The sequence below is a fragment of the Haemaphysalis longicornis genome, unplaced genomic scaffold (genome assembly GCF_048455015.1).
Source record: "Haemaphysalis longicornis isolate Haplotype H1 unplaced genomic scaffold, Haemaphysalis longicornis Haplotype H1 scaffold_3, whole genome shotgun sequence".
Classification (NCBI taxonomy): Eukaryota; Metazoa; Arthropoda; class Arachnida; order Ixodida; family Ixodidae; genus Haemaphysalis; species Haemaphysalis longicornis.
Window position 1 is genome coordinate 145,681,940 of NW_027526335.1, and position 72,089 is coordinate 145,754,028.

The window sequence follows — 72,089 nt, forward strand, 5'->3', positions numbered from 1 at the left end:
TCACTTGCACCCAGCTCATTTAAACTACTCCTCTACAAAGCACTAGTTCAGTCAAAATTACCCGCCGCGGTGGATCAGTGGCTAAGGCGTTGCGCTGCTGAGCATGAGGTCGCGGGTTCGATTCCCGGCTGCGGCGGCCGCTTTTCTGATGGAGGCGAAAAGCAAAAATGCCCGTGTGTTCGAGATTTCGGCACACGTTGAAGATCCCCAGGACGACAAAATTAATCCGGAGCCCTCCACTACGGCGCGCCTCATCGCCTGCGTTGCGTCGGCGCGTTAAACCCTACAATCAAATCAAAAAATAGTTCAGTCCAAATTAGAGTACGCCTCATCTGTGTGCGGTCCGCAAACTGCCTTATTTATCCAAAACCTCGAAGCTGTACACAACCGCGCTGCACGGTTCATTCTATCCAATTACTCCCGAACAGCTAGCACATCACCGATGAAAAAAATATTAAATCCTCTGCTTTAGCTACTCGACGCCGCATTTTACGATTGGGCCTCTTCCACAAAATTTGTTGCAACAAACAAATTCTAAAACAACCTCGTTTCAGCCTTCGTGCATGCATTTCTTCCCGCAATGACCACCATTTAGAGGTAGGTGCGCCAAGCAGCAACACCAACCATTATTTTGGCTCATTCCTCCCGAAAACCAGTGTGGATCGGAACAGCCTTTCGGCAGCCATCGTTTTTACAAAAGAACTGGAAACATTCGAGTCTTCACTTGCCAATCATTTTTATTCACCCCTCCATTCTTTGTTGTGTACTTTTATTTATTTTAATGCGTAGCATTTTTTGCCGAGTACCCCCAATGCCGGGACCGTGTAACGCCCTGCATTCCCAGAAAAATGTAGATATCACCGAAGTTCTGCCTGTATTCATTATAATAGCGTAAATGGAGATAACTGGACTGGTCGAACAAAATTTTGAAAAACTATTAAATAAGAAAAATATAAAAAATGCGAAAAATGGCAATCCGTATAAGGCCCTGCATTTCTACATTATATTAGCGTAAAAAAATACCTGTTCGAAAAAAAATTTAAAATACTAAAAAATATCAAACATGTAAAAAAACACTGAAGGTGGCGAACTGTGTAACGCCCCGCATTTATACAATAAAGCAGATTTCTCGAAAGTTCAACCTGGAATCGTTATAATAGCGTAAAGGGAGATTACTGGTCCGACAGGATTTAGAAAACCCCCAAAAAATGTGGCTGTAAAAAACTCACACTAAGACAAGCGGCATGAGAATGCTACGCATTAGTAGACAATTCTGTGAATTTCTGCAGAATTTTTTACCTCACTCCTCTCTGTGACTCGTGAACAGCCATGACAGTAAAATAAATGTAATGAAATGAAAGACGAAAGTTTTTTAAGGCGGCCAAAACACGATATAGTACCAGCGTTGTTTTGTTAACGAGTACACTTTGAAAGGCTTTTTAGGACATCAAAGACGGAAGACCACAACCGAGCATTTTGTGTGTAATTGAAAAAAACTCCAATGCGCTAATTTTTTTTTGGCGCTCTTTGCCCCAGTTGGCCTTGCGCCATTAAAATACAACCATCATCATCACCAATGCGCTAATTATGGGAGCTGCGAAGGGGGACGATAAGAGTATGAGAGGAAGGAGGCGGATAGAGGAGCGGTAGTTACACGGCCGCAGCGGCTGAAGACTCGTGTTTCGACATTTGCAGCGAGGCAAGACGATACTTAGCTGATTCTTTTCACTCTCTAAAAGCCAGAATACATAGTGCGAATATACGACGAAAAGGCCACGAGTAACGCCCGGGGGTGCCTGTCCGAAAAGCGGCGGCGGAGAAAACGTCATCCGCCGTTGATCATGCCATAACAAACGTCGCCAGGCGGCGACGATACCAGAAGCGGCCAACCGGCAAGCGGCCTTTGGGCTGCACTTAAATAATTGGAGCCTAATTGAGCTCATACGCCATAATAACAATATCCCGAAATTTAAAGTTTGTAGGTTCAGCAAATCGGAATGGGCATTGATATCGTATCTTAGACATTTGCACTGTATGATAGCTGTATTTTTGAAATCGCGCTCACCCTTCTGCATTTTTGTTGAAACAAAATCCTCAACCTGTTTTTTGGGAATTCTAAGAGTAATCTAAGCCAAAACAAAATATCAATGGTGAGGATATGTATGCACGAATGTGTAAGATAAGGTTATTTACCGCAAATCCCTATTATCCTCCTTAGAAGATGGCCGGGAAAAAGCCGTGCAAATAGTTTTGCAGGCGTTGGTATGGGTGGCCTACATCCTCTAAAATCAGTTGGATATCTGAAACAGTTCATGATTTAATGAGGAGTTATTCAGAGCATTTTTGGGCTTTTCATTCTCTCAGGGGTGTAACTTCGAAAAACTCCAACTATACTGAGCTCATACAGTACGATATGAATTTGTCGTTCTGTATGAGCTCAGCGTTTTGGCTGGGCATTTTGCAGTACCTATTAGGCCTTTTTTACTGTGTTTCGTGTGTAAATTAACCCCTTAAGTGCTTTATTTTTTTTTAGAATTTCCAGACCAAAAGTGCCTATTTTTTTATTACTGATTTCGAATCTGATTGTACTAAAAAGTAGCTAGTCGATGTTGAAAAAATATTTGTACCCCACAGTTAGTCAAATCAACACAATAAAGTTTATTTCTGAAGAATAAATAGGAAACCAGCTACCTGCTGCTAACAAAATTAAAAATTTATAAATAGAACAGTTGCAGATGCCACATCTTTCTTCACTTGTGTAGGCTAAGCACCTTTGCAATAGCAGGAGTGCAAGGAATACCCACATCTCTTCCTTTGTCACTGGTACCCATTTTTTGAGGCGGGAGTGATCACTGGGAGAAAAGCATTTCAACTTTTCAGCCGCTTTGCGATTGGTTTCGTCTACCACAAATGATATAAGTTCATCGTCCAGAAACTGCTGAATATATTCCATAATGTCACCCGGCGATGACAATATGAAAGTCTTGCCTGGAATGGCCAAGAATGGAAAGCGATGAGGCTTCACAGGAGGATTGTCCACATAAAGCAGGATCCACTCGCGAGCACTCGCGATGTTCGCTTCCCCGCTGTCTCCGTCATCACCGGAGGAGCTGCTCAATTCACCGTCATCGATGTCTTCACTTCCAGAGACAAGATAAACATCTGTATCCGAATCAGCATCACTTGAAGAAGATGACGAAAATGAAAAGCTTCTTTTTCTAGTTGACGGGCCAGCTATGCATGGGTCGGCGCCACCGCACGCCACCTTTTCATAAAAAAAGCGCGCCTTGCCGCAGGAGAAAACTAATTCGTCGAGTAAATGCTGCCATCTAGTGGATGGCTCGCAATCTAAGCCGCAGACGAGCGCTTCTCGTCCTGAACAGTATAGGGCAGTACCTATTCCGCTAAGACGAGCTCTGCTCGTCCAAAGCAGTTTGGTGACAGTTTGGGCAGGACGAGCTCTGCTCGTCCAAAGCACTTAAGGGGTTAAGAAAAATTCGTCTCACCCTGTGCTGGTGTCTTAGACAAAAATTCTTAGACTCGTTTTTGCGTAGTTGTTCGGGTTACATTTGTCAGTAAAATTCTTTCTATATTTCTACGGGCAGAACACAAATTTAGCAATTTGTAAAAACAGCCAACTTACACATAAGCTATGATTCCCCCCATCGTGATTGGTGGGGATGAAACACTTTATACATTTCTGATGATTGCATGTGTGACTAAAAACTGCTCGACATCCCAACAAGCAAGCGAGATAATCATGAGTTTTTGAAAACAGAATCATTAAAACGTCTAGCCACAAGAATGATGTTGAGGTCTTTAAAAATGATGCAGAATCAGCAACCAATAACATGACCACTCAATATACGATAGGGACTAAATACTAATGCTAAGGTACTAGAGAAGGAACCGGGAGAATATGCAGTGCGAAACTTCCGAATACCTAGTAGGGATGGCGGAGGAGATCCGCTGGTTGTGTTTGCCCACAAAAATAACCCGAATCTAGCGAATAATTTCATCCACGAACGAAATAATATAAAAACCCGACGTAAACAAAGAATTATACCTATTTCGTATTAAGGACTTCTTTAACAGGACACGGAGTTTTAGGCAAGATTAATACAAGTGTTCACAGGATGGGAAAGTTACGACAGAACAGGAGCAAGAACAGACAAAACTTGCAAAAAGAAGGAAAACAATCTTGCAGACAAATAGGACGCAGAGCTTTCAGCACTACTTCCTTTGTTGCCTACGCAGACGTGAATGCTGCAACGTTTACAACTTCAGTGTGAACTCAAAATAAAGCGTAAACAAAGGTTGTGATCCCAAGACCTAAGGTTTAATATACGATTGCAATACAGGATTAAAGCTAACTAAAAAAAAATTAGTGCCCTTCCACTCTATGAAAACGGATGACCTGCGAAGCTGCACGCCCTCCACGGAGCACACGAGACAAAACACGTTTGTTTGTAATTTACGACTGAGTATACTTCCTAACAAATTGCCTGAATGAAATTCGGAAAGGCCCGAACTTTATTCTAGCGGACAAACGTATAGCTGCCTCTTTCCCTCTCGCGTAGTACGCATCTTACTGTTTGTGTAATACTCCAACCCAATCCCCTCTACCACTGAGGAAACCGGACCGGTGGCCACTGTATCGGTGGCATTGGGCTGTTTGAAGGCCACATTTAACCCTCACGGCAACACAACGTAAGGGCGTCATCAGTAAGGGCATGAAACCCATAATTGCGCGTGCCCGCCCCCTTACTCCCTCCGTTCTCAACCCGTGCAGGCATAAACCGGAAACTGGTCACGAGTGAGTGCTTAGAAGTGAAAGATACGGTCGAACATGTCGCTCTGAAAGCCCTTTCAGCTGAACAAGTGATATTGGCCAGTGTTGTACACGTTCCTCATAAACAAGAACGAAAGCCCGTACCTCGTTCCTTCCCAATTTTGCTAAAAAAATTAATAGGCGCTAAAACAGGCACGATGAAGAAACACGTAACACACAACACGGCACCGTGTTGTGTGTTAGGTCTTTCTTCGTCGTCCCTGTTTTAGCTCCGATTCATTTTTTTAGCAGTATGTACCAACTCGCCCAAATCAAGCTTTTGTTACTTCCAATTTTGAAACGAGTTCCCGTTACAAGTTCCTTTATTGCGAAAGGAACGCGTTCCAATTCCATTTCGAACATTGGAACGTGTCGTTACATTAACGTGACATTTCATTTTGACTTAAAATATAGTGTTAGATTCCTTAGGCAAAATAAAGGGCGAAATGTAAAATTCACATAGAACTACGTATATTATAGGAATATGAAGACCGCCGGAAGCAGTTTATCTGGAGGTAAAAAGGATCCAAAGAGACATTTTTTTTCAGGGAGCACTGGACAAACTCCCGACATGTCTAACTGCAATTTTGGGGCTCATCTATTATGGGTGCAACACATATGACACTTTCCACTTCAGGCTTATAAATGCGCAGTAAGTTTACTGCGGTTCAGATGTGCGAATAGAAAGTTACTCACATGCAGGAACGTAATTAAATGTCTTAATTTCGTTAGAAATGGCGTCGAAAGGAACAACACATAGGTTTTTATTGAATGCTGATATAATGTTACAGTTCATTTAACATACCTTACAGGTCCGTTTGTTGGTAATTCAGTGAGAGGGTTACAAAAGTGAAGCTTTGCGTATCATAGAGCACAAATGTGAGACTAACGAAACACAGCAGAACAAGTAACCACTATGAGGTTAGCAATCCAAGTTTAGGTCCGAAGACGAAAACAAGGAAAAAAAGCAAACAGCGCAGTCACGCACGAAATCTACGCACAAGAATTGCAAAGTAGGCGGAACACAATCAGGGTAGTAGATAAAGGAAAGACCCAAGGTAGCGAAGTATGTGGACGCGACGCACGAATCAGTTGCGATGGTTAGAAATGCACATTAGGGAAAATCACAGGAAATAACACCGGGCCTAATCACGTGCGTAAAAAACATTAACACTATAAAAAACATAGTCGGACACAAGTTGCGACACAGTAAAGTAAAAGAGCAGGCACAAATAAATGAAAAGTTATGAGAAAACAAGAAAACACGTGTCGTGGAACGGAAACGACAGATTCTTTGGCTATCCACACAGAAAAAAGTTAAGTACATAACAAAGTTACAGGATATGGCAGAAGAAAAAAAAATTTAGAATGAATAAGAAAAATATGAAAACAATGAGTGAAAAAAAAGCCCGAATGCATAGTTGCAACTAAGTACAGTCCCTTGTTTGAACTCAGCAAGAGTTGCATCTCGATGTTGGAGTCAGGCAGACAAACCCGTTTATTCGTCAACACTTCGTTCGCAATGTTGAAGAGCCGTTCCACGGAAGCGCTTGAGGGTACTGAAGTGTTGTACTTTGCGAAAAGTTGGTTCAGTCCCTCGAAGTTCTTCATTTGCGACAGCGGGTAGTCAACTGGTACCAGTAGGTACCACGACAGCTCATCCTGGGCCTGGGCTGGAAGGGTTTGCTGCCCAAAGGAAAAGAAATCCTCGGGCGCGGACGAGGTGGCAAAATCTGCGCTGGAAGACTCGGTCACCGCAGCCAGACTGTCTTTATTTCGTTGGTCGCCTTGTCTCGCATACAACAGTCTGGGATTCATGGTAGCTTAAACATTGTGATTAAGCAACTGGTGGCAACGAGCTCGCGCTTCCCTTTGAGCGGTCCAAACCTGCAATTCCGAACGATTTCCGGTGACCCCGTGACCCTTCGAATGACCTCACAGCGAGAACAACTCCCTCGACAACAACGCACCCGCGGCTCGGCCGCCCTAATGCGGTAATTACCCCTGACAATAAACGGTGGTTTCACAAGGTACCTGTAGGGGACAATTATATCGGCAAGACGTGCATCACGGCCTGCCCAGACAAACGAAGAAAGGTGAAAAGTGTTCTCTCGGCTGCGCTATTCACCAGTCGAACACCGCGTAAGCTCAAACGGCATGAAAGCAAGCACAAGCTGCGGCCCGCTGCGTGGTTATTCTTCTGCCGTTGACATTCAAGGAGTACGTTCCGCTCAAGGGCGGTCCAATTGGCCAGCTTATAGGAAGAAAAAACGCAGTAGCGCCTTGTGGAGTTTTGTACTCCAACCTTGGCATCAAAAACGGCTCATTCCTAGCGATGTAACGTTTCCAGGAGGAATGCCGTTCCTGCCGTTCCTTCAGAAACCTAACGAGTTATGTAGTTCCACCGACCCGTAATGGAACGGTGGCGTTCCTTCGTTCCTCCCAAAAGGAACTAGTTCCAGGAACGCCATTTCTTGGAACGCCGTTCCGTACAACACTGATATTGGCCCACGTGAACGTTCGAAGCTGGCCAGTTGCTGTTCATCTGAGAGAGATTCGCAGCTACTCGACCAGCTGGAACTTGAGGGGGCAACAGCGGTGGTAACGGCTTCCCCTTGTTTTTGTGCACATTCACGCTTCTGTTAGGGCTGACGCTTCTTCAGTTTCCGCTCTTCTTCCTCCAAGTGAACAAGCGTCCGTTTCATAGCGAGGTACCTCCTCGAAGTCCTTGACCTTCATTCTAGCGGACACACACGTGGGTGTCATTTTTGCTGCCCAGCCGTAGGCATCGCATTGTCTGTGCAACACACCAACCCAGACCCAAACCGATCGATTGCGGAGAACATCTGACAGGGCGCATTGCGCAATGAGATTCCTACGTTTAAATCTCCCACCACCACAACGGGTATGTAATCGGCAGCGGCATTACGCCCTGCTGTGCGTGCATGCCTCCTCCCTCCACCCCCAACCCATGCAAACCTAAACCGGCAACCGGGGATGGGTGCATATTTAGGCGTGAAATACACAGTCGAAGGGAAAAAGAAAGACTTTATATGCAGCCAGATTAAGATCTATTATTATTCTTCCGCAAGAAGAACTATGACCAGCTGGTCAACGAGGGCCGCCGATGCGACACTGTCGCTAGGATTGGCTTTCAAGCTAAAGAAGAACTATGTGCTCACGGGGGCATTCCAACGGGGCAGGTTGCTTTCAAACGGCAGGAACCCGCAGCTAGTTGGCGAGGTGTAATTTAAGGCGGCAACGGGGCTACATTCTCGGTGGTGGCCGTAGAGGCGGCTTTTGGGCGTTTTTACGCCGATTCGCGCGCTGCTGTTGAATCTCCGCGGTCATCTGATAACGGTGCTACGACCGCTGTCAGCCGACTGCGCAACTTGTGAAAGAGGCATCGTGGTGGCAAGTGGAGTAACCGTTGTGATAGCCATTGTGAAAGAGAGGTCGGCGGTGGCGGGGAGGAGCGGCGGAGCGGCGCCGAGTAAATCGGCTTCACCAGAATGAAAACAAGGAGGGGTGCGACATATACTGCTCCGCAGTAAAAAAATACTGAAACGTGCAGTAGCGCCGGGAGGAAAAGAATCTTGAAGTACAGTGGTAAACTCTTCTATAAAACGAGGGATTAACGCATCGAAAAGCGCTGGAATACAAACGTGCTCTGAGGGAACATGCGATAAGAATTGGCGGAGTTGGCCATACTGATAACCAGAATCAAGACTAGTGACACTCGCGCTTACAACTTGGCAAAGTTAGAAGAAACAGGAAAAAAAGGAGTTGAGAAGCAACGGTGCAGAAGCTTGCTAGCGGCAGAGACTGCAGCTAGTGCTGACACTGCGAATATGACCGCACTCGGCGTACCGAAAAAGATGCCTCCACAACAAGGCCCAGTATGGCACCAACAAGGAACCATACCAAGCGCTAAACAGTCGGAAAATCAACGTCCCCTTCAACTGGGCCAATCAGGGGCGGAGTAGATAAAATTCTTGGCAGCGCACTTTTTGGCGCTTCCGTGCAGAGTGCCACTTCGCAGTTCGCGCTTTTGTGCAAGGTATGGGGTAATCGCTACAATAAAAACGCAAAAATACCCCTGTTATCCCATAATGTGCCAACTCTAACATTGAAAATTTTTGGGTGGGACCTTTGCAGTTACAAGCGCCGAGCCTTTACCGTTATATTGGATTGTAGCCTTTTTATATTAGTGCGTAGCATTCTTTGCCTAGTGGCCCACAGCCGGACCGTGGGGAGCAGGGGTCTCAAACTCACATCAGTGAGTGGGCCGCAGTCACGAATTTTAGTCCCGCAAGGGCCGAGAGAGCAAAGAAGGTTGAAGCGAAGCGGGGGAGGGGGGGGGGGAAGCCGATTCTGAAATATCAAATATTTGTTCCACGATTATGCTTCAACATAGGGTGACCACATTGGGTGCCTCATAAAAAAGGCTTTAGGGCAGCTGCGTCTGTGTATCTTACTATAATAAGCGTTATTGGTTGTAATGGACGAGAAAATATTGCCAGTATCATTTTTGAAAGTCATGAAACTTTATTCCTTGAGAAGCTCAATGAAGCTGCTACTATTCTAAACAAGCTGGCCTGATGCCTGGCAGCGCTTGGATGCAGATAGAAGAAATGTCCGCATTAACGTCTTGCGCGGAAGCGATCCTCACGGTCGATCGCAGGTGCTCATCAATCATCCTCGACCTGTGGGCTGATTTGTTCACCTTCAGCAAGGAAAACAGGTGTTCGCACAATTAGGTGCTTCCGAACATGGCAATGATCCTTGCAGCCTGTTGACGAAGCGCCGGGAAACTTGCATCGTCAAGAAACTTGTAGAAGTCTGGTACAGCCACGTTATGAAATGTCTGCTTCAACGGAGTGTTATCCTGCAGCTCAAGAAGTTCTATCTGTAACTCGGGCGCTGCGTCATCCACCGGCACCGAAAAATTCCGGAATTCATCGGCGAGGCTGGTGATGTCATGGAAGCGTCCTTCGAATTCTCGTTGGAGATCATGGAGGAGGTCAGCGAAGTTATCACAGGATTGTTTATCCGCGTTCTCCAGCGACTTCAGGGTTAGAAAATGGTCAGACTTCTGAATTCTCATCTGTCTCTCCAAAGCCGCAATTTGGATCAAAAGGCCTGAATGTCGTCATGCATTTTCGTGATAAGTTTGTTTTAGATGCGACGCATCTGTTGCTCGGGGGTATGTCCCTCCGGCGTCGGTGTTCGCACACCACCTGCGCATGCGCAACTCTCTTCCGTTCTTCTCTCCGACAACTGTGCGCAACACTCTCACTCCGTCTCATTAACATAATAACTACAGCTGCGCGCGCGCTTCGCTCCGCTCGCGTCTGCTCCGGCGCGCAAGTGCGCGCATGCGCGAGTCTTTTCCGCTGTCTCCTCTCCTTCAGGCGCTGTGAATATAAAGGGGGTATCGCGTTGCGGCGGTTCAGTCAGCGCTCGTGATCCACTGACCGTGTACTTCAGCGACCACAAAGCCGTCGTGCTCAAAGTAAAGTGCGACCGCTGAAAACGGCAACCAGTCTCTCTCTCTCAGTAAAAGAATGAAAATTACGCCCATCTTTCCCGCGTATGAGAACACCCGCATGTGATGGAATGCATCCTACGCGTTCACAACACGTTTCACGCGATTTAGAGAATCAACCCAATGGAAACACCAATTGAACCCCCCCGATGCGTCGCATCACATCAGGGTTCCCCTCGCGGGAAGATGGGCGTAATTTTTTCCGTTAATGTTAACGTTGAAGCAGCTAAAATGATCAGTGATATCACTGAGGATAGCAAGGTATTGAAGCCAATTTTCGTCTGAAAGCTCAACTATTGCCCTGTTCTTGCTCTTCGTGAAGGCGTCAATTTCCTCTCGGAGATAAATAAAATTCCCCCGCATTTCCCCGAGGGGGAGAATGTGAAAGTGCGAATGCACGGTTGTCGGCCCGCTTGCGGCGCTTGCGCTCGGCCCCCGCAGCCCACCCCCTCGCCGCCTTCTCTTCCATCTCTTCCATCGGGTTTGTAGTATCACGTGTACACCACGCAGTTATCAAGCCGCTATAACGCCGCTGAGTCGCCAACGCACGCCGCTGACGACGTAGTTTGAATGCGTTAAAGATATAAGGCGCGTCACTAACACTGATATCAGCGTCGCGTCTGTGGCTTGGTCGGTAGCGCGTCGCGCTGCGGCCCGCAAAGTCCTCGGATCGAAACCTGGCGCCGGAAGCTGTTTTTTCTTTAAACAGCACTGCGGACGCCAACGCCGCCGACGCCGCCGCCGCCGGCGGTGGATGGTTTGGGGTCGCTTATAAAGAGCATTCGCTCTTAAAAAAAATCGTTTCAGCGCTCTTCCCCGACTCAGCCCTCGCACCTCTGTATGGTACAAAATTTCACCACATTCGCTGCTAACCGCTTCTAAAAGAGATGCAAATTGGCGGTAGTTAAGAGCTCTTGATCGGATGAAGTTCACTGCGCTGAGCACGATTTTCATGACGCTCTTCATTTGCAGAGACTTGCCGCACAATGCTTCTTGGTGCAAAATGCAAATTGATTGGTGATTCCGAGTGCAGGAAGTTTCGTCCGCAATCGACCAACAAGCCCGCTCTCGATTCTCGCACTTGTTGGCGCACCGTCTGTAGCCAAACAAACCAACTTATCCTACGGTAGTCCAGCGTGTTCGACCACTCTTTCGAGAACAGAAAGAATATCCGCCCCTGTGGTCGTGCTTTCCATTGGGATTAAGTGCAGGAGTTCCTCAGTGACGTTTGGGTTTTTGTCTACACTCCTTACAAAAATAGCCCATTTTGCGTTGTCTGTACTGTCAGCGCTTTCGTCAACTGCAATAGAGAGTGCTTCAAACATCTTTTTTTAATGCATCCACTGATCTCGTTATTTCCTGGGTGACTGTATTTGGAGAAAGGCTTATTTTGTCGAATGTATTTTTCATGCTGGGACAAGTAGCATCAGCGACTCCGAGGAGGCACTGCTTAACCAACAGGCCTTCAGTGAAGGGCTTGGAAGATTTGGCAAAAAGCTCAGAAATTACGAAGCTTGCCCTTACGGCTTCGTCGCTTGCGTTGACCATCTTTTTGAACAGGTTTTGCTGCTTTCCCAACGTCGCCTTCAGTTGAGTCACGGTGTGCTCGCGAATTCGTTGCCAGTAAGAGCACCATACTTTTCGTGATGACAAGACAGGAAGTGGCGTCGAACATCGTATTCCTTCGGCACAGCCACAGTCTGGTGGCAGACTAAGCACAACACCTTGTCTCTTGATACCGAGAAGAAATAAGTTCCCATCGCTACTGAAAGCACCTCTTCTCGTCTTCCACTTTGCGTTTTGCAGACGGCTTGGACAACGACATTGTGGCTCGCTAAGCGTCCACAGCAGAAAGCTTCGCTGTTTGCCGATCGTGCAAAAAAAGGTAAAAAAGACACCTGTCACATTTACGGAGGCGACAGGCACGGAGGAGCACAATTATGGAGGGCGCTCTATCATGATTAAGGTCCCTGAAATTACTAAGGTAGCGCCATCTTTAGATCTCGCCGCCTTTCGCCCTCGCCCGCGTTCCTTTCCTCCTTCGTTTTTTGCCATTTTCTTTTTCGCCAGCGAACGCCGCGCGCCATTGGCCAACGGCCAGTGACGTAATACCTCGTCCCCGCGTTGTTTGTTTTTTCTTCTCTTCGCCTCCACTGTCCATTTAAATTCGCCATTTTAGGCTCAGCTGCCTCGGAGCAGGCGAAGCCGCCAGCGTATAACAACCGATAACAACCGAAGAGTCAGCTGCTCGTTTCAAACAATTGTTGCGTCCGCGTCTCTTTATGTAGCTTCGCGATGCCGAGTTGTTGTGCCTTCGGCTGCTCGAATAAGGTCAGCGCAGTCACGGCCAGCTCGGCTGTAGCAAGCTGTAATTTATCAAAGCCCACACATGAATCAATGTTAGCTGTACAGCATGAAAAGGATTCACAATTGCGCTTGTTAGCGTGCTTCTGGCCTTGGAATACGGTAGTTATTATAGAATTGGGCGCTACAGCTAATTGTAATGCTGAGCGCATTCTTTAACTGCGCGTTCTTTGTGCGAGCCTGTTCCAGATATGCCCGACAGGACCGTACTCGAAGTAATTGTGAACGCCAATCGCACGAACATTGCTATGCCACGGACGCACTGCCAAAAGTACAGCCGACTTGGGCGAGGCCAACGAGGAGACGCGAGAACTTTGACCTTGACAGCGGCCTATAACGACGTGAAGGTGACATATATTTTGCAACAGCGTCAAAGCACCGTAAAGTGCACGAAATAAAGGTGGCATGAATGTCAGTAGCTAATGCGGGGCGCATACTGAGCGCTGCCTAATGATCTACAACTAACGCAAAAAACGCGAACGCAAAAAAGCCAGCGCAGCGCTCGAACTGCTACGAACCAAGGTCACCGCGAACCATGCGCAAGCCCTCTGTGCAGCGCTTGCACGACCACAATTTAATCACGCAAATGCAAGAACGGAATTACTGTAACAGAGCAATTTGAAACGACCACGTTCGATCCTTTCGCGTTCACGAACTATCCTGAGCATGCCGCACACGTAAACAAACACCGCGCTGTCCGTATGCGCCAGCGGCATCCATCCCGCAAATACCCCCTTCTACACAAAAATATACAACAAAACAGCCTCACTTAGGGCGTGTTGCTAATATGGGGCTCTAGAAATACTATGTAACAGAGCAGTTTGAAACGTCCACGTTCGATCCTCTCGCGTTCACGAATTATCCTGAGTATGCCGCACACGTAAACAAACACCGCGCTGTCCGTATGCGCCCGCTGCATCCACCGCGCAAATATCCCCTTCTAGACAAAAATATACAACAAAACAGTCTCACTTAATGCGTGTTGGTAAAACGGGGCTCTAGAAATACTATTAATGCTACCAAAGAGCGATTGCGGCGCGAAAACAAGAGCAAACTGCACGAAAAACTGCAGCGAGCGGCCCGAAGCGTTGCGAGGGCGTCTGCTCTGAGGAAGCCAATAAACATGGTGGCCCCGCCGCGGAGTTCAAGGGACCGCGGCGCCGCGGGTGAGGGGAGAGAAAAAAGAGGAGGGCAGCGGAGAAGGGGGGAGCAGTTGGCGCTACCTTAGTTATTTTAGGGATCTTAATCATGATTGACTTAGGGCGCCGCTACCTTCCACTGCTGTCAACAGCTTGCGAGTCGGAGGATAGGCGCTTAGTTTGGCGTCTCAATTTAGCGCACGCGCACAGACATGGGGTGTTTTTTGGAAGTGCACAGTTTCGAAGTGCAATGTGCAGTCTTTTCCTCAGCAGCGCGATGTCGCTCTCTACCAGGCCATAAATAGCGCTGCCTAAACGCACGGGGGTGCATTTTGGAGCCCGAATTTAGAGTGTGACGTGTGGCTGCGCCCTTTTCACCACAGCTGCAGCGCAGTAAAAGTGTTTGATACAGAGACGAACAAGAAAGCAAATATCCACAAACACCACACAACGCTCGCAAACCTTAGCGCTTTCGCGGAAGCCTGGAAAACTTTGGTCAAGGCGCCGTCTTCTCATTAGTGACGTGGAGCCCCGTTCGCCGGGTCATAAAACGCCGAGGGGAGTTTCTCCGCGCACCTCTCGCTCAGCCCTGTGCGCACTGTTGAGTGCTCGATTCACAAGTCGCAGTTGCTCGTGACCAATGTGCACCCGACTTGACGGCGCCCGAATTGAGGCGCCTCCAGAAAAGATGGGTGTCCAGTCTAGTAACGCGAAGCCGTGAAAGACGATATCCACGCGTTTTCCAGCAGTCTCTGGTCATCTGCGTCCTTGGCTACACAAGGAGGGTGCGCACTCACGCATTCGCTTAAAAAGCAAAAATAAATGAACCAAGACACTCATGAGAGGGCCGAGGGCCGCAATAGAAGGGTCCGCGGGCCGCATGCGGCCCGCGGGCCCCGTGTTTGAGACCCCTGGTGTAGAGCCATGCATTTTCACAAAAATGAATATTTGGCGGAAGAAACACTAATTTTTATAATAACGCAAATAGACATAATTGTCGCAGAGAATTTTGATCAAACAAAATCATAAAAAAACCTGAAAAACAAAAATTTTACAAAAATGAACTGACGCAATAAATTCAGAATAGGCCTCTTACACGTCTCCCCCAAAAAGGCACAGTCATCTGAAAATTCCCGGGAGAAAGGCTGAAATTACGAACGAAACAATAAGAAAAACGCGCAAAGCTTGTACTATGCCTTGCAGGTCCGGACAGACATGAAATTAGCGAAGTAAAGGTATTCGATTGCTATAATGGTGCAGATTTGCCTCATTGGAGAGAGGCGAGAACAAAAGTAAAAAAAAAAATAAAATAATTAACGTATTTCGCTTCACGTATCCCCATCTGTCTATAAAGAACTCACAATGTTTGCGGGCGGTGTAAGAATGCTACACATTAGTAAACAATTCTCCGAATTTCTCCAGGTTTTAAAATCAAGGAGTTGAGGTAAACAACAGCGCGACAACTGAAGGCTTTGTGCGCGGCAGTTTTTACTGTTTATGGTTTAGCAGTAAAACTGTGGCGACACTGAGGCCCTCTTCAGTATGACGAGTTTCTTGAATTTATGGAGGAGCTAGGGATCACCCATGTGACGTCAAGCCTTAGCTCGGGGCAGTGGCATAGCAGAAACTGCAGTTCAAGAAGCGAAAATGGCGCCAAAAAAACTCCTTTAGAACCACAGACTTTTACCTAGTTTTGCGTTTGTCACCCTCTAAAAGCCATCGTGTCGAAAACTTGCACTCTTTTTGTGGTTGTAGTCCTGCCCCGTCAGTCTGGCCTAGCTACTGCATCGTGATGTGTGGCAGGGATTTTACGGCAGTGCCTTCCTGTCGATTTGACAAGTCGTCCAGCAACTATTCTGCTCTGAATGCCTGACAAGCGCCGCTTGCACAATACGCCGTGCAGTATTCAGCTGGAGGCGCTTTACTTCTGAACCATATTATCATGGGCAGCTAAATTCCACTTGAAGGTGATTTCACTTATGTGTGGCATTTGCGCTCCCCCTAATGGCATTCCATGTGGCTCGATTTTCTGACTATTCTCCAACGTCTTTGTTTCTCTATCGGCTTCCGTAGAGTACCAGCGTCCGACATAGATTATGTCACATGTTACGTTACACGGTTATTGAAGTGTTATTAGTTTTGGGAATAACTGAAAGTGGTACTAGGGGAAAACGGAGACGGAGAGGAAAGTCCAAAAACGGGGAACAGTTCCTGTATTAGCCCTATAAAAGTGGTTTATTTAGTAAAAGTCTTCTTAATCGGTCCGGCAGGCCTTTGGTGCCAGCGGGCGACGTTTTCGGGGCTTAAAGAACGAGTAAGGGCGTCTAGTGCTCGCAACAGCTATAAATAAAGCAGCAGTTGATTCAGGTAGCGTTGAATGATTTCACGAAGGAACACAGTTTGTCAAAATTTTCTAGGCCAATCCTAAGCCTTCTGGACCACAATGAATTCAAAGAATAAACTTCACCTTTGAATGTGACAAAAATATAATACGACAGTAAGAAAGAAAGGTGTTTTCTCTAGCTTTCTGGCATAAAAAAATTCAGCCTCGCTGTGGACGCAAGATTGTACATTGCATTTTTTTTGCGGTCTGTGCCTTCCCGGCTTGGCTTAGAAAATGTTGACAGATACTGACTGTACTTTCATGGTTGTGGCAGGAAGAAATGGCCGTGGCGTGATTTGGGGCGGCGTGTTTACACAGGTCGTCAATGTCAGTTCGAATCGCTACGCTATAGCATATATCAGAACACAGCTGTAGCTTCGCTGCGGAAACCCTTAAAACTTAGAATCTCAAATAAAAAACCTTTACTAGGGGCGCGGTGGCTATTGCCGCATTGCACAGCCAAAGGTGAACAGCCAGAGTGACTTAGAAGGGGTCGCGTCTCATAACCTTATGACACCCTAACAGCTGTATCCCGTCTTCAAGTGTCTCTGTTACTGAAAAGGGGCGCCTGTGAGAAGGCAGTCGTAATTCCCGGTTTATCACCGCCACCGATGTCATGCGGAGTGGAGAAAGTATTGACTTTTTATCCAGTAGCTCCGGATGCACGGCGCATGTATATTGACCCGTTTGCAGGGATTGGGCTTCTCGTACCTGTGGTGGTGGTAAAAACATTTATTCGACAGATTTGCGCTTGACAGCGGGAGAAGCCCTCAGTCCAGGGCCCCTGCGGCGGCTGCGGTCCTGCGTGCCCGGTCCACCAACTGTCGCTGGTCCTCAGGGTCAGAACTGCACAGCGCGGCCTCCCACTGCTCGAGGGTGGGGGTGCGAATAATGGGGGCTGCTGGTGTGTTCTGGCAAGCCCACGTGGTGTGGTACAGTGTTGCATGTTCGCTGCAGTGTGGGCATGTCGGTGTATATATTGTGGGGTGTATGATGTGCAGGAAGCTAAGGTGGGGGTATGTGTTGGTCTGTAGTTGCCGCCAGGCTACAGCCTCTTCTCGGGTAAGCTTCTGGTGCGGTGGTGGGTAGGCACATCTGGCAAGGCGGTGGTGTTGCAGAAGTGCACGGAACTGCTGCTGGACAGGCTCTGGGTCACGGAGCGACTGGTGCGGTGCCTGGTGGGTGCATGCTCGGGCTGTAGCGTGTGCTCGCTCGTTTCCGTCGAGCCCTGCGTGACGTGGTGTCCATATTAGTATGGTAGCGTTCAGGGTATCCTTGTGATTTTTTAGTAATTGGAGGGCGGATGTTGAGATGCGACCGTTGCCGTAGTTCCTTCATGCCTGTTGGAAGTCTGTAATTACGTGAAGCAGTTTATTCGAAGTTGCAGACGTCATTGCCAGTGCGATGGCCGTTTCTTCGGCTTCAACGATGTTTTTGGTTTGTACGGTCGCAGTGCAAACGACATCGCCTGAGCCGTCGATGACGCTTACTGCTGTGGCTGGATGGGTTGCATAGTGGGCCGCGTCCGTGAATCGCACATGGGGGTGGGCAGAGTACTTCCTTAGTAGGAATTGTACTCGCGCTTGTCTGCGCTGTACGTGATTCTCAGGGTGCATGTTTCGCGGGAGCGGAGCAACCCTGATCAGCGTACGGATGTCCTGTGGCACAGTTTCCGGTCGAGGGTGGCTGGCGTCCGCTATCTGGTAGCCTAGTTGCCTCAGCACCGTGCGACCAATCGACGTTTGCCTTAGCCGCTCTAGTTGGCTGACAAGGTGGGCATCAATTATCTCCCGCATCTTCTTGTGCACCCCTAGCGCTTCCAGCTTACTAGTGGTGGGGTGAGGAGGGAGGCCTAGCGCTTGCTTGTACGCCTTCCGCAGTAGTATGTCAAGTTGGTCCATTTCCCTTGGTTTCAGCGGGAGGTAAGGCGTAGAGTATACCACGCGGCTGACAACCAGTGCTTGCACCAACTTGATGACATCATCCTCCTTCATACCCTGGTGCCGGTTTGTTACTCGACTCACCATACGCATGATTTGCGAAGTAGTGTGGTTGAGGCGCTGGATGGTTAGCGTTCCTCCTCCGTCTTGCTGGATGTAAAGTCCCAGTATGCGGATGGTTGGGACTACGGGGATGTCGCTACCTTGGAGCTTTATTTGTATTGTGGTTTGTTCCAGTGGCTTGCCACGTGGCTTGCGCCTCAGAATGATGAGCTCGGACTTCTCCGGGGAGCACTGAAGGCCGCGCACACTAGCGTACTGTTGGACTGCGTCAGCAGCTTTCTGGAGCGCATCCTACATGTCGCCTTCTGACCCACCAGTAGTCTAAATCGTGATGTCATCTGCATACAGTGCATGTTTAATCCCGGGGATGGTGTTAAGTTGTTGTGGCAGCTTCATCATAGCTATGTTAAATAATGTTGGAGAAAGCACCGCTGCTTGTGGCGTTCCTTTGTTGCGCATGGTTTGAAGGTCCGTTCGTAGTGGTCCGATGCCCACAGTCGCCGTGCGATCGGTGAGGAATGCCTGGATATACTGGAGCATTCGCTTTCCACAGTTCGTGTCACTTAGGTTTTCGAGGATGGCGTCGTGGCTCAAATTGTCGAATGCTCCTTTCAAATCAAGAGCGAGGATAGCCCTGCTGGAGTGAGGAGAAATGTGCGCCAAGACGTCTTCCTTTAGTTGAAGGAGGATGTCATGGGTTGATAGGTGAGGCCGGAATCCGAACATTGTGTGCGGATAAATGTCTTGGGCTTCTATGTATGGTTGAAGGCGGGCGAGGATCACACGCTCAAAAAGCTTCCCTACGCACGATGTTAGTGATATGGGGCGTAATGTGTCCAACTTCGTAGGTTTGCCTGGCTTCGGAATAAGCACCATTTCAGCATGTTTCCATTCAGCCGGTATTGTGCCCCGTTCCCAGTGCTCATTGAGGTACCCCGTTAAGGCTTGGATGCTTCTGTCGTCGAGGTTCCTAAGTAGCTTGTTAGTGACGTTGTCTTTGCCCGGAGTGGTGTTGCGGGTCAGGGCTTGAAGTGCCTGCCAGACCTCCTGTGTCGTTATTGGCTTGTCCAGCTCCGGGTTGGGATGGCCAGCATACGTGCGAGGAGTCACGGAAGTAAAGTTGTGCCAATGTATTGGTATTTACGCTTATCCAGTACCTCGTCGTCGCTGCCAGGATGAGAGTGTAGCAAGCGCTGGATTGCTTTCTGACTCTCCAGCTTACTCTGGGTGGGGTCTAGCAAGTGGCGGAGGAGCTTCCATGTCTTTGCCGTGCCCTGCGTTCCCTGTAAGCCGTCGCAGAGCTGACGCCAGTTTTGTCGCGTGAGCTCGGGTGCGTACTCCGCTGCTTGCCGATTTATCTCTGCTATCCTGCATTTTAGCTTTCTGTTATGTTTCTGCTTCTTTCATCTTCGTTGAAGGCCTTTGCGTGCTTCCCAGAGATGGAGGAGGTTGGAATCCACTGCAGGCGCTTCTGTGGTGAGGGTGATCACTTTCGAGTGCTTATTTACATCGCGGTGCAGGTTCACGATCCATTGCTCAAGTGAGTTTATGTCGGTTGTGTCGCTTTGGAGTCTGTGCTTGGGAAAGGTGGTCCAGTCAGTTATTTTCGTCGACTTGAGTGTCCGACGTAAAGGAGCGGTCGGAATGATAGTCTGGACAATATAGTGATCACTGCCGAGCGACTCTTCCAGATTTTGCCACCCTGCGTGTGGAACGTTTTTTATCAGTGTAAGGTCTGGGCTGGTATCTCTTGTGATGCTGTTCCCGATACGAGTTGGATGCGTTGGGTCAGTGAGGACTGTCAGACGGTGTTGCTGGATGGTAGTGTGGACCTTGTTGCCCTTTGGCGTGGCGTACTTGTAGCCCCACACCGGATGCGCTGCTATAAAGTTTCCTACTATTACCAGGCCATTTCTGCCCGCCGCGCTCTCTGCTTTCATTATTAAGTATTCGAAGGTATCGCGGCGATGGTTAGGTGGGCTGTAGATGTTGAGCACATATACACTCGGTTGGCCCCTGGTACGAGGTACTACTTCTATGAGTACATGCTCAATGCTGCAGCCATCAATTTGATGTTGTACGACAGTGATGGTTCGTAACGTAAGGGTGGCTACCCTAGGCGGAAGGTTCCCAGAGAGGTGTGTGACGTAGCCTGCCTGGTGTGGTGTACATTCTGTCTCCTGTAGTGCTATAATATCGGGTTTTGTGGGAGCATTGCTTACGTACTGCATGAGCGCGCCTTGTTTCTTCGAGTAGCCCCGGCAATTCCACTGCCAAAGCGTGAGGGGTTCCAGCTGCCTTTTTGGGGCCCTAGCCATCCTGCTGCGAAAGACAGCTGGCGGGGTTTAGGGTGGGTCGTGCGTATGGCTTTTCAAGCTTCTCGTTGCGCACTGGGGTAGAGGTCGGCGTCGTAATATGCATGTTCGGCATCCTTTCCACCGTCACGCTTAACTTAGTAAGGGTTTCCTGGATGGCCAGCATGTTCGGCTGTATGAGGGCTTGATTTTCGCGAAGTAAATTTATCTGAACTTGCGTATCGGTGTTGGATGACGGGGTTTCGATTGGCTGCTCAGGAATTAGCCCTCTGTCTTGTTCTTTAGCATGGAGCGCTTTTATCAGTTCCTGATTTGCATTCCTGAGCTCCGCGTTTTCAGCTCGAAGTGCTTTGACCTCAGCTAGTACTTGTTGGAGTAGAGGTGCGGTGTCGGGAAAAGTGTGTGTTGTGTCCGGAGTTGCGTGGGTGTGATTTCGACCAGTGGGAGGCTGCGCTACACGCGCCGCCCAGTTCACCTTGGTGACATCTGCGCCCCCTGCCTGCGGGTCGTCGGTATTCCTGGTCCACGTTGATAGTCCGGAATTGGACCTAGGCCGGTTGCCGGAGCTGGATCCAGGGCCAGATCTGGAGGTAGACATGGAGCCTGGTCGGGAATGGCTCGGAGATCGGGAATGGTGCCGGGACCGGGAGCGGCGCCCCGATTTCGAACAGGCCTTGCTCTTGGATCGGGAACGGCGCCTAGATTTGGAGCGGGTCTTGCTCTTGGATCGGGAAGGGCGCCTGGATTTGGAGCGGGTCTTGCTCTTGGATCGGGAATGACGCTTCGACGTGGAGTGAACCTGACTCTGGGACGGGGAACGGCGCCTCGATTTGGAACGGGCTCGGGAGGCAGACCTGGAGGACCGGAGTTGCTGCTCTTCCCCTAAAGATGAACGCTTAGACGACCGGCTGCGTCGCAAAATTCCAGCAGGCAGTTCCTCATTCCCGTCGTGGGTCGCGCCTTGGCGACGTGTGTGCTTTCGTAGTCACGCTGGGCATGTCTTGTCCGCCGTAGGGTGGTCGCCTTGGCAAAGTGCGCAGGTGGGCTTGCAGTCATGATTTTCCCTTGGGCTTACTTGTCCGCACTGTGGGCAGCGGTTGGTTTCAGGATTTGGGCAGACATCTGCTCGGTGCCCTACTGCAGGCATATTGTACAGACCGGCCGCGTCGACTGGTACGGGAGGCAGCGTGTTTCAGCACCGTAGTAGTAGACGTAGTGCGGCACACGTGTCCCCTCGAAGGTGATGACAGCCGTCTGTATTTGACCGAGCATGCGCGCATACAGGATGCTGTGGTTCGGGGCTCGGAGGTGGGCTTGGAGTTACGAGGGCTGGGTGCCAGGCTCGATACCGTGAATCACGCCCTTCACCGTGAATCACGCCCTTCACCCTTGTCCGGTGCTGCTACGTAAGCGAACACGGCGTGGTCCTTGCCGGCGAGCTTGATGTGCGTGAGTTTCCGAAGTGTGTCGGCCGTCTCGGCGTGCGGTGTGCTGATAACCGCAACGTTCTGGGTGAGGTTGGTACGCACAAGGAGGCGGTTTTGGGCACAGCTCGGGTGGTTGTTGCAGGCGAGTGCAATCCCTTGAGCTACGTGATGGGGTTTCTACTGACTGAGGTTCAGTCCCTCGCGTGGTCGCAGAACCACTTTGTAATCCTGCCGCGGAAGCGGGGGTGGTCGTCTTCGCTTTGAATGCAGTTTAGGGTTGAGAGAAGCTGGGCTTGCAACGCCATCGTGGCCTTCCGGCACTAGTACACGCTTCGATTTGCGGTAGTGCACAGAAAACCAGCCACCATCTTGCTGTGGGGTATCTTGCGGGTTGCCGATTTCTTCACAGTTCATTGCCGAGATAAAAACTGCAAACTAAAGCCAGCGCACAGGTCTCGACCGTGCCTGCGCTTTTTCAGCACGAGAGCGATCAGTGCACGCGGAAGTGGCTGCTGTGTTCACTCGTAGCGTGGCAGCCCTCGCTTCAGAATTTGTAACGGTCATAAAATACCGCGAGGTCCACTAACCGACCTGTGTGTGGTCTTGTTCGATGCCGCTCATACCTGTGACATACCTGTGACATTCATACCTGTGACCTGTTCATACCTGTGACATTGACAATTGTGACATTGACAATTGACAATTGTGACATTGGCAATTGACAATTGACAAATGACAATTGTGACATTGACCTGTGACATTGACAATTCTTCATACCTGTGACCTGCTCATACCTGTGACATTCACAATAAAAAAGGAAACGAGCGACGTCTTTCTTAGAGCTGCTCAGAAACGTTTTATCGATGTCTGAAAATCTTTTGAGCGTGTCGCATTAACGCGCCCTGTTGATTAAGTGACCACAGAGCATTCAAGTGAAAACATCTTTCTCTACAAATGCTGGGCAAGAAAAGTCTACCAAAAAGAGTGCAATATCGTTCATTTGTTATTTAATTACCATGCTATATCGGCCGTCGCTGGCAATTTCGTTCAAGCAGGTCGTCTCCTTTTTTTTTCGCCGAGAGAAACCTGTTTCGTAACTCCTCCAAATCACAAAAATATAGTAGCGCACTATAGATCGAAACGTCTAAATAAGGTGTCTGGTGCCCTCATTCACTTGAGGTACACTGTTTTCCGCTTGCGTTGATGGAGTTGGGAGTGTGCATGCAGGTGCGATCAAAAATACATTGAGATTAGTTTCGCTGAAGGCCTAATAATAAATTTTGTCACAGATGAAAAACTTCTCGTAAGATGGCCACACGTTCATTTTCTGCATGCAGGCACACTGCTGCACAATTCGATCCAGTGAGTGAAATGCTTGATCAAACCTTTCCGAGTCAGGCTTGTAAGATTTGAAGGTACTGTGGGAAGCTGCCGCCCTATGAATTTTCACGGAGTAGCTAAATAAACATGATCTGCTCTTGGTGCCAGCGTAGAAAGTGCCTGTAGGTACTAAATCTCAGTAACAAAGCACAGGTACTGGAAGATGATAGCGCATGCATCCTTATTTCAAGGTGCTCAAATGCAGCAGTTTTTACTTAGCATTGAAACATTGAGATTAGGCTGCCGCCGACCCTTCAGGCAAGGTTTTAATGTTGTTCATAATTGGTACTGCATTATTTGTTTAGCGCAGTGTTCAATGAGCTGGATACATTCTTCAGGGGTTGGCTGTTTACATTGGTTCTAAAAAAAACATAAATACGTTTTACAATGTTGAACTAACCAGACAAAGACAGCGCAGTGTATGCTAGTGATTCACATCTATTCAATTAAATCCTTTATTTCCCAGTCGTTTTTGAGTAGGCTTACTGCGCTAATTGGTGTTGTACATAGCTTGATGGGGCCCAAGAAGCCACTTTAAGACAGAAAAAAATAACAATGCATAAAATATCACATAAATATCACTACCCAACCTGAGAGAAGTAGCTTCGCAAGCAGGTTTGAATACCCACCTATGGTAACGAAAAACTAAGTAACACCATGTTTATTTAGAGCGGCTAAGAACAAAAAAAGAGAGAGCACACAAAGATAAATTCCTAAAGAAAAAGCATTGGTCGCAATCCTGCCCAGTGAAAGTTGATGTCCAGCAAAGCTGTTGTAAACCACTACAAATGGTGATGGAGGAGGGTATAAAATGTTTCTCGTCGTCTCGGCTTGCGCTCGGCTAGTGTCACTAGATAATGGTACAGGGAATCCGCACTGTTTTCTCAGAGCTTGTCCTGATAATTCAGAGTCCTCCAGCGTCCTCTTCCCAATGACACTCTCTCACAGATGCTCTGGCGAACAGTCCATTTAGATTCCGTGCATTGTTGAGCCAGCGCTATCCCCTCAAACCTCATTAGGTAGGCGTCGAGATCATCCATAGGACACTCAAATGCAGGAATGGAAGTGTGTGGACTTAGGGAGATTGTAGGTTCTGGTTCCACCGCTCATGCGGTCGATCATTCACCCTGCAAATTCTTTCTAGCTTCTTCTTGCAGCCTTAACTTTTGCCGAAAATTCACCTGTCCAACTTTACCGCTGCCTTGTTACTTCACGCTTTGCTGCCCCCTGGTCTTTCGTGTGGTCTCGTTCTGACCTTATATATCCCAGAAGATCAGAATCTTTGAGGCCTAGTTGGGTACCAAGTGTGACTAGGTTTTCAAGCTCCATGTCGCGAATCACACTTGTTAATCCCTCACGGTGGTGATGTTAGAAGTTGAGGCCAATAATGAAGAGTCTTGTTTCAGGGATGCAAGTTGTGATGGAACTAGGGCAGGCTGCTAACGACCACCATCCAAAAGGACGGGGCAGTAATGAGAATAGACAACTGAGGCATGAAAAAATGAATTTGGGTGCACTTTATGAAAACGGTCGCAACAAAAGAAAAGGTGCAACGATGGCGACTAATAAATACAGCTGTTCCAAAAGGGATGAGTCCGATTCTATGGAAAGTCAATTTGAAAAATCGAGTCATCTCACAGTTCGGGAGATGTTCGAGAGGGTGCACAAGAGTCAGTTGGCTTGAACTTCGTTTGGCATACGGGCTGTACAGGCAGGAACATGGTCGGGGAGTATGGCGCTGGTCCGTGCTGCCGTCTCCCTGGCTGCTGTCTTCTACGATATTGCAGGTAAACGATGGCTGCGCCCCAGGTACTGGGAACAGTGGCGTGAGGTCATCAGGCTGACCTCTGGCTGTCTGACGACTACTGCAGAACATCGGCAGAGCACTCAATTTTCAAACCGGCCAGAATATTTTCTTCAGCTTTTTTTCCCTTTCACGTGGCGCATAGCCACAAAGAGAAATTGCTCATCTTCTTTGCGATGATTGCCTTGTTAGCACAACAATGCTAACGCTTCATCACACAGCGCTCTTTCGGTTTGACCATATTCATATATATGGGCACATAGTATACCTTCATTATTATTATTTTAATTCTTTATTCGGAAGGGGGACTGAAGATCTAGTCAGGGATAGGGAAGGCGGTAAAGAAAGTGAGAGCGTCTACATTTTCTTGTGTATTCCCGCGGTACAAGCGAAAGTCGACAGGGACATAACAGTCTCTTTTGGGTGAGCCCGGCCCAAAGGAGGTGATGCCCACTCCTCGAGGGTCTTGATGTACGCCGGAAGATGGGCTCTTCTCTCCGCTGCGAGCCCCGAGCACTGGCACAGCATGTGCTGCACTGGAGTCCTTGTTGGCGCGTGACACGAGGAGCAGGTCACGAGGGGAGTCTCCCTGGAGGTCTCGGGGGGCTCTCTTAGGTGTCTTGAGCGTCGGGAACGTATGCTCGCCATTTTGCGAGCACGTCCTCCGTAAGAGCAGCCCCTGCCCCTATCTTTTGGTGTACCAGGACTTGGGCCCCCCTGGGAAATCCTCCTGGCAGTGGTCGTGGGTCATGGGGTGTAGCGGCACGGAGCTTCACCCTGCTCTCTTGCTTGCAGCGGCTCTGTCATGCGCAGGGTCTGGGTCGTGCTGTGCCAGGGGAACAGGGTGTAATGGGTCGGAGAGTATACCTTAATAAAAGTGGGCAGCTTCCTCCTATGAAAAGCTTGTTTCGGAGAGATGTATCTTTGATATCATCAAAAGTATGATACCAAAGTCCTTTCATGTACTGCGGATTTTTCTTTTTATTTCTCTACAAAGGTAATGATTTTCTCCTCTAGTCTGGCCTGTCCGCATCCACTCTGCTGCACTGCTGGCCCACTGGTTGTCATTCCTTGGGATTGCATGCCCAGCCAGAGTCTACCTTTTGCTTTTTGGTGTCCTTGCGGGGAACTGGCTTGGACAAAACGTTGTTAATAACTTCATTGCCAAACACTGTGAATGCGTCTGAAAATTCGTGGCATAACCTCACATTTTTCAAAAATTCACAGACCTTAAAGTTTTGCTTTCTTTTATGGTGAACCAAGCGAAGGAAATTGGCTCGGTGAACCTCGAATTGACCATTAAATAAATTTTCTCTGTCTTTCTCTCCCTTTCTCTGTGTTGTTTTGAAATGTGACGTCATCCACAGACGCTTTTTCGTGGTCAAGAACAATCATTTCATAGTATTAAGCGTGAATCCACTTATACTTCAATGCATGGCTCGTTGGCGTTACATAATATCTCTTTGAGACGTTTAGTAAGCTGCTAATTTTTTGCCGAATAAGTAATCAATAGCAATGCGCATTGGTTATACATCCTTTGTTTCAGTGACAGAAGTCGCCTATTTCCAGAGTGCTTTCCAAAGTCACCCAGGCCAATATACTGTAGAAGTGTTGCTCTTTAGGACTGTAGGTTCATGAGTAAGTTTCGGGAAAGCAGCAAAAAGTAAGACAAAGACACGCGGGAAAGAAAAGACAACGCACGCAGGACTAGCAATCGCCAAATAATTGAATAGTGATAGATCCTACGTGATTCAATGGTGGTTGGTTGTTCGTAGGATGTATAACTCCGCAATTTAATGTGAATCGCTGGTTCAGCGCCTGCTGTTTTTTCCCTGTATCGGTTCTTTGTCTTATTTTTTGGTGGTTTTACCAAAACCTTAGCTAATACACAGTCAGCTATGTATTTCTCGTAATTGATTTACTAAATATCGGGACAGCGTATTTGTGTAGCCTACGTGTGAGAACTACTGCGGGAGTAAAAGAATACTACTCGGACTTCTGATTTGTGAACATTACGTCCTCTCACTTCAGAGTACCGAGAAAACAAAACTACTACGCAGGTTGTCTACGATAGGCAGTAGCGTCATGCGTGAAACTCAATCGGCACCTTTTTAGATATTGAGCGAGAGCTGTTGATCTATAGTGTTTATGTTGTCTTCTGTCATCGAAATTAGTATGTCATTGTTCTTTTGCACGTAACTGTAAAGAAAGTATAAAGCAAATCTTTATGCAGGGCTGCTGTAGATGTATTCTTTATGGTTTATTGATAGTACCAAGGCCAGCTGTCTTTACAAGCACTTTATGAACCATTGACGTTAGCGCGACCGCACGGCCCTGTTTTGAATCCGGTTGTGAATACTTTTATCACAGCCTGGGCGCGAACGTGAAGGGGTGTGTACTGCCCCTTTGAGCGTGGAGCCCAAGTTTAGCTTCTTTTGTTAAGAGGCTGGAACCGCAACCAATGAAATAGTAATTGAGGTAGTCGAAGGATGTGCCGTAATATAACTGTAAAAAAGTTTAGGTAGAGTACACTGATGGACAGAGCGTCAGCTTGAGGATAAATGTGCGTAAAGCTAGAGTCAGCGCTCATGAGCGAAAGCAAGGTACTACCTTTGGGACAAAATAAATACTGAAAAAAGACACGAGTGGAAGTTGTCATGAAGTGAAAACGAAGACGACGACGACAAGCCAGACACGCTCTTCAGGTATGATTCAAAACCCGAGAGCACCTTCATCATCAGCGTCTCGGGGGGTAATTCACCCCCCACACACGAGCTGGCCAAACGAAAGCTGCCAGCGAGAGCGGCCGGTGGAGGGAGAGATCCCGTGATGAACACCAACGGAGAAGACAGACTGAGAAGTGTAGAGCGTGACCGGGATGTGCGGTGGATGGGTGACCGGACCGGTGGCGTGTCCCATAAGGTCCTCCCCAACTGCAGCCTTCAGGACATCTTCTCTGCAAACAAGTCGCCCGCCGTGCATCGGTGAAAGAACGCGACGCCCCAAGACAGCTGCCTTCGCTTCTTCGAAACGGGAGCTTGGAGCGCGCTTGACCACCGTGGCTACGACACTTCACCTGGGCATTTCAACGCTACATCGACTTGTGCCGGTAACCACTACGTACCGTGTCTCATTCCTTAGCTCCCAGATTGTGACGCTTCAACCATTTGAACTTGTAGGAATGGAAGCCGTGGACTAGGTGGTGCTGTGGCTCTCCTACATTTATTCAGGTGCGTAAGGCCCGGCCGGAACTTAAGAGAGCGGCGTAGACAGGCGACCGCCCCTGGAGCACAGCCGTGTTCGATCTCTGTGTCGCGTGGAAGTCCTGTTTGTGATGATGATAGTGGCGCTGATAGTGGATGAAGCTGCCGTCACTACAGGGCTCCCCCCTAGCGCGTAGTGCGTTAAGAAAGAAACTGATCTGTAAGTGCAAGCTACGTGCAGATAATTAATTACGCCTATCAATGGTAAATGTCCTTAGACAGTCGAGGTCAAATCGCGGGTAAGCTATGGGAGCAGTCCTGGTCAGTCGATCCGTCGTGGGACTCCGAAACGTTGATTGACCCCAAACAAACTAAATGCCGTTTTCTGTACCACGTCCTCAAAGCCCCCTATTGCTGTTTCGTTTATATCTGTTCATTTTGTGCATTTTGTGGTGGTTTCGGGTTATACAAATATAGCCTCGTATGAAGAATGCCTTCTCTAATTTATTATTGTCCCCCGAACCTGACAAAGGGCATCCTAGAAGAGTGCAGATCTGCTCTAACCACTAAGTTCGGAAATTGTTAGCTTTACACATTGCAGCGCAAAAGGCCTAGGAGTAGATGCCTGACGTGGCTAAACTAAAAATCTACGTGTTATGGTATTCAATGTGCAAATATTCAGCAGTGGCAGGTTCAAAGTAATATAATTCGGTCTTAGTGACCGCACATGTTTTTCTCAGTAGCACTGGATCCCAGAAACTTGTATTGCCTCTCCTTGCGATGAAAATGAGCTAAACCAGTACGGTCATTTTGTTCTACATGATCAATCTAATAACGGTAGTCATTTTCTGCCCAATATATTACAAATACTAAACAGTCTAAGTTTTGGAGGATAATGCAAATAACTGAATCTTTGTTTTAAGTCAATTAGTTTACTGCAAAACGTGTGCTTTCGGTATGAGGGAATAAAATGGAAATAATAAAGTCGAACTAACTCACCTCACTTGCGCTTGGCTGTGTCTGTTTTTCACCTTCCTGCACGCGAACAAAAGAACGTTACAGCAGTCAGATAAAACAATGCAACAAGATGAGCTGTTACAATTTCTTAAGGTATACTAGTTAGCAATGTACTAAAGGAAAATTCGCAAAAAATGGGAACGAAGATACCTCGAAACCCTGATGAAACAACAGGCTATTAAAGTGGTTAGCGTAGATTCATTTTCAGCAGAAATATGAGTAACGCACTACTGGTGGTGTAAGTTTGCCACCCTGGTCAAGCATTTTGTGATAGGATGTATCGAAAACCTCGAGAATGATTGCGAGGCGTGGTTCGGCGAGAAACAAGGAGGGTACTGTACAGGAAACTATCGATCAAAAGGACTGCAACGGACTAGGATAAGTGGTGTTTTGAAACACTTGTTTTGGCACCAGTTAAGAAAACATACAGTGTTGCGAATCTAAATGGCCGTCTGGATGTTAGAACTTGAAAGATGATAGAACAGGGAAAATATAGATGACGAAAGGAAGTTCCACTTCGCTGCACGGCGATTCGTAAAAATTACGAATAGAAATCAAGTGGTAAACATTGAATAGCTGGTTTGTTCAGTATTTAAGGCCATGTACTAGAGCTACTGCTGTGGTGGTGGTTGTTGCGTGGGATCAGGCAGTGTTAGCCTGGCTGGATATGCCGGCAATTGCTGCGCCTGAGCTCATCCTAATAGGTCCATATTATGGTCCTTTTACAACAAGTCTGCCATGGCAGTTCCGTGTTTTGAAGGAAGCTTATTAGAAGGCACGACACATCTCTGCGCAGCATCCAATGTCCCCTTAGGAAGACGATGTGGTCCAGAGTGTTGTGTGTGGATGCCAACTTTCCAATACCAGAGAACATTGCAGTACGTGCGACATCATGCTCCTAGCAACGCATTACATAGTTCTGTACATCCCCTATCATTGCCTATCACGAACACAAAGGTGATCGCATCAGGACCACCTTGAATAGTTATGCTGTGGTATTCACTGACCCGGTTCGGATGTGGTGCAGCAAAGTGGCCTCCAATCTCGTACGTCCCTCAGTGACGCAAGGCTGATGTTAGCGATCACCGAAGGAATTAAAACGTTTGGCAGCTGTTCGCGTGAAGTCGTTCCAGGTGGAGACGTTAACAATCGCTGCAGATGGCAGCGAATTTCGTGCCGTCTGATCAGCGGTCTCATTTTCCTTGACGCCAATTAGGGATGGAATAATTGCAAAGACACCTTCGCAGCTCAGTTGCAGCAATTATACTTGATACGCAAATATATTCATAGCATCAATCTTTCTTCGCTACCCCTAACAACCATTTCGTGCATGATCACCATAGTTTAAGTTGCACCTATGACAAAACAGGGCATTCAACGCACCTGCGCTTCCTGGGGTCACATCATTGTGGAACTATCATCCCGATTGTATAACTTCCATCACTGATCCGACTTCATTTCGCGCACATGTGTGCAACTGTTTTTTTTATTAAACCAGTATTGCTTTTCGTTCGCTGATGTTTGCCCAGATCTGCCACTTTGCCTCCTTGTACTCACATTAGTCCCGTGTTTTGTGCGTGTCTGGCAATATGTATTGTTATGAGGCATAGCCTGCTCAAAGCCTTGTGCACATGCGCTCAATCGTAGCTAAAAGAAGACGACGCGGGGCACACTCAGACGCTAAGGTGCAGATAGAGAAGAAGGTAAACAAAAATCGTGCATTCATGGCCTGGGCGGTTCCGTCCGTTATTTAAACATGCCTTGTAAATACATCTGTGAATAAATAAGGATGTTGGACCCAAGGATATCAACGATTCTCGACCAGGGTGGGCATTGCTGTTCTGGGGTCAGCATTTCTGCAGATCACTATCTGTATCTACGGCCGCCATGAATTCGTAACTCATCGTTTTCATCTCTCCTTTTGTCTTTAGTGTACCCGCTTGTGGACTGCGTCTTCAAACGGGGTGGTCGCCTTCGACAGGGAGAAAATGCTACGAAAAGGAAGAAGTCGGTAGTGGCGCACTGCGCCGTCTTAACCCTACTTAGAACAGGTCCACAAACCGAATGCCGCATACCGCGGGTACTTGTGCTTCTTGGCCGCCCAATTAATCATGGTAACATCTTCCATGGTTTGTGGCTTCCATCCTTCCGCCGCGTTACAATTTGGTGGAGTGCGCGGGTTCATTCCCATTTTGGTCCCAGCTTCGCCACGTCTAGGTATAGACGCTATCGTCCAGGGCATGAGGGCCGTGTTACGCAACCCTAGCCCCACCGCGAGCATAACTCGACCATGTCCCCCACCCCGAGTCCCCATCCCGTGAGGCGCCGATGAAATTAAAAAAAATAGTTGCATGTTTGCAGCCTCAAAAATGCTGCGTGACGAAAAGAACCGTACATGACGTGTCCCAGCCATTTCCTCCGACGTGGTTCCGACAACGTTTGACACTTCCTCGTGGCTGAAGACATCGCTCTTGCGGTGGCAGGTGTCACCAAGGGCATAATTCGGGACCGGATTTTGCTCAAGTGTTTATTTCGTTTTTTGCGCTCATATCGCCACATCTGATATATCAGCATAAATTATAGGTTCAGAGCTTTTATGGTGCTTTTATATTGCCTATAAATGCCTATGTTGGCGTTTGTGCCTAAATGCCTGTAAATGCCTATTTAGCCTGTAATGCTGTAGACGCCTGTAAATGCCTATAATCAAGAATAATATAGCAGCAACGCAACATCTCACGGCTGAGAAGGGCTGTGAGCCCACATTGGTTGAAATTCCCTCTCACGCTACATGAAAGAAGTGCAACCTGTTTATCTTGAACGTGTATCGCCGACCTTCTGCTAAACAGACCGGTGTTGAAGACACTATCCAAAAAACCCTCAATCTAATCACCGAACAACCAGTACGACAGCTGTGCGGCGCACTGCACGGTCGCGGCCGATCGGCTCTAGGTGAGCGCGATGCGCAAGTACGGCTGACGCGAGGCTACAGTGGCGATATGCTGTTGTCGCGGTCTGTCCGGGAGCGAATTACAGAAGCTACGCGGCGCACTGGGGAACTTTAATGTCCCTCATGAGATGTGGGGCTACAAGTATAATGCAAAGCGAGGGTGAGGATATCATGGACCAGAACAGGATTACTTTACTAAACTATCCTGAAGTCCCCACCAGGCTTGGCCCCAGTACGGCGAGAGACACATCCCCAGACCTCTCAGTACTTGCTTGATCCCTCGACGTTAATTGGGTCAACCCGAACACCGATCTTGGCTCAGACCACGACATCCTTCAAATAACTACAAAGGGGAAAAGCTACAAGGCTCATAAATGTTGGGCTAGACTTGTTAACTGGAAGCGATTTAAGGAAGCTCAAGCCGTGAATGAAATTGATCCGGGCATCCGTATGACACTTGGTTAGCGCAAACAATGGTAAATCTCAAAAGGCATACGTAATCACCACCACAGACTCCGCTCCCTGCGCAGACGCTCACCTACTGCACCTTTGGGATGCCAGGCATAGCCTCAGAAAACGCTGAAAAAAAAAACGACAGAACCTAAAGCTACGTGAACGAATAGCTGAGATCAACAAGCAAGCAGCTGAATACGCTATGTCATTCTGCAAGTAAAAATGGACTCAGCTGTGCGATTGCCTAGAGGTAACCCTGTGTACCCGAAAGACCCGGATGCAACGTCATCTCACTGACCCCTTGACTACCAAGAGTGAGACCAATCACAACATGACCCACAATATCAACAACTACCGAGGAAGCACCGATCAGCTTCTACAAACCTACAGACCAGATATCTCAAAAAGGACCGGATGTTTCACCCTGCGCCCTACACTGGTAGGCCTAATCCAACTCTAGACCAACGTACTGGACTTATTGAACTACGATCAGCAATAGGCGAAAGCAAGAAAAAGAGTGCACTGGGGCGGTTTGGCATCCCATATAAAGTAGCTAATAACACAGGGGACCAAGCTCCCGAAGGTCTACTGTAGCACTTCAGTGAATTTGGGCCAGAGGAAAACTTCTCGTACAGCGGAAAGCAGTGGAAGTAAGATTCATCTCGAAAACAGGCAATTTGCCTCATATAGGAAACCTGCTTCCAATTCTCTCAAATCCTGCATGGAGAAGACCATGGAACGAATACTGCTCAAGCACCTGCAAAAGTACCTAGACAAATCCAAACAAATTCCCAACATAATGTTTGACTTCCACAAACACCTCGGCACTCAAGACGTTTTTCTGCAAATCAAACAGGAGGTTCTCAACCAAGCCACCCAATGCTCCCCTAGAGCGGTTCTAGATCTGGACCTAAAAGGGGCGTCCGACAACATTGCCCGCGAGAGCTTCCTCAAGAACCTCAACGACACAACGTATGGTCAGAAGACCTACGACTAAATAATCGACTTCCTCTCAGGCTCAAAATAGCTGACGTAACCTCTAGTCCTAGGGAGTTGGGGCACGCCTCAAGGATCTGTCTTATCACCTCTCCTAATTAATATCGCCCTAACTAGTCTTTACCAGCAACTGGCCAGTATGCCTAACCTAAACCATGCTCTCTATGCCTATGATATAATCCTCTGGACGGGCACGAACCCGATAGGAAAGCTACAGGACACAGTACAACAAGCAACAGACGCCATCAGCCAACATACGAATAGTGGGGCCTCACCTGCTCACTTGAAAAGTCTGAGCTTTTGACTGTGTTGTCTCGAAAGAACTACGAAGGAGCCAAAGGATATCTACGCCGTCTTAAAGGGATATACAATCAAGCCCTGCCAATCTTTTTGAGTACATGCCCTCCACATTTAACCCAATGGTACAAGTAACCTCCCGATCCAACGCTTGACGAAACGCACTGAACAGGTCATTCACATGATACGCGGAGTGGCAAATAGGCACGGGGTACGCAAGAAAAGATACACCCTTCACCTTGTTCAGACATTTGTGCTCTCCAGGATCACCTACACCATACCTTACTTGATTTTAGGCAAGAAAGACGCCGACCAAATTAACACCCTCATAGGGAAAGCAACAAAGCACGCCCTAAGCATTCCCATGAGCGCGTCCAGAGACAGGCTGATGAGAATGGGCCTGCACAATACGCCAGATGAGTTAGTGTAAGGCCATCGCTCAATACAAAAGTCAAGAATAGCCAAGACTCAGGTTGGAAGAAAAGTCCTCGAGAAGATCAAGCGGACGTCTCTCACTGGAAACCAAGAATTAGTAATTCCTGACCATTGGAGAGCGCAAGTCACTCTGTCCTCTGCCCAAGAATATGCGCGCTGCCCAAGAATATGCACCCCGTCCACCACACAGGCTGGCAGGAAGTGAGGGCTAAAGTCTTGAACAAGGTGTATAGAGCAGACGAAAACGCGGTCTGTTCTGACGCAGCAGCTCGCCCTAGACGAAAGGCCACGACAGCTGTACGGACGAACACGCAAGATCTTTTCATAAGTGCTACTGTAAAAACAACTAAAATAAAGAAGCGGAAGAATTAGCCATCGCGCGGGTGCTCACGCAGACCACGGCGAGAAGCGTACCGACGTTACTATTTGGGATGGGTGGCCCCTCTAGCCCATCGAGTATTATAAGGTCGATCCCCCAACCGAAAGGTGCAAATAGTGTGCACGCCTACACACGCCTCCATGCAGGGCAACGAGTTTTCTCACAAACAGGGCTGCGTACTGACCAACCAGGCCCTAACAGTCCGCTAGAGCTTTCCCCACTCACTACATTTCAAGAGATTACTCAGCACTGCAGGCTTAGTGGAAGAACATTCCCACTCCCATGTACAAGTTTCACAAAGGCTCAGGAAATAACTCTACGCCTTCTTAAATCAAATAAATATCGTCGTCCCACCCGACTGAATGTTCCCAGGACAATATTTAGCACGATGAAAATTCTGCTAGCAGCCAGGGACACTGAGGCACATTTTGTTAGATTGTAAAGTTACATCAGGATTGCCACCACTAATATTTTCTCTCTCCCCCCCCCAAAAGCAGTGGGAGACACTGCTGTCGGGCCCCTCCCTCCCGGACCAGCTTATCCTCGTCGAGAGGGCAGCCGTGGGCAAGACGGTGCATGGATTCCCGTGAATACGGGACCACTTCCTCATGATCTTCTGATCAATGCTCATAGTAAAAGTTGTTCTCCCTCTCTCTCGCACAGAGGCGGATCCAGGGTGGCATCAATGGGGGCGGGGTGGCTGACTACAGTTGCATAGCACAGAACGAGAAGGCGTGGAGAGCCAAACGAAATTTGCTCCCTGAAGAAATTCACGTTTTGGTACGTAAACTGAAAGTGTGGACCCGAAACATACTTTTCGTAAAAGGCATGGAAGAACAGAAACCTTGCGGCACTACAAAATGGTTTTGAGACTGCGCTGAGCTATTTTTGGGCCGAAGAAATTAGGGAAAGCAAGTACGCAGTGTGTACGTGCGAATGGTCACTTACAGTCGCAGTGGCCTAATATGTTTGCACGGCATAGTAGGACATGCTTGCAGCACGTCCGTCGTGATGTTTGGCGTTAAGGTCTAGTCAGAGCTGAAAGTACAAACTTCCGACCCACATTGAATAGGGAAGGATTTACTGTATATAGGCTATGTACCGGAGGGACATGTCATGCAGAAAGCAGGAAAGAGTGAGTATACATAGTACTGATAATTTATTTGATGCGAAAGGAGCGTCGGCGACTCAACCATACCGCCAAAAAAGTTCAAACAAACATTTCCGTAATCTACCTATATGAGAAATTTTCAGACAAACATGGAATCGCTCAAGCACCACGCAGCATAAAATGAAGGTGTATTGTACAAAAAACATTTCAAATAAATTCTTCTTCAAATTATTCTTCAAATAGCTTCTAAATGCACAAATGCTTGACGCGAATGAAAAAAATTAAAGAGAGAGAATTGCTTTATTGAGGTAAGGAGGCCAGATGCCCTGGGGGAAGAGAGGTAAATAGGTAAGGGAAAGAGCAGTTCAGCCGATGCTCCCTGTTCACACAGTTCTCTGCATATTAATGCAAATGCTCGCTGTTCGTATGCGGTTCACAGTTCACTAGCTTTTTTTCTTCTCACTCTCCGCACGTACACCGGGCAGATGGAGCGTGTTTGGAGCACTCTAGGGGAGTCGGACAAGCACTGCACTATTTTAAAGAGACCATTCTCAAGAGTGCATTGAGTAATCATTTCGCGGCTTTGTGGATCTTCCCGTACCCGGCGTATGTGTTCGGATTCGGAGGTAGGTACCGGGCCAATGGCTAAAAGCTGCGAGCGGCCTCTGTCGCAGGCGGGACAGAGCCAGATTAGATGAAATAAATTTCGTGTGCTATCACAACCACAGTGTGGGCAGTGGTGGAGCTCGGACCCTGCAAGGGATGCCCATTTGTAAATGATGTGAGGGGTGTAGGCCGCATTAGCGTAGACTTTGTTCGTGAATATTTCCCCAGAGCGTGAAAGAGGCTTGAGAAGGTCGAGGACTCCGTCCGGCGTCGCGTCTTGCAAGCGTTGTCTGCTTAGTTTCTCTAGATGCCGAAGCCGAAGTTGCCAATCCGAGTGGAGGGAGGGGGCTTCGAAAGCCATGCGGTTTATATAGTCATAAGCGTTTGAAACTCGCGAAACGCTGGCGCTTGTCATACATCTTCCCGCAGTTTAGCGCAAAAGAAAGCTATAGGTACATTTGAAAAAAAAAAAACATACGTAATTAACCAGCAGCGCCCACGTTCCTTTAGTTAAGGATGCCTGTTGGGTTAGTTTTTTACAATAGTAAACGCAAAATGTGACAGTGGAACGCCGCAACGTGCGTGGAGAAAAGCACAAAGAGAACTGAACTCCCGCTTGCGCAGTTTCAGGCAGGGGGCGCGCGAGCACTGCGAAGGCGGGAAATTTGAATTGCATGGGGTTGTAGTAGTTAGCGGATTACAGCGGCACAGCCAATTATGGTGAATCACTGCTATGCACTTCCGGAAGCTTTCACATTGAGTGGAACGGCTTTAATTTTTTCCCTTACAGATGGATTATAAGAAAAAACAACAGCCAATTTGCAGCCACTAGTTTTCCCTTTATAGACGGATTACAGAGATAGCAATTTATGCTTCTCACCATGAGCAACTCATTCGATTACACTACGTCGACGAAAATTCCCCGGGCCGTAGACAGTAAAGGCAGTTTTAACAATTGATCTTCGCGCATGGTGGACCAAATCCACGTGTTGGGTCTACGAAGAGTTTAAAAGCACCTTTCTGCAGTCGCAACGCTGATCGGCAGCGTCAGAAGAACTTGTAGGAGTGTGTGAATGGTCGGAAAAATGTTGCAAGCGATGAAGGCCTCAATGGCTGTTGACGGAATACACGTACCACATTCCTTTTCTCGGCTCCACTTCGCAAACCACAAGTCATGCTCAACGCGGAACGCCTGTTCAGGATTACTCGGTGGGTGGCATGCAAGTGATTGAGCCGTACTTCATTGCAAGGCTGCTGCAAATCAGGCTAGCCCTGTAAGGGCACTCACAGTAAATCTTTGCATGATGTTCACGATTACATTTTCCAACAGAGGCACGTAGACAGTTTGTCTGAAGTAAGTGGCAACGTCCATCGTGGATATATTTTGGGAGCAAGCCTGTTTTTTCGGTGCGTGCTTCAGGCGAAGACTGTCCTGACATCCTCAGTGGCCTCGTAAAAAGGTTGAAAAACCTGCTTTCGCTCAAAATTCGCTTTTCCCAAAGTGCTGTCAGCGTATCATGTACAGCGTCTTGAGCTGTCTTAGCGTATATCGATGGCTTTTTAAAAACCTTGAACAGCTGATACGTGTGTGGCAAAAGATCTCTTAGGTCCCTCAAGGAATAACACAGTGGCTATCACATGTCGCAGCGAGAAGTGTGGCAGTTCTGGAGGCGCTCTGACGTTCCCCGCAATGGGCAATGTTATCTAACGTTTCGGAATCTTCGGGAGACAGCTGAGGAACGTCTGAACACTTCCATGGCGTTTGAATCATCGGGTTTCCCAGAAGCCTTGAGGGGGGCAACTTGTCAACTCCCCTGCGAAACAGCAGGAAGGATGGGGAGTGGCCGACATTATTGTTGTAAAATAAAATCCCGTTGCGCATTCGGCAGGGTTGCAACGCACAAACTGTGAAAGGCTGCAACATCTAGATGCCGGCCGAGATACGAAGGGCGTGTGTTGTTTCGGGCAGCATACCTAGAATCGTAGGCGGTCTGGAAGCACCACCAGCAGCACCGCCAGTAGCAGTCGCTCTTCTTGAAGCCGGGGCAAGGGCGAAGTAAATCACCTCTTTAAAGGAGGCATGAAGACAAAACACAAGTTTGTGCTATTGAAAAGATTTCGTGTTTTATAGTACCCCCAGTGCCTGTCCGAATGGAAACGATGCGTTATTCACTGAGAAATGATTTATTTAAGTTAAAATTTCGATTTTCCTGCTAAATCATGCGTTTTCGTGGTCTCTAATGACATCACAAGGCCGTGTTTACCTTTAGTGAACCTAGATGGAGCCACCACACCGTGGAAAGCCGTTTTCTGCCTTTGTTTGTGGATGTATTTCTACCTGGCTTGTTTTGCTCATGGAGACCATCGTTTCGTGAAACATGGTGCGCGCTCTACAAATGCGGTTTTGTTAGACATCGTCGCTTGCGTCAATCAGCCAGTGTCGTCTGAAACAACCCCAAAGACATAGAGTTTCTCAATACGCCAAAAGCCCCGCAGTCCTGTGCAGCTAAACTAGGCATAGTGCGCACAGTACCTGCAGCAGTACGCATTGGTACCTCGATGTTTACGTGTGCTTTCGTCACTTCCACTGTTTGTCCCACCATTGGTAGGGCTTTACAAAGGATGTACCCTAAATTTAGCGCAAATAGCTCGTTCGGCAAGCTTATAACCTCTGTATAATTGGCGTTTGCCTTTGCCGCCCTCTGCCAATCGCAGAGCTGTGTGGTATGACATCAAAGTTTCTGTTGCAGGAAATGCGCTAGTGGGTCACAAGGCCATTCCCTTTTTTCATAATTATGTAGCTTATTTGACCGAAGTTTACGTGAAAAGTGGGGTTAGTATGATTCTAACGAGGCAATCTTTTGAATGAACCAAACGTATGTTTTCTGTTCATGGCTTTTAAAAACCAAGCCAGACACAAGCTTGCAACTTTACAGCTGCACAAAGGTCGCGCCAGTACCCACGTGCAGAACCTCATGGCAAAGAGGGCACGGTTGCGGCGGCAACGGCAGCAGTTTCCTTTTGCCTGTTCACTGGCTCCGAAGTATACGAGATGATTGCAAGGCAGCAAAATGTGCAAAGCGAAAACCTGCAGTTAATTGAGATTCATTCACCACGCAGTAGCGCTAAACTCAGTGGTACAACACAGCCACACACGTAGCGCCAAGTATGTTATCGCTTTTACACAGCACAAGGACAGCTTACGTGCTTTCATAAATAATTCAGCTGTACAATGTAGGACTGTGTTCCTGCAGAAACAAATATATAAGCGACAAACCATAAAACCATCCACGCGGTGAAATGACCTCGCGTATATTGCCGCGAACCACATACGGGTTTGTTTATTTACTGTTTGTTGTTAACGCCCGGCCGCGCCCGGATCTGTTATCTGTGTCCCATGCCAAGCGCGTGTTCCATTCTTTATTTTTATGCCGCACGGGCTATCTCATTCAGATAAGCAGAGTGGTTCGCCCTAACGCCGCTAGCCCAGAATAATCTTCTGGGATGTACGATGTTCTGGATGTGAATCGACGGTTCCAGAAACTCTCGCGCCGAAAGATAAAAGCCTGCACAGCAGACGCCACGGCATTCGATTCTGCGATGCTCGCCGACGCAAGTCACTTTGTTGACCGCTTCTTCGCTGCCTCTGTAGTCTCTTGAGTTGTTAGGGGAGCACAAGTTCGCTCCAATAAACTTGTTTCTCCTTCAAGACAACTCCGTCGTCCTTGCCTTCGTGACATCTGGTAGGTGCAAGGTACGCACCCTTTATGACGACCTCTGCAAGCCGCCAGCCCAGTCCAACTAGAGCCAGCCTCCGACTGCAAGGATTGCCACCCGAGCTCGGCCTTCTGCCAGAAGGGCCAAAGAGAAGGAACGCTGCAACCAACACCATGGTGCAAGAACGAGCGTCGCCAATCGTCCTGCAGCAGCTCCGGGAACCACCATCGTTCCGCGGATCCCCCGGAGAAGATCCTGAGGACTGGTTGGAGAAAGTGGAGCGCGTCCGCATCTTTAATAGGTGGGATGGCGAAGAAACCTTCCGCCATGTTTTCTTCTATCTAGAAGATACGGCCCGAACGTGGTTTGAGAACCCTGAAAGCTCCCTAACCAATTGGACTCTCTTTAAGAGCGAATTCCTCAAAACATTCGCTACCGTCGTGCGAAAAGAACGAGCCGCCCTCTTGTTGGAAACGCGCACGCAACACCCCAAAGAAGGGGATGTGATCTTCGTCGAGGAGATGAAGCAACTATTTCGCCGCGCGGACCCCGATATGACGGAAGAAAAGAAGCTACGCTTCTTAATGCGCGGTGTAAAGCAGGAACTGTTGGCTGGACTTTTCCGAAACCCGCCCAAAACTGTCGCCGAATTCGTGACCGAAGCCACTACAATTCAGAAGGCCCTCGAAATGCGTGCTAAGCAGTACGAGCGGAACTTTGTTGGCGCGGCTAATGCAAACTACATCGACAACATGCGGATTCCGGTTGAAAGCCTACGCGAGACCATCCGCGCAGTAGTGAGAGAGAAGCTGCGGAAATTTCTCCTCACGCCGCTACAGCCCCAAGTCAGATTCTCCCCACAGCCCCAAGCCGCCATAGCCCCTTACCGACGTGATTAGAGAAGAAGTGCAACAAGCGTTGGGAACTTCTACGCCATCTGAAGTACCCCGAGAGCCACAAGCTATGACATACTCCACGGCTGTTCGTAGGCCCCGCCCTGCTCCAACACGCCGTCAAGAGGCCCCGCCATACCGCCGCCCACTGTCACCCGCCCGGCCCCCGGTAGCCCATAGCCCAAAACCAGATGCCGAGGAAGACGGACGTATGGCGAACTCCCGATAAACGTCCTCTGTGCTACCACTGCAGAGAGGCCGACCATATCTACCGTCGCTGCCCATACAAGAGACTCGGACTGCGTCGTTTCTCCCTCGAGGCACCTCGCCCTCTCCGTTGCCAACGACCACGCGAGATCGACGAGTATCAATCTGAAACCAACCGTGGCCCAGCGCGTTTCAACCGTTCGCCGTCGCCCTACCCATACCAGTCGCCGAACCGCCGTAGCAACGCTGACTTCGCCCGTGGAAGGTCCCCCAGCCCACGCGGGGGAAACTAACAGCACCAACTTCTGGAGGTGAAGTTGCTCTACGGCAAAAAACCGGAAACCCTCCAACGACGCAAGGACGCGCCGAAGATAATGATTCACGACATGCCCTCATCCCGACGACCCGACCTAACCCTGACGAGACTCCCGAACACGACGACAGCTATACGGCGTGACCCGTACTCTACCTGACCGAGACGTTCGCTGAGAAGACGACGACAACGACGACTCACAGTGCCCGACGGTCAACACGAACAAGCCGAGATGCGACGCCCCGACGCACCCGGAACTCGAGGAAGGCGGCATCCGACGTCAAGGTGTCCATCGACGGCTTTGATGTAGTCGCCCTCGTAGACACGGGAGCCGACTACTCTGTAATGAGCGGACCATTTGCCTCTAAGCTGAAGAAAGTTATGACCAGATGGGACGGTCCGCAAATACGCACAGCAGGAGGCCACCTCGTGACGCCAAGTGGAACGTGCACATCGCGCGTCACCATAGACGGCACGACGTACCCTGCAGTGTTCGTCGTTTTGCCCAACTGCTCCCGCGACATAATTCTCGGGATGGACTTTTTTACAGACAACGGCGCAGTAATTGATCTGCAGACCAAGTCGATAACGTTTTCCTCCGATCACTCTATGACGCCGGAACCGAACCCCAAACACCGTACAGCTGTAAGGATCGCCGATGATCATGTCACCCTGCCACCCCGCGCAAGCTTGATGATCACCGTCTACTGTGAAGGTGCTGCTCCTGATGCCGACGCTATCGTGGAGAGTGACCAAAGGTTGCTTCTCGACCGCGGTGTGTCTGTCGCAAGAGGCATTGTGCGGTTTAAGCAGCGCAAATCCCACGTTTTGGTCACCAATTTCACCGAGGAGTATCAGCATTTAAACAAGGGCGCTGCAATTGCATTCCTCGAAGAAACGCAACAAGCAAGTGAGGTGATCGCAGTCGCCGACTTTGAACGCGCACCCGAAGATACCTTCAAGTTTGCGCATTCCTTCAACGTGAATTCGGCGCTACCGCAAGAACAACGAAACAAACTGTTGGCTTTCCGGCGTCGCTACAGCGAGTGTTTTTCGTCGAACTCGAAACTACGTCAGAAACCTGTAGCGAAGCACCGAATAATAACCGAAGATGGAGCCCGACCTACCCGACAGTCACCGTACCGCGTCTCTTCCCACGAGCGAGAAGCCATCCGGACTCAAGTCGACAACATCCTCAGCGACGACATAATACAGCCATCGAAAAGTCCGTGGGCTGCGCCGGTCGTACTCGTGAAGAAAAAGGACGGCACTTTAAGGTTCTGCGTTGACTACCGGAGACTGAACAAAATCACCAAAAAGGACGTGTACCCCCTGCCACGAATCGACGACGCCCTCGACCACCTCTGCCACGCGAAGTACTCCTCATCGATGGATCTGAAGACCAGGTACTGGCAAATTGAAGTGGACGAGAGAGACCGAGAGAAGACAGCATTTATAACCCCGGGCGGTCTGTACGAGTGCAAGGTGATGCAGTTTGGGCTGTGCACGGCTCCATCAACGTTTCAAAGAGTCATGGACACTGTCCTAGCTGGCCTAAAGTGGCACACCTGCCTCGTCTACTTCGACGACGTTGTGGTATTCGCCCGGACTTTCGATGAACACCTTGCAAGGTTGGAGTCTGTATTCGAGGCTATTCGCTCGTCGGGGTTAACGCTGAAGCCCGAAAAGTGCCGCTTCGCTTACGAGGAACTCAAGTTTTTGGGACACGTCGTCAACGCCGCGGGAGTCCTGCCTGACCCAGCAAAAACATCAGCCATAGCGAACTTCCCCAGACCTAAAGACAAAAAGAGCATGCGAAGATTTCTCGGACTGTGAGCATACTACCGGCGCTTCGTCGCAAGCTTCGCACGCATCGCAGAGCCACTCACGCGCCTGAAAAAAGGTAGCACCACTTTCGCCTGGGAAAACGCTCAAGAAAAAGCATTCTGCGAGCTGAAACAACGCCTGCAAGACCCGCCCTTGCTCGCTCATTTCGACGAAAACGCCGAAACGGAAATGCACACGGACGCCAGCGATATAGGTTTGGGGGCCGTCCTAGTCCAAAAGAAAAGCGGGTGCGAAAAGGTAATCGCCTATGCAAGCCGTGGTCTGTCGAAGGAGGAGAAAAACTACTCTGCCTCCGAAAAAGAGTGCCTGGCAATCATATGGGCCATTTCAAAATTTCGCCCATACGTGTATGGTAGACCGTTCAAGGTTGTGACAGACCACCATGCGCTGTGTTGGCTCGCCAATTTGAAGGACCCCTCTGGCCGTCTTGGGCGGTGGAGTTTGCGCCTGCAAGTGTTCGACGTTACAATTGTCTAGAAATCCGGCAGGAAACACTTCGACGCCGACTCCCTGTCCCGTGCCCCTGTCGACCCACCACCACAAGACTCTGATGAAGACAGCGCGTTCTTCGGGGTTGTTACGGAGAGCGACCTGGCCGCCCAGCAGCGTGCCGACCCCGACTTGCGCGTAATGATCGACTACATCGAAGGACAAAATGTCGCCATGCCTAGAGCGTTCAAGCAGAACTTACCAGCATTCAGCCTCAAAAACTCCGTCCTCGTGAAGAAGAATTTCAGCCCCGGAGCGGGAACGAATAATCTACTTGTCGTCCCCGCAGACCTTCGTGACGAAATTTTGGAAGCGTCCCACGACGACCCGTCTTCCGGACATCTCGGCACAGCTCGCACTATTGCAAAAATTAAGGCGAAATACTTCTGGTCCCGCCTTACATCCGACGTCATCCACTACGTTCGGAGTTGCCGTGACTGCCAGCGACAAAAAACGCCGCCGACAAGACCCGCCGGATTTCTGCAGCCGATCGCCGTCCCGTCGAGGCCCTTTCAACAGATTAGAATGGACCTTCTAGGCCCGTTCCCTACGTCACGATCAGAGAACAAGTGGATTGTCGTAGCGACAGACTACATGGCGCGCTACGCAGAGACCGCCGCTCTTCCGAGGGGGACTGGACAAGAAGTCGCCAAGTTCTTTATAAACAAGTTGTGCTGCGACATGGAGCCCCTGAAGTCCGAATCACGGACCGCGGAACGGCCTTTACCGCGGAGCTGATGCAAGGAATCATACGCTACAGCAACACGGATCACCGAAGAACGATGGCGTACCACCCCCAAACGAACGGACTAACGGAACGTCTGAACAAGACGATTGCGGATATGCTGTCCATGTACGTCGACGTTGAACATAAGACTTGGGACGAAGTCCTCCCGTATGTCACGTTTCCGTACAATACAGCGACGCAAGAAACTACGCAGATGACACCTTTCGAGCTTGTCTACGGAAGAAGGCCGACTACGATGCTCAACGCCATGCTTCCGCATGTAGAAGACGACGACCTCAACGCCGACGTCCAAGGATACCTTCAACGTGCGGAAGAGGCCCGCCAGCTCGCTCGAGTTCGTAAAACGGACCAGCAGCTGATGGATGCGGGCCGCTACAACCTCCGACGCCGAGACGCCGAGTACCAACCAGGGAATCGGGTGTGGGTTTGGACTCCCATTCGACAACGCGGAATCAGTGAAAAGCTTCTGCAACGGTATTTCGGACCCTACCAGGTTCTACGACGTGTTGGCCAATTAACCTACGAAGTGATCCCCAGTGATGATTCCTGCACATCACGACGACGCATGCCACCCGAAGTCGTCCACGTGGTTCGCCTCAAACCGTACTTCGCAAGATGACGAACTTTTTTGTTGTTGGTTTGTTGTTGCTATTTGTTCGGACTGTCGTTTTATTTTAGCATCGGGTCGATGCACTCTTAGAGGGGGGGGGGTACGGGTTTGTTTATTTACTGTTTGTTTTTAACGCCCGGCCGCGCACGGATCTGTTATCTGTGTCCCATGCCAAGCGCGTGTTCCATTCTTTATTTTTATGCCGCACGGTCTATCTCATTCAGATAAGCAGAGTGGTTCGCCCTAACGCCGCTAGCCCAGAATAATCTTCTGGGATGTACAATGTTCTGGATGTGAATCGACGGTTCCAGAAACTCTCGCGCCGAAAGATAAAAGCTTCACAGCAGACGCCACGGCATTCGATTCTGCGACGCTCGCCGACGCAAGTCACTCAGTTGACCGCTGCCTCGCCGCCTCTGTATTCTTTTGAGTTGTTAGGGGAGCACAAGTTCGCTCCAATAAACTTGTTTCTCCTTCAAGACAACTGCGTCGTCCTTGGTTTCGTGACAATATTTAAGCGCTGGGGGGCATGTTCATAAGTTGTGGTTTCTAAAAGAACCACTGACTTCGATAAAGGTAGTTTTGGCTCTATCTTCTATTCGAAGTGTTGCGAATTACCTCGCAGTCACTTAAATGGGTTTTGTTCAGTAGGGATATCAAACAATTTTGGGCTCAGAATGGCCGACTGGAATTAACTTTATCACAATTACGAAAAACGCAAAAGTGAATGAACCAAGAAAATACAGATAAAAATTTTCCGCGATAACGATGTTGCAAAGTTTGGAGGTAAAAACATCAGTTATGCCTGTGCCTTGTGCACTTTAGCGAAAATAAAACGCTTACCGTAGAGGCCGGGGTCGGCGGTGGGGTTGTAAGTACTTGAAAAATGTAGGGAATGGTGGAGGGGCATTTATTTGCAAAAGAACTCTACAAGAACCGTTTAACAGTATGATGTAATCCCAAAAACGGCTGGTTGTGGAAGTTAGTGGTAGTTGGTTGCACCTTGATAACTTCGAATATTTGGAGACGCAATCATATTAATTTTGGAGGGTGTGTTTTCAAATATAGCGTTTTATGATGTATACCAGCAGCATATCTCGTGTTTTCGGCATGTAGTCCTTATATTTATTTATTTATTTATTTATTTATTCAAAATACCTTACAGGCCCGGGGGCATTGGGTAAGGGGGGCAAAAACAGCAGATAAACAAAAAATAACAAGAGAAATTATACAAAAACTAGATATATAACACAGCAACACGTCAGTGAAACAAGAAAAAAAGAACATGATAACAGCTAGCAAGAGTGGCAAGACAATAAGAACAATAATAACATCTAGTGTGGTAGCCGCAACCACAAAAAAAAATAGAAAGAAAAAGGAAAACATCACGGTGCTAACAGAAAGGAATGCCAGCGTTCCTGTTTGGTGGTTTCAGATGTAAAAATGCTTGTGCAGCTGATGACGGAATGTTTCTGGGTTAGTCAGCGATACGATATTATCAGGCAGATCGTTCCACAACCGGATAGCACGTGGGAGAGCAGATGAATTGAAAGAGTTAGTGGTGCCGTAGATTCTGGTGAAGCTGCGTTGATTAAATAATCTGCGTGATGTGGAAAGAGGGGTTACAGTGGATAATGGGGAGGGTCTGGCACGATTAATGTATTTGTGGAACATGCATAGAAGCGCGATTTGCCGTCGGATATACAATGGTTCTAGTGAAAGGTTATGTTTTATTTTTGTTATGCTTGAACTGAAGTCATATGATTCAGATATAAACCGGGCTGCGCGATTTTGTACAGCTTCTAGTTTGTCAACTAAATAATTTTGATAGGGGGACCAAACTGAGGACGTGAATTCTAGTTGCGGTAATACAAATGTTTTATAGGCTAGTTGACGAATGTTAGACGGAGAAGCATGCAAATTTCGGCGTAAGTATCCTAATGATCGTGAGGCTTTAGCACATATGGCGTTAATGTGGGTGGACCATGAAAGATATGCCGTTAGGAGCACGCCTAGGTATTTATATGTTAGTGCCTCAGAAACTAAATGGTTGTTCAGGAAATACGAAAAGTTAGAGTTATTGTGTTTTCGGCTAAAGGATATTTTCTGGCATTTAGTTAAGTTTAAAGACATTTGCCATGTGTTACACCAATCGCAGATAAGGTTTAGATCTTTTTGAAGCGTTACGTGGTCAGTGGGGTCATTTATTTTCCGGTAAATTATGCAGTCGTCAGCAAAAAGGCGCATGCAAGATGTGACGCGTGAAGGCAAATCATTAATAAATATTAAGAAGAGTAGGGGACCGAGAACGCTGCCTTGAGGCACACCCGAAGTGACTGGGGACAGCGGCGAGGTATAATCATTCACTACCGTGAACTGTTCCCGCATAAAAAGAAAGTTACGAAGCCAAGATAATGTTAAAGAATCTAGTCGAAGGGCGGACAATTTAGAGATTAAACGGCAATGGGCGACACGATCAAAAGCTTTAGAAAAATCAAGAAAAATACAGTCAGTTTGCAAGTTGTTGTCCATGTTATTGTGCAAGTCAGTGGTAAATTCAAATAACTGCGTGTCACAAGAAAAACCTTTTCTGAAGCCGTGCTGGTTATCAAAGAAAAAGTTATTGGTTTCGAGGTGAGAGTAAATGTTAGAAGCGATAATATGTTCAAGCAATTTGCAACATATGCACGTTAGTGAAATAGGACGGTAGTTGTCGGGTGAATTTTTATTCCCAGATTTATGTATTGGCACAAGTTTAGCCGTTTTCCAGTCGCTCGGCAACTGTCCGGATGATAAGGACTGCAAGAAGATGTGGTACAAAATCTTACTTGAAATAGACTTGGTATTTTTTAGTATTTTCGAATTAATATTATCAACTCCTGCGGAGGTAGATTGTTTAAGGTTATTTATAAGACATTCAATTCCTTCGGCAGTTATGGAAATGGGTTGCATGTATGAACAGTCTAGGTCATCAAAACAAGGAACGCTGGAATAATCTTCTCTAGTGAATACTGATGAAAAAAATGTGTTAAATACTATGGGGCAGTCACTTTCAGGAATGGGAATGTGCTCATCATCGTGTAATACAATCTTGTTAGTATCGCGCGGGGGGGATATTTCTTGCCAAAATTTTCTGGGGTTAGTTTTTAGGATAGAAGGTAGGTCATTTGAGAAGTATTTATTTTTAGCAGTAGATATGGCCAACGAGTAATTTTGCAGACACTCTTTGTACTTCTGCCAGGCCTCCTTGGTACCCGAGCCTCGGGCGCTTTTGTATAAGCGTTTCTTCTTGTTTCTTTGTGCATGAAGAGATCTACTGAACCATGGGTTAGCTCTATCATTTGAGATGGATATGAGTGGCACGTATTTCTTAACCAAAGTAGATATTTTATTTCGAAAAAGCGACCAGTTAGTATCAATCGAGCGACTTTCAAAGGAGGGCATTAGTTCTGTAGTATAGAATATCTCCAGCTCTTTGTTCATTTCATTGTAATTCGCCTTGTTATAGTCGTAATTTTTTTTACATTGAATCCGGGAGGTGGTAATGGTAAGTTAAGTGTTATAATCAGCATGTTATGATCACTGAAACCATCTCTATTCAAGACAGAGTCAACGCTTTCAGGAGCACTTGTAAATACTAAATCTAAAATGTGGGATCCTCGGGTGGGTTCATTAACTACTTGGAAGAGATTGAAATCTAAAGTAATATTGATTAGTTCTAAAGAATCGCGACAGGACGATGATAGATGAACCCAGTCAATGTCCGGGAAATTGAAATCGCCCAAGAGATACGTTTCATCGGCAGCACATAACTGGGTAGCCGTAGCCACACTCGTGCGCAAGTCATTGAGAACGGAAAACGGAGAATTAGGAGGGCGGTAGCAAACACCTATTAGTATTTTAGTGGCACCCATTAAACAAGCAACCCATATGATTTCGACGGCAGAGTCAAACGATACAAGGTATGAAGAAATGGTTTTCTTAACCGCTAGCAAAACGCCACCACCTCTTTTGTTAGTCCTATCATTACGATATATGTTATATGCTTTGTTATCAGGGAGAATTTCGCTATCGTTTATGTCAGGATTCAGCCACGTCTCTGTTAGGGCAAGGATGTCGGCATTAGTATCGTCTAAGAAGGAACAGACTTGGTTACGTTTATGCAGTAGGCTCCGAATATTGGTAAAAGCAATTGATAGTGACGAACCTGAGCGAGGTGACAGAGGCCGATTAGCAACTTGAGGGCGCGTGGCCCCTTCTAGCTATCTTTTACATAGGACGACGGTGTCTGTTTCATTGTGGTAGAAGTACGTTTTTTTATCAATGTGCAGTTTGTCAACAGTCAGCTTGAAAGGTTTGTCTAGATCTCGGGCAAACGATACTAATTTCCTTCTAGCTAGCCGAGCAGAAAAGGAAAAGTCTTCACCGATAGCGAAATCTGTGTTTTTTAGTTTGTGAGCTGCACCCAGTACGTTATTCTTGTCTTTGAATGAGGTGAATTTCGCAATTATTGGCCGGTTTTTTTCTGTCGTGAACTTGCCTAATCTATGTACACGTTCGAATTGAGCACACGTTGTAGGAATTTGAAGCTTTTGAGAACAAAAAGTGATTATTTTTTCCTCTGAGCCCGCCCAATCTTCTTTTTCGTCATCCTCAATTCCAAAAAACAGCAAGTTAGACCTTCGCATGCGATTCTCAGCATCGTCACACCTAGATGTTATCGTTTGAAGCTGGGTAGCGATAGTTTTTAAAGCATTGTCACTTGGAGGGGCAGCGGTAGCACTTGACGAAGAAGCGTTTGGTCCGAGCGCAGCAATTTGCGTTGTTAGTGCCTTAATTTCGTTTCTTGTAACCTCCTGGTTATCCTTGACGATCTTTAGGTCAGCGAGTACAGCCCCAAGCCCAGTTTCCAGCTTGCGTATTGCTGCTAACGCGGAATCAAACGCCTCTGCCTCCGCTTTGCTCATCGGACCGGGGTTGGCTTCCACGTCCCCCGATAGCATCAAGAGCAGATTTGACAGAACAGATGGCAAATGATACAAAAAAAAAGTTACATGCTTTTTCACATCAAGCAACTCTGGTGGGCAGGACACCGCTAACAAACAACGATTGCTACTCTTTACGCAAGCAGCAGAGTTCCGGTAACTAACCTGGAATAACAGCACGGGTGAGCGAACCATCGTCGAAACGGTGTCGTGCCCAAGGTGGATGGCCGCTGAGTGCTCCTTATATTCCGCTCCTCCGGTGACGACAGCAGCGGTCACGTATCCCCGTTGCCAGACGCAAGACACAGCTGCATCCAACGTTGGCGGCGGGAGCTGGGATGCATTCCAGGGCCGAAATTGGTGACCGGTAGCGGCGAGCTCCGATCCATGCGGCCAAGGACTGGAGGTCCATAGCAGAAAGGCCTGGAATAACAGCACGGGTGAGCGAACCATCGTCGAAACGGTGTCGTGCCCAAGGTGGATGGCCGCTGAGTGCTCCTTATATTCCGCTCCTCCGGTGACGACAGCAGCGGTCACGTATCCCCGTTGCCAGACGCAAGACACAGCTGCATCCAACGTTGGCGGCGGGAGCTGGGACGCATTCCAGGGCCGAAATTGGTGACCGGTAGCGGCGAGCTCCGATCCATGCGGCCAAGGACTGGAGGTCCATAGCAGAAAGGCCTGGAATAACAGCACGGGTGAGCGAACCATCGTCGAAACGGTGTCGTGCCCCCAGAATGTCAGAATGTCGCTCAAAGTTGCCCAGAATGTCGCTCAATGTTGCCCAGAATGTCGCTCAAAGAGAACTGTAGAGTCTGTAAAAATAGTCAATATAGAGCCTGTCAAAATAGTAATAAATGTTCTCTTATTTACTGTCTTTTTGATCATGGTGGTATACCGTAAATTTGAATGAAATGCAAAGCAAGTTTCCTGCAAACGTAAATTCCATAAATTATTCGCAGTAGTGATAATGCAACGAATGATCTACCAAAGCACATATAACTAGTTCATATTATAGTGTAATGTTTAAGGCTCTATAGCAAATATCACGTCTTCTTGCATTTAATCTGTATTATTCTGATCTGTAAGGGAATTTGCAGCGCCATTAACCTTGCTTTGTAGGGTGAGCCCTTTAGATTTCAGTCCTTATAAAGGAAGTAGCAGAATTTGCTTATAAATTATAAATCATTTATGAGATACTTGGCCGTCTTGTTTGTTACGTTGTCAACTGCAGTGACCCTCCCCTAAGGCTATCAAATAAGGACCACTTTCATAAAAATGATGCTGGAGTGCAAACAACCACTTGCAACTTATTGACCAAGCTGCAAAGCAAAGAAGAGAGGCAAAAACAAAGCGGACCAAAATAGTTTATACAAAACAAACCTGATTTGAGCGCAGTAATTAAAGAAACAATTGTGGGTAAACAAAAAGGGTTAAATTGGAATCAAAGAACAGTAACACACTCTTTGAATGTTTTTGTACACTGTCAATGAAAGAAAACGATAACAAGAAAACGTTGTAAAAGTACAGAATTGTAGAGTGAAAAATATTCCAGGATGGAACGCAATAGAAGGAGGTTTTCTATTTTAGAGAGGGTTGGCGCTAACCCATGTAATAGCCGGTTCGATAACGTACCTGCACAAATAAAAACATTACCCAGGAAATGCCAGCGTGCTACAAGTTTGTCAACGTTTTTTTATTACCATATGTTCAAGGGGAATTGCTCTGATATAAACGAACAACAGAAAAAAACTGCGAAGAGACGCGCCTCATAATGGGAGAAAAAATGTTAAAGTGCGTTTTCATAATGCCTCTATTAAATAAAAGCCTAAGGTGTAATAGTGCCAAAGTTGCAAGATATGGCAAACCTTAAGCTGTAACAATGCTGAATAATAATACCACAAGAAAGAGGCAATTTAAACGCTCCCGCTGTTAGAAAAAAATATTGCTTACACCCTTCGTGGTCAAGACAGCCATCGAAGTTCGCACACCGTTTTATGAGCCCAGTTTAGTTGCAATACTCGTCGCTGTGTTTGTAGAAAGATGATAATTATAATCGAAAGGCGTGAGAACCACGCAGTGGGACCGGAAGGAACCGAACATAAGCCAACTGAATTGTTGCCCCCTAGGAAGCCATATAAAGCATGAAATGGCGAAATCAATTGACGAAACAAGCAAGGGAAAAAGCGATCAACCGACAAACTAAATGACCCAGCAGGTAATCAGCGGCATGTCCACGTACGAAGATTAAAACAACATATCCCAGCAAGCTGTAACAAAAAGTGCAAATAGGGGGTTTGGCTCAAATAAAAGCAGCCAGTCTTTTAAAGCACGTAATGGTGGCAATGGCAAGTGCTTATAGGTATCGGGGATTGTGCAGAAGAATAGGTTCTTGGGCAAATCGGTACTAAAAAACAGAACACAAAACAGGGCGAATGGTGTAGAAAGACTTACAAGACACCTCTCACAAGCGCTGTGTCAACAGCGTAATTTTGGCGCTTAGGCGTGCCGGCTCGTCTGAATCGGGAGCATGGAATGCAGTTTTTGCGCATCAAAAGGTGAAGAACCAAATTGCATGGGATACTAATTCAACTGTAACTCTGCTACGTTCGGTTTGATCGATGTGAAAGAGCCACGGATATAAATATTTGGTTGCGGTATAGTTCAGCAACAGCTTCCAGGTGCAATAGAATTTGATATTGCTATTACTTTTGCTTGTTGATTGCCTTCCTGTTAACATTAGGAAGTGATCTATTGTATAGTAAATGTATAGTAGTATAGTAAAATTAGATCGTAGTGTCTCGTAGTATACTAAAACTTTTTTAATTCAAACTCCAAGCACACGACACCTCAGTTCGAATTAATGAACTTTCGAACTAAAGAAAGTAAAGCGCAAAAGCACTGCAATCCGATTGTGCAGCAGCAAAGCATGACAGCCATTCAATTCTTGAAAAAGGCTGCGATTTAAACCTGCCTTTTATGCTTGAAGGCGAAAGCTAGAACACTTTTCTCTAAGGAGCGAATCTAGAAGAAGGCTTCCTATTCGCGTACTTCGAAACTGGAGAAGAGATGGGTAGCATGCCATGCGGTCATTACTTCGGAACGCTTGTCGTACTGGTGCTTTGTCCGCCACCTTTCTGTGGTCACTGGAAGCGAGAGGTTCTTCGCTTCTGACCTTAGAAATGATGTCTTCTATCAGCACGCCCAACACCCTGAGCTTGTGTCCACATCGATGTAGTTTCCAAACAAACTTTTTCCAAGCGTCCACCATGGGGGTTTTAGCTTGATTATACCCCACGTAGTTTCTCTCTACGTTGTTCTCTGCTTTCCGGATGCGAAGCCGGCGAATCCTTGTTTACAGGCACAAGGGCATTGCTCAGGCCGTGCGCTAAGCCCCAAGCTGCCGGGCGCGGTGGCACGTAGTTCAAATTATCCGTGGCGGAGGCACTTCGCGTTCAAATTAACCGGCTTTTCAATACATAGGCTTCAATGGACACTTCGCGGGACCAAATCCTACTGTTCGAATTATCCATAAACTTGAGTCATTGAAGTTTGAATCAATGAAATTTGACTGTAGAAGAATTTATTATTTTGTGTCCCACAAACCAACTAACTTCAGGTCTTCATCGTCAGTCTGTTATTCATGCCATGGCTCACGAGTACAGTCATACGAGTACGACGAAAGTTCTTTAAGTTGCCTATGATAGAAAGTATCCTTATCAGTCTCGCAGTTGCTCAAATCTAAAGTCATGTTAATAGCAACCGCCCGGCTGCCCAAAAGTTGGCCTGAAACCATGAAGGAACGTACCGTATTATTGCAAATTTCCCACGCCGTACTACTGAAATCCGCCCATCCAAGCGTTGCATCGAGGACTTCATCAATCTGAAAGAAAAAAAAAATGCACATTCAGCTGGAGTTGGACAGTTAGGGCTTCTGTTTCATCCACACATTCAGCCTGATCGGGAGCCATGTGTCGTTGCAAGCGCCACTTATATGCTTTTTCTATTTTATATAAAATGAACATTGTATGCGCATTAAATATATAAAGTCACAGGTGACACTATAACAATACAACCAAATTTATGTTGGGTTGAATGAATAATTTCAGTTTGAGGAAAAATATTCGTGACAAACAAAAAGCCGTAATAATAACGAGGTCAGACTTGTATTACAAATCTTGCTTCATACTTTAAACGCACGGGGTGGATGTATTTCAAAGCCATCGGTTTCTCTATCATGAAATAGGTAATTTCAAAGAAAAAATACTGGTCTTTGTTAGTGATGGTATTTCTATGACGGAATGTCACAAGAACGTTCTAAAGCCGCATCAGCTAAGGCAATTGGTACACGCTAGACGAGTAAAGGTGGCGTTTTACATTATAAAAATTTGCTGTGTTAAAACAAATCATCTGGTCTTAGAGAAGTGAGGAGGTTTGGGGGACTGCATAATTTTACAGCCGCAACGGCACTCAGCCAGTTTAATACTCGAGAACGATACGTCCAATAACATTGTAGACCGGGGAACTTATCCAATTTTAAACGTTGTTTGTTACGGTTAAAATAATTCCCAAATACCAGTGATAACCACCATGGCAGGTGCGACAGGATTATATAGACTCATGTAAAAACAAAACATCAATTCTTCATTGGTCCAGGATCGGGCTACCTCAGTGCACCACAGTTGGTGACGTACACAGGAACTGCGAGCGGAGCTCAAGACACCTGCACTCAAATAGGTCACCAGTGATTCTGAACGTTCCTCTAGACTAAGTGCCATCAAAGTTGTGCTTGTGTAACAGTTCTCCACTAGTAATTTTTTTCGTGAAATTGTCCCTGGTGGACGCCTAAGTGTCGCATTCAAACCCCACATTAACTGCCAAAAAGGTGTTTTACAGTTTTATTTCATTGATCCTTGTTTGAAAAAGTGAACCAAGAAAAATGTTTTGACAGGGGTAAAGGCAAAGGCTGTTACGCCTGGTGTAAAGACATTTTTCATTGAACTTTATACTGGGGTGCTCCCTGATAAGGCACGAATAATTAGACAGGCCTGTTTGCGCCTTGAGTTAACTCTATGTTCTATAAGAAACACGACGCGGTTTAGCATGCATTGTTGCACTGTTGGGATGAGGTTTCTTGTAACACGTTGTTCAGAGCACGTAAAACATACAGCTTCCGCTGTATACTACTGCATCCCGTTTGGTGCCGTGGAAAATGGCCGTCGAATGCCTTACGGAGTGCCTTATAATAGAGTACCTAAGGATGTCTTGATTTTATCGGTTTTCTCCCAGTATGCAGATATGGAATCACGGTCCGTCCCTCGGGCGTAGGCGAAATACCTGTGAGGCAGTAGATCCACTCCGTTGATCCCAGTATGATCCAATCATATACGACCCAGTACCAATTGTGTGCGACCCATTTTTAGATATGCTACGGTGGCTTAAGCAAAGCCGCCTTTCTGATTGTATGTATAGCAGTTTTTGTTGATGTTCGAACGCCTATAATGAAAACGAGTAGTTGTATAAGTAAACTCTATCACCGCGTATTTATGGGTTCAACTGTTGTTCCTGCTGCGGTGTTTTGGTTGAAAGCACGTAAAATTTTGGGGACATTCGCTGCTCACAACGCCGGTTTTTTGTCTCATTTGATTGTTTTGCCATCAGAAGACTCAATGCTTAAGTTAAATTTATGCACTGCTGATATAAAGCCAAATTCGTCCCTAAATAATTATATCGGCCTAGTTAGACCACCTAAATTGCAACGTACAAGACTGTAGCCTCACTAAGCACAGCCATCAGACGTGTAATTGCCATCAGGAAGTCTACAGAGGACTGGAGACCTCGATCCGCCAGCACGTGGTAGGTTTCCAAGATTGAATGCTTGGCAGCGTAGGAGCGTAGTTCCGGAAACCGCGGTATGCTTGTGGCCCGAGCAGAGGACATTGTGGCCTCTGAGGAAGGGCTTGGGTGGCAGGCTGCATTGTCGGTGGCAACAGGCCGCGAAGCAAATATGAACAGCTGCACCCCTGGTAATTTCAAGGGTAAAACACGGAGGAGGAAACCGGTAAGCCCCCGATATAGACTGTGGCTGTGCCTACATATTTTATGTTCAGCGCCGGCGTTACCATTGCACCGCGTGCGCGGGAAAGTGCGCGACTTCCGCTACTTCTCGGTAGCAGCTATCGCAGCTCCTTTTCCTCGACCACACTTCCTCTCTACCGGTAGGTATACAATAGAACCCCGATTGTACACCTCTCTGGTGATAGTGAAAACGCGTCACAAAATGTGGGCGCCGTAAATTCAGAGCAACAATTGCACCTATAACAGTTTTGCACGAAATGTTTGGAGGAAACTTGAATGTAAACTACAATCTAGTGCTTTGCAGGGCTCGTAAACCAAAATCAACAAAAACATAAATGTGAAAAGAATAATCAAGTGCAGCTGCCAGTCAAGCTGTGTTAAAACAAACGTGGTAACTCAGTCCACTACCGCGATTCCGGCTAGCCAGTGGGAATCATGGCACAAGCAATCACGACAAACACATGCCGAAGCCCAAGAATGTCAGCATAATGGCGTAGGAAGTTCACGGCTGAGTGGAAGAAATGAACACCTGTACACAGCCCCTGCGACCACTGAGCGACAAGTGTAAAGATAATCGTCATCATCATCATTATTACGATCATCATCATCATCATCATCTTAATTTTACGTGCCCACCAACAGCGAATGACCTCAAAGGAGTACTGACACTAAATTTCTCGCTTTCGGTTTTGATGCTGTAACGAATCGCTATTGGTCCAGTAATCCAAAAGTCAAACCAAAAAATTATAACGCATTTGTTCCAACCAGCTTCAAATTCGGTCGTCGCGCGCGACTGGCTATGAGACGCCAACATAGCCAGCGGCTATGTTGACGTCTCATTTATTGTCCTGCCCACACCAATTTCTTCTTCTTAATTTCTACTAAACACGCGTGTGTTCCGTGGCCCATTCCGCTCTCTTCTTAGCACTTAATGTTACGCCTATCATTTTCTGTTCCATTGCTCGCTAAGTCTTCCTTAATTTACGTTGAAACTTTTTAGTGAGCCTCCAAGTTTCTACCCCGTAATGGAGCACCGGTAAGATGCGGCTGTCATCACTTTCTTCTTCAGAGAAAGTGGTAGCCTGCCATTCATTATCCGAGAATGCCTGCCTAATGCGCCCCACCCCATTCTTTTCCTTCTAATTATCTCACCCTCATTGTTAGGATCCGGGGTCTCAACTTGGCTTAAGAAGATATATTCGCTTACCACTTCCCCTGCCTCGCCAACTACCTCAAACCGCTGGCTCTCTTGAGGCTGTTGAGCATTACTTTAGTTTTCTGAATATTAATTTTCTGACCCACAATTCAACTCGGCTTGTCCAGGGCGGTATTCATGCTTTGTATCACGTTCACGGAGTTAATTAGCAAGGCAGCGTCATCACCAAATCTTAGGTTACTGAGGAATTATTCATTAACCCTTATGCCCACTTGTTCCCAGTCCAATGTTCTAAATACCTCTTGCAAACAAGCTTTGAATAACATTGGAAAGATTGTCTTCTTGTCTGACGGCCTTCCTTATAGGTATTTTACTGCTTTTCTTATGGAGGACGATGATAGCTGTGGACCTATTATAGATACCCTCTAGTATTACTACGTAATTCTCATCCACACCCCGATTCCGCAATGCGTGAATGGCTGCTGGGGTTTCAAACGAGTCAAATGCGCTTTACTAATCTATGAAGGCTATATATATTGGTCGAATATACCCCGCTCATTTCTCTACCACCTGACTGATCGTGTGAATGTGGTTCATTGTTGAATAGCCTTTACGAAACTATGCTTGTTTATTAGGTTCACTGAAATCTTAGGTGGCAGAAACAATGTTAGTCATTTTCGTGGTAAGTACCTTGTAGACGACTGACAGTAAGCTGATCGGCCTGTAATTTTTCAAGTCGTTCATGTCACCTTTCTTATGGATTAGGGCGATGTTCTTCCAAGATTTCGTTCTTCCAAGATTTCGTTCTTCCAAGATTTCGGTACTGTCGCGGTAATTAGGCATTGCGTATACAGGTTTGCCAGTTTTTCAAGTAAAATTTTTCCGCCATCATTCAAGAGATCTGCTGTCATCTGATCCTCACCAGGTGCTTTGCCCCCTTTCATTTCTTTCAAAGCCCTCCTTACTTCTTCGGTCGTTACTGGCGGGATGTCTATCTCCTCTGAACTACTTTCGCGTTCGGCATTATCCTAGATGTCCCGGCTACTGTACAGATCCCTATTCCTCGGCTACTGTTTTTATTTTATCCCTATTTGTGATGACATTGCCTTGCTTATCTTTAAGTGCATACATCTGATTTTTCCCCGTGCCTAGACGCCTGTCCGCAGCTTTCAAACGAACTCCGTTCTTTACAGCGTGCTCAGTCCTCTACATATTACACTTCCGTATGTCGACCACTTTACGCTTATTGATTAACTTCGAATGCTCCGCTAGTTCTATTCTGTCAGCTGTCGCGGATACTGTCATGCTTTGCCGCTTTCTTAATAAATCCTTCATCTCGTGGGAACGTTTACCAGTATCCTGTCTAAAAATCGGACCTCCGACTTCTAGTGCGCACTCCGTGATAATGCGTGTGAGATTGTCGCTCGCTTCCTGGGTCGTAAACTCAACTTCCTCGGTTACAGCTGAACATCGGTTTTACAGCGCAATCCTGAAGTCTTCAACTTTCCGTCTTATATTTAGTTCATTGATCGGCTTCTTTCGTACTGGCTTGTTACGGTTTCTCCTCAAATGTAGCCTAATTAGACGCCTTACCTTACGGTGGTCACTACACCTTACCCTTCCGAGCACTTCACCATCCTGCACAACACCTGGGTTATCGCTATATAAAAAGTCTATTTCATTTTTATGCTCCCCATTCAGGCTCCTCCACGTCCACTTCAGGCTTTCCCTTTGCGGAAGAAGGTATACAGCGAACTCTACGAATAAGCCTCCTGTGTTATTTCTACAACCCAGACTACAGTTCCCATCTGCCGTGTCTTCAGCCTGCCTCTTGCCTAATTTAGCATTGAAGTCTCCGATAAATACGGTATTCAGTGTTTTTACTTTATCCATCGCCGATTCCACGTCTTCATACAAGCGTTCGCCATGGCTGGTTGTAGGCGCGTAGGTTTGTGTCACTTTGATGATGTACCTCTTATTAAGCCCAATTACAGGACCGCCTACCCTTTCGTTAATACTGTAGTATTCGTCTATGTTGCTAGCTATGCTTTTATTGACCAGAAAGTCCACTCCCAGTTTCCTTCTGTCCACAAGACCCAGGCAACATAGGGTGTGTCCATTTTTAAGCACTGTAAAGGCTTCACCTGTCCTAACCTCGCTAAGTCCTATTATATCCATTTAATGCCCTCTAAGTCTTCAAACAACACCTCTAGCTCAAGACTGGCCTCGCTAGATAAAGTTATCCTGTTAAACACTGCCAGCTTCAGATTCAAATGGCGGCCTGTCCGGCTCCAGGGATTCTTTGCACCCTCTGCTGAGTCACAGGTAATATGTCATCATCATCATCATCATAATCATCATCATCAACAACAACAACAACAACAACAATCAAGGAATCATCATGATCGGGATTCGAGCTGCGTGGAATAAAACCGGCTTCCATCTTGCCATGTCGTTCGTGGCTGGTGCTCTCAGTATTATTCGCTCGGAAGCGATATAGCAGTGGCGACGAGGATCGCGCTTGTGCTAGGCGAGTAGTCCCACGCGAGGATGAGTGCCGGGAGGCCACCGGAATTCGCCGACGGAGAAGGTACGTGGCCTACGTACCGGGTTCGCCTGGAAGCTTACTTCGAAGCTCATAGCATCCAGGAGCCGACGAAGAAGCGAGCACTGCTTATAGCTTCGCTAATGAACAGTGCGGTGCGAGTGGTGCAAGCGCGATGTCACCCGAAAAAGGTGAATGAGTTCAGCTACGAGGAAGTGATCGGGCATATGGAAGATCACTACGCCCCGCAAGTCAACGAGATTGCTGCCAGTTATGCTTTCTTCAGGCGGTCACAACAAGAAGGTAAAAGGGCCTAGGATTTCATTGCGGAAATTCGGCGGCTAGCAGAGAAGTGTAACTTCGGAACTTCACTGGAGCGCATGTTAAGAGACCGAATTGTTTGCGGTGCGCGGGATGAAGATGTGCGAAGAAATTTATTGACGCAACGAAAGCTAACACTCGACCAGGAGGAAGACTTTGTTGTATCAGCACAGGAAGCGGCTGAGAACGCTAAAAGCATGCAATCTGCAGAGCCGGATGCGCTACATCTTGCCCGGGAAAGCGCTACACTTGTGGAAGATGTGGCTGGCACAGTAATAGTGGTCGACAGCTCAGGGCCATCCTTGTGCGGCAGAGATACAATCAAGGCGTTCAACAAAGTGGGCGTTGCAATGTTGTCTAATGTGGTCGCGAGTGTGCAACTAGTCGAGGTAAAAGCGGCTGGAACGAAACTACAACAGCTGCTCAACGAATACGCCGACGTGTTCGCTCTGGAGCTAGGGCTCTGCAAGGGACCACCGGTGACGTTTCAGCTGAAAGAAAACGCGTGTTCACGGTTTTGCAAGGCCCGCACGCTACCCTACGCCTTGAGGGATAAGATGTCGGACGCGCTAGACCAGCTGGTTTCCCAAGATGTCCTGGCACCGGTGAAAACCGCCGAATGGGCGACACCAGTGGTACCCGTCGTAAAGGGCGGTGGTTCCATTCGAGTGTGCGGAGACTTTGACATGACAGTAAACGCAGCAACGCTGATGAAACGTTACCCGTTGCCTCGAGTGGATGACATCTTTGCCAAGCTAAACGGAGGAGAAGTCTTCACGACTCTGGACTTACGTCAAGCTTACAACCAGTTACCGTCGGATGAAGAGGCCAAGAAGATGACAGTCCTCAACACGCACAAGGGCTTGTTTTGTTTTAACCGGCTGCCTTTTGGCGTAAGTTCTGCTCCGGCCATATTCCAAAGGCGGATGGATGGGCTTCTGGGCGATATTCCTGGCGTGAAAGTATACCTGGATGACGTTATCATAGCGGAGAAAAGGAATGACTTGTCCAGGCTAAAACAGGTCCTACAGCGGCTGCGGGAGTACGGTATCCGACTTGACAAAGGGAAGTGCAACTTCCGGCAAGATGAAGTCAGTTTCCTAGGTTATCGTATTGATGCTAAAGGCCTGCGGCCAAATGATGAGAACACGAAAGCTGTCATCGAAGCCCCAGCACCCACTTCGATGAGTGAGCTGAAAGCCTTCCTGGGACTCGTAAACTATTACGGCAAATTTCTGCCACATCTTGCAACCATGCTGGCCCAGCTATATGCCCTTTTAGCTAAAGGGACCCGGTGGCAGTGGAAGCGGGAACAAGAGCGAGCGTTCCAAACACTTAAGGAGGCAATGGCGGCTCCCAAGTTCCTTGCTCACTTCGACCCTGATAAGCCGCTACGACTCGAGTGTGACGCGGCACGTGTAGGCATTGGGGCTGTTTTGTCGAACCGTGTCAGCAGTGTTGACTGCCCCATTGGGTTCCGCGTCCCGGACACTTACAAAGGCCGAGCGCAATTACTCCCAGTTGGAAAAAGAAGCGCTGGCTCGTGTCTTCGGCGTCGCGGGGTTTAAGGACTATTTGTATTGACATCGATTTGTGTTAGTAACAGATCACAAACCTCTCACTGGCTTATTCAATCCAAGTAAGGCGATTCCACCGATGGCTGCAGCGAGAATCCAGCGTTGGGCCTTATTTCTGGGCAAGTAGAACTACGAATTGCAGTATCGCAAGGGCAGTGAACATTCTAATGCTGACGCCCTCAGTCGACAGCCATTGCTGGTCACGGAGCCGCGGGATGACTGCCCCGACGCATGTGTTTTGTATACCCAAGGCCTGAAAGAAACGGCTATATGCGCTCGCGACGTGGCACAACTGACTAATCAAGACGCCATCCCCCGGAAAGTCGAAGAGTCCATTGGAGAGGGATGGCCATCTTCCCTACCACAGGGTCACGAACACCTCCGTCCGTACTTTAACCGGAGAACAGAGCTAACCACAAGCCACAATTTGGTATATTGGGGACACCACATTGTTCTTCCCATCGCTGGGGCAAAACGCATGTTGCGTCTGCTGCATGAGACACACCCCGGAATGACATCCATGAAAAGCATGGCCCGAACCCTGTTTTGGTACCCGGGTCTGGATACCGACATCGAACGGCTCGTCAAATTATGCGGTACGTGTGCTCAGGTCTCGCTGTAGCCACCAGCCCAGATACCTTTGGCGTGGCCGGATACCGGCGAAAGATGGAGCCGAATACATCGAGACTTTGCCGGTCTTATAGACGGCCAGATGTTATTGGTTGTGGTGGACGCCAAAACAAAATGAATGGAAGCAGTTCCTACGAAATTTGCCACAGCGCAATCAACGGAGGATGCCCTAAGGTCAATGTTTGCACCTTTTGGCCTTCCAAAAACCCTCGTTTCAAATAACGGACCGCAATTTGTGAGCGCTGTCTTTCGCGAGTTTATGGCACGAAAAAGCGTGCAAAATCTCACAACTGCCCCGTATCATCTACAGTCCAACGGATTAGCTGAAACAGCGGTGCGCACCCTCAAAGGAGGGCTAAAGAAAAACTCTGGAATATACCTGAAGACACGCATATCTCCGTTTCTGCTCCGATATTGCTGAACGCCTATCAAGGATAGCAAGTCGCCTGCGGAGCTGTTACTGGGATATCAGATCACAACCACAATGGACTGCATCACACTGGACAAGGATAGGGCAGAAATCCGACCGAGAGCGATAAGGGATAAATTTAATGCCGTTGACCCCGTCTGGATGCCAAGTTTTGGGTCAGCTCAACGGTGGATTCCCGGCGGCAGCTGGACCAGTTGAGGAGTCGGGCTGAAGAACAAGACTGTCGCTCGGAAGGCGTTAACAAGCATGGACCCGCCGCCGAAAGTGCCCCGTCCTTATCGCAGGCGGATTTGACCTCATCTCCCGGTACTACGACCTCAGTGCAAGACAGCCCGGAAGCAACAAAGGCGGGAGCTGGCCACCCACCAACTTGGCGGAAATCGGCAAGGCTCCGACGGCCCCCTGACCGCTACGGCTTTTCTTCTGAACGCTTTACCTAATAAGGGGGGAAGAGTTGATATGTAATCATCATCATCATCATCATCATCACCACCACCACCAACAATCAAGGAATCATCATCATCGGGATTTGAGCTGCGTGGAATAAAACCGGCTTCAATCTTGCCATGTCGTTCGTGGCTGGTGCTCTCAGCATTATTCGCTCGGAAGCAATATAGCAACAGGTCTGACGGCCACCGTGGTCAGTTGCTTCGCAGCCGCTGGACACTGACATTTGAGGCTTAGTTGCCGGATTCTTGGAAGGGTGGGGCCATAACTACACGAATGTGGCCAATCCTGCCCTGGTGAGGGATTGTGTTGCCGGCAATGATCGCCGGAATCAAGCCGCACCCCAAGCCTGCTGCTTCAGCAATTCCATAAACTCGCGGATTTGTTTATCCGGCGTGAATTGTGTGGCACCGGCTAAGCGCTGGCGACGTCGGATCGTCCTTTCTCTCGCGTTCATTCTCCCGGAGCTGAAGGTTTACATGTGTTTCATTCTCAGCTCATGAAGTGAATGGGAGCTATAAGAGGGGTTCGGTTTGTTTTTTTGTCACGTAGTGGCTTCTTTCCGCAACAAATTTTGTGTTTGATGAACGTGTTTGTGTAATGTGCAGAGCTGGACACATGTTGGAAGTGTTGTGCGATTGTGTTAGCCTGGTCTACCAGTGTGTCCCTTGTTGCACCCACCAGGAAAAAGGCTTTGTGTGTGCTTTCCTTTAAGTTTTCGTATTCGGGTACATACTTTGCGTGTCTGGGTGGGAGTTATAGATGTGAAGAAGGTGCACCAACTCAACCGTTTCGCCGCACGGCGCATGCGCTTTCCGAGTGCTTTTGGCCGTTTCAAGTATACAAGGTTATCGGGCGTGGGGTAGCGAGGAAGGCTACCCTACGCCTTGTTCTGGGCCTCTCGCGAACGCCTACATTTCTCTTTCCACCAGGGCCTCCTTGGGTTGCACGGGGCAGTAGAGGTCTGGGGAATGCAGATATTGGCAGCGTCAAGGATGTGAGCCGTGATGAATGGGGCTGCTTCCAACACGTGTAGGGGTGTTATGGATGTGTGGTGTAGTTTGTATGTTTCTGTAAATGTACTCCAGTCAGTGCCTTCTTTATAACTATCAGTGCCCGGTAAAAGCGGAAGAGAAGAATGGACTACTCCGTCAGCGCAATTGCAGAGCCTCGCCACCAGGTGCCGCGGCCTAAACGGGGTGCGAGAGTTCGCTCCACGCCGCAGCGGCCGTGTTTCTTGCGCCATGCTGAAAATTAAACAGACGCAATTTCTAATTTTCAGCGCTAAAACCTCAATATATAGCGGGTGTAATCGCTGAATGATGTTACCTAGTGTTACAGAGGCTTGGCTGCCAGCTTTCACGCACTAGCCGTAAGCAAAATACACTACGCTAAATCAATAAATCGAGTTCGGTGACCTACATTGATGGGCAGGCCAACCGATTGAGTCACACAACAAAAACATACGCCGTTGAATGCATAGTGACGTACTGACATGCTGACGTTGAATGCATAGTTCACCAGCACAGGCTGCAAAAACCGAACAGATATCAGCTGCATGAGCTTACCTCTTTGAGTGTCATCAATCTCTGCAGACTTCATCAGGTTTGATGCACACAGCACTGGCACAGCTAACTTAAGCAGGGTTGACAATGAATTTTTAGAGTGGAATTGTCCTTCAGAGAACGATCAACAAATGCCCTTAGCACGTCACAGGGAACCGGTAATTGGTCTAACGGCTAATGCAGCCCACCTCGGTCCTGGCTGCGAGTAAACTGCAAGATGGGTTGATTGCTTGCTGTCTTTGTGCAGACTGAAGTGTAACATTCACAACGCATGTGCTCGTTTATGACCCGGGCAATATAGCCCCAACGTAAACAGTTGCTGAAAATTCAAGTGAGGGCAAGTGCTTAGGCAAGACTGTTGCGTTGAACCATTGCAAAACACATGCACAACTCTGTAGCTTAGGAACCTGCTGTGCTGGCGAAGGAGGGAGAAGGATGAGAAGAAGAAGGGTACCTGTCCACATGTGTGCACATTCACTGTGAGCAACATTTGATGCCACGCTGGATGCGGCACTTCCAGTGTTCAGAATCTTCTCCAGGCCTGACAAAACAGAACGAACCTTCAGCATGTCATTGCAGCCAGAAGACATCCGCAATGTTCCAAACAGCGACTCGATGGGGTCACTGTTATACTTCCGAGTAAGAACAAAATGGAACTTCTCTGTTAGCAGGTACTTGATGCAGGCAACAGTAGAATACGTGGTCAAGAGGAATGCTTCGTAAGTTTCTTTCGTCAAAAATTCATTTCAATTTCCACAGCTTTTTGCCAGTTCGTCCAAGTACATGGGCAGTGGTACCTCAAACCACTCCAGTCCGGCATCTTCGGAATTGTCGAATTTCTGAGTGTCAGGCCATTTTTCGCGGATGTGCTGGGTCGTGTTGCTTGTGTCATGCAGCACGAACCAACGATAGATGTTTTCCATGAAAATGATGACCTTGCCTGCAGCCGCGAATGATTACATGATGTGTGCCCATCTTGGTCTCTCATTCTCCACGGCCGCTGTAACATCAGGCGGCAGGACTTGAATTGCCTTTGCGACATTCATTTTTCTATGTTGTTTGGATACACATGCTTTCGGCTGAGGTAGCGGACATGCTTTACAACCAGGTGCTTTCTGTAGGTCATAGAGCTTCTTGATGTAGTACGACGAGACCACTCTTTCGGACCAATATCGTGGGCCAGAAACTGCGAGCGCACATTTTTTAAAACATGGCACGGAATAAAACGTAAAAATAGGAGCCTGCTACTGTCCCAGGGATGTTTCATCCGGTACGTAAGAAGGCCATTGCCCAAAACTGTCATCGCATTGACGTTCACTCTGTGGTTATCACTCACTACGCGAACTACCCTGAAACCACAGGCCTATACTTTTTCAAGCACAAAAATAAACTACTTCTGAAGCTGTGGGCCTGTCAACCACTTCGTAAAATAGTATGCCACTGGAATGCGATGCGACTTAGAGAGCCCTGCAATTAGGAAGCAGAGAAGAGGATTCGTTAAGGTGAGGTCCCCACTCAGTTGTTGCAGAGACATCTGCGTGCCCCACCAAGCAGTGTTGCTGTTTGTTGGACTGCAACTTTTTCCTGATCCTCATTTCATCGACCATGATTGAGCACACTATTGACTGCGGTAAAGTGAAGATTTCGGCTTCTACTTTAAGGCGAGCTTCGGCGGGTTCGCTGAAGTCTGTTTCTCCACTGGTGGTTCCCAAGTATTTGCTAAAACTCATGCAAGGAAGATTCAAAAGCATTTTACCGCGAATGTGTTCGTATGCCCTTGTCGACAAATGCCACAACGTCGGGTGGTCTCCTCGGACCAGCTTTACCTCTTCTTGAAGTTCTCAATCTGATCAATCAAGATTGGAGCTGAAGTTTCTTTTTATTTCGCCCTTTCCTCGATGTAAGAAACATTCGCAACCAGGGAATCCTCGTGTAGCCTTTTCAATTCCATTTTGCACTTGTCGACGGTCCGTTGCAGTCGAAGCAGCTGGCTCCTCAACTCCCTTTCTCTTCTCCACTTCGTTTTCTCAGTGACAAGCACACTCGAAGTTGACCTGCTGTCTACGTGGACGCCTTGATCACACAAGATGGCCTCCACAGATCTGTGCATGGCGCAACAATCCGCCGTATCCGCCATTGCTGAAGTAGTGTTGCCGCTCGCGGAGTCGTTTTGCGCTATTGTAACACTCACTCGTTTGTCGATGCATGTTGTATTTCTCGCCGGCCTTGATGTCGGCTGGAGATGGGGCCGGTGTCCTTCAAAAACTGACGGCACAACCCGTTTCTTTAGGCGTCGCCGCCTGCCTTCTATGAATTCCTCTTTGAAGAGTTGACTGCACAGCATGAGGTGGTGTTCGGCGACCACTTGTCTGGTTGCATTGCGGCAAGCCATCGTGCTCGTGCGTCTGCGTCCGCGGGTATTTCATGAAATGAAAGCCCTGCTGGTTTCTTTTTCTCGTCGTAATTACATAATGGCACACAGCAGTAGGCCATCGTAAAGCATTCTACGCACGTACTTGCCGAAAACTGTTTCAAAAAGCGAAAATGAACACCGCTGAACGGGCTGCACGATACACACGGACGGAATGGCGGCAGCGTCACCCCGTTTGTCCAGCGCCCCTAGCGGCATCGGAGAGCAGTGGCGTTCGACGGCCCCAGATGGCGGTGTGACCGGCACAGATTTTTATACAGGAGGCACTGCTGCAGTTCGCTCATGCTTCATTGAGCCTTTTAGGGAAAGTGGAACTGTTTGTGCCTTTACCTATGTGTGCTAGTCAGGTACGGAAGTGGTCACTGCCATATGGATTTGTACCTACGCCCCACTGAAGGCACGGAAAGAGGACCGCGGAACCAATAACCAAGTCAAGAAATGCATGTCTGTTGTGCTTTATGGTATGGTATGTACGGTGTTTTTGTTGAAAAGGCATGCTCCCGACGATGTTAGAAATAGGCGACCTCGGGCATCCGTGCGACATCTCCAAAGATAGTTGTGTGCATTCAGGGCACCTATGAGAATGAAAGGTACGGGTAGCTGATCTAGAAGGCCCTTCAAATCTGAGCTGGAGAGCTTAAAGTCAGGAGGGATGTACAGAGAGCATACTGCTATAAGCGTATTGAAGAATACAGTTCCAATGGTAACAGCCTGACGGACGGTCTGTAAATGGATAGTGTGACACGCCAAGGAATTCGTGGTGATGATAGCCGCACCACCTTAACATGTACCACCACCATTCCTGTCCTTCCTAAATACCGTGTAACTATACTCAAGAAATTTGTGCTTGGAGTTTGAATCTGAATGTGTTTCTTTTAGGCACATCACACTTGGATGATTGGGATACAATATCTCGTAGACATCAACAAGGTTTTAAGGAGGCCTCTATAGTTCCACTGGATGACGTTTTTTCCCCATTATATATATTGAAGGGCTGCTGCAGTGCTTGTGCATGTTCATGTTTTGTCTTTCTACGCTGGTATTTTCGGAAGGGGCTTTTTGAGCTTTTTTTAACATTGGACGCTGCAGACCATTTCTTTCGCTGCCACGCAGGTACGAGTGGTCCGACGTCCATCTCATCATGAGATATCCGCGGGGAGTGGGGAGGCGGAGGGAGTGTGACTGGCGGACCGGGCCTCGTGTACTTGGCACCCTCCCTGGAGCCCCTCGTTTGAGCCGCCACCGCTGAGGGCGTCGGAAAGATCAGTGGTGGCATGGGAAGTGCGGCGGAGGAGGGAGCCGATGAGGGGCGGTCTTTTAAATGCAGAGAATTTCTTTAACTCACGATGTTACCCGGCGTTGGCGTGCCTCGTTGTCCGCAACAGCCGTTCCAGGTGCGCCCTCTCCCCCACTCCTCGCCTGCTCTCCGCTGCTCCTCGCGTTTCGCACTTGATCTCACCCCCACTGCTCTCTGCACATGCGCCGCGTTGCTATGACAACGGAGGCGCGTCGCCTGCGTCGTCTGCTTCCTCTCCGCCGCGGCTGCGTTCCGCGGCGCCGAAGTCAAACGGGAGCGCGCGGCCTCGTCCGCAACAGCCGTTCCAGGTGCGCCCTCTCCCCCACTCCTCCTCGCCTGCTCTCCGCTGCTCCTCGCGTGTTCTCTGCGTGCTCGGATCGCATTCAGCAACAGGTGGGGCGCGCATGCGTCGTAGTTTGGCGCGGGAGCATCAATAGTTGTGGCGTGATCGTGACGTAGTCGTGACGTGGTCGTGGCGCGGTCGGGCCGTGACGGGGCGGTTCTCGGCGTTCGCTCTCGCTGTCAATTTCTTTCGAACCAGATAATAAATGATGTCATGTTACCACTTAATTACGACTCCTCATTAATTACAATAATAATTATAACAACAACAACAACAATAACAACCAACAGCAACAACTGCAACAACATTAACGTAACCCAACCTACTTAACGTCGTGCGCCCCCCGAAAATGCTCTGCATTTGACCGTGCCCCTCGCGAGGGGGATGTTTCATTAAATTTTTTTTCCACCTACCCGACAGCCTCCAGCAGGGGAAGTAGCCACATCGGTCCCGATAGAGACTGTTGTCACCACAACCGCTGCTGGGTCAGCAAGCGGTGAAGTGACTGGTTGGGCTGCCTTTATCAGTCCGGCGAGGATGGCGGTGGGGCAAAAACCGACTCCGGTACTGAGTCCCTGCGAAAACCACACGCCGCTCCGCCCCACGGCGAGCTGCGTAGGCGTACCTCTACAGACGGAAAGAGACGGACCTCTTTCGCGCTTCAGGAAAGGAGACGTTCTCGGTTGCTTTGATGTTGATTATTTTATTTAGAAGACGGAACTTCCCGCAGGGCCCGGAGTAGGCTTCTTGTGGGCCCCTGCAGTTAGCGCATGTGAAGTTGTTAGAATTACAGTAGTCAGTAAGGTGGTCCTCATCGGCGCATTTCGCAAGGGTTGTTTTGCTGCGGCAAGAGTTTCTACCGTGCCCGAACCACTTAAAGCAGCGGCGGGGGTTCGGTTATAAGGACGGATGAAACACCGAATAAAGCCTGCATTGCCATGATGTGGGAGTGACGAGCCGTTAAATGTTTGGATATATTTGGTGGATATTATTTTGTCATCTCTACAAATCGTGATGCGAACCACGGCTGTGACGCCCTGATCATTTAAACTTTCAAGAAGGTCGTCATCTGTTTCGGTTACCAGATCGGGCTCAGAAATGACACCCTGCCAGCTGTTGAGGCTGCGATTGAGCGTGACCCTGATGTATAGATCAAGGATGCGGGTTCGGGCAAGAAGGGTGTATGCTTGTTGTAAGGTGTTGTCTTTGACAAGGATTGCTCCTGCCCTGAACCTTTTAGCTTGATACGTTTCACCTAATGTGCTTTGCAGAAATTTTGTAACCAGGAATACGGACAGGGAAGCGACAGGTATTGCTGACGCAGCTGACTCGCTTACAAGAAACGAGTAGTTGTCCGGTTTAGGAAAGGCGGTTGTTAAAAGATGTGGAAATGGAGCTTCTTTGCGGCCCCTTTTGGGGGTCGGATCATGGTTGGATCATACCATATCATGGATCATACCATATCATGGATCATGGATCATACCATATCATGGACCATATCATTGGATCATACCATATCATGGATCATGGACCATATCAAGGATCATGGTTAAAAAATGCCCGCCTGGTGGGATCCCACCCGGCGGGCATTTTTTCACCGCTTTCTTTCTGACTCAAAAAATTCTTCATCTGTTTCTATAACCCACCATAATCTCCCCTTTGCTTTCCGAGGTTTTCTTGACTGCCAACCCTCATGTTCTGTATATATATATATATATATATATATATATATATATATATATATATATATACATATATATATATATATATATATATATATATATATATATATATATATATATATAGTAAGGAAATGAGGGGCTCGTTGAGAGTAAATACAGAAAGATAGGTGGGCAGTCTACAACGCCATGTCGGCCACCCACCGTCGTTCGGTGGTGCGGTCAGTATAATTTACGCTGTTCCTGCTAACTTGACCATCACCAAATTTTTCTCAGTTAGTGCTGCTACGTTCCCCCTTCTTCTTGCGAAATTTCAAGCTAATTGGTCCAGACGTTGACTCACCTCTTCACCTCCGGTCGGCACGGTGCCGCCGCGTTCGGCCATGGCTACCCCTACGGTGACGGACAGCCTACCACCAACTGAACAGCACCTGAAGGATGTACGTAAACGCAAGTTCAGTTATCAGATTTCCGATGGCTCCCGCAGCCCTTCTAAAACGCCGCATTTAGAGTCGGTAGCATCGGAGGACAACAGTAATGGTGGCGCATGGACGACTGTTGTTCACCGCCGCAGCAAGCCGCCGCGCCATACAGCAGAAGCTTCTACTCGTATGTCAAAAGAGAAATTTGTGGGGCTGCTTCGTCCTAAAAACAACGCCAGCATCTCCGCTATCTCGCGACGTGGGCTGGCAGCGGTCATAGCCAAAGTAGCACCGCATACTTCATTGAACGTGCTCACATCGACTCGCGTTGACCTTCGACGCAACTCCACGACAGTCACGTTATATAATCAGACTCATGCGAAAAACCTGCGCGGAATGTCTTCGATGACCATTGATGGCCGCACAATTAAGTTCGACGCACAGTTTCTCACGTCACACGGCTGCTCGCGCGGAGTGATCCGGGTGGACCCGAATGATACAGATGAGGACCTGCGCATTAATACAACTTGTGAATCGGCAAAGATTCTCCACATCAAACGCTTGGGTAGCACCGACTATGCTCTGGTGACATTTGACACCAGCCATCCACCTAAGATTGTGAGAAATTATTTCGAATTATGTCCTGTGAAACCGTATGTGCCCCGAACATTGGTTTGTTACCGATGTCACAAGGATGGGCACCTCCAGAAACACTGTCCA